Below are 54,970 nucleotides of genomic sequence, written 5' to 3'. Positions count from 1 at the left end.
AGTAAAAACCCCACCACCCTGGGTGAGTTTAACACCACATTTTATAATATGGTGTTATAAGAAATAATTGAAACAGAAGTTTGTTGGTACATTGTTGTGTTTGAGAAGCTTGCACCGCATCAGACGTGGATGAGACAACACAATTAGATGCTTCCTTCGTCTGCCAAGCTTTGATTTGGGAATTATATAAACAGGTTTTGGGGCTTGGAGGGTGGAGGGATCATTTCCCACTCATTTTCACTTATATTTTTTAGTTGTTTTCATTATTTCTTGACTTCTTTTTCTGCTTTCTGTTCCTAAATTGGTGTAAGTGTAATATTGTGCAATACACAGCTTGAACAGTTTTGTGAGCAGTGAAATATACTTTTCAACTCATCCTGCCATGTTGTTTTTCAGTAAAACCTGCTACCCCAAGACGAGTGACACTGTCCAAGGTGAATGATGAGATATATGTGGAATGGAGTGGATCAGAGCCCTTTCCAGAAAACTGTTTGTTTTACGAAGTTGAATATCACAATGGTGACATGGACAACGCGCAGTTAATCAAAGTAATTTTTCAGTCCTTATGTAGGAAAGCAGTCAGTTAATTGTACCTTTTATAATTGGTGTCAGTAATCACAGTACCTGTTTAAATGCTGTGTGTGAATGGGGCTGGGTGCTGGCTGAGCTGTTGTGGGGATGGCAGATTTTTCTCCCCGTCTACTGCCCCATCCCTGGCAGTGCTCAAGGCCAGGTTGGACACAGGGGCTTGGAGCAAGCTGCTCCAGTGGAAGGGGTCCCTGCCCATGGCAGGGGTTGGAGCTGGAGGAGCTTTAAGGTCCCTTCCAACCCAAACCAGGCTGGGATAATATGAGTAATATCAACATTCCTCCGGAAACTGGCATTTTGGATCATAAATAACTGAAGTTCAATCCCATCTATTCACTAAACCTTTGCTATGGTCAAAGTTAGATCAAAGTTGCTGCCCTGCCAGGGAGGGGAAGGCAGTGTGAATTAGACATTTTCACACGCTGTTCCAGACACTGAGTCTTAGTTTAATCACTGATGCCAAATGCTGCAGTGAGTAAGTTTAAATCCTAGCTTTGGAATCTGTGCTTATGCAGCCTGTGATGGTTAAATGCTACTGTGTCCTTTTTTATGAAGTTCAGTATTCATAAAAAGATCTTCTGTCAGAACATTCAGAATACATTAGCTGCACAATGAAAACGGGCTGTGAATGACTGAGAATACATGGCAAATTACCTTTTCTTTTCACCTTAGGTTGAAAGTAATTATACCTCAATTCCTAGTGTTGATCCTAACAGCAAGTACATCTTCAAAGTGAGAGCAAAACCAAAGCCTGAGTGTTACAGCAGCAACCTCTATAGTGACTGGAGTGAAGAGGAGAGCATTGGTGAGAGCAGTTCCTGCAATTTGTTGCACTTTATTCTTCATCTGTAATGACTCTACTGTATCTGCTAAAGAAATGGGAGTCAGAGATCACCATCCTATGGATCTATTTAATTTTAGGTGAAAAGAGGGCAAGAGAGTTCTAGTCTTTCAGCGATGCCATCAGTTACTGCTTGTGCTGCTCTGTATGTCGATGGGGATCCATCAGTGCAGTGACCCCTTTCTCTGCTGTCACTCTTTCAGCCCTGGGTCTTGCTGGTTTGCTTTTTCTTGCCAAATGTATCTACATTAGAATGTGCTTTGCAAAACAAGACCTTGCCTACCAAACTGCTGGTGTATTTGACCACCATTCCACCTGTGAACAGCTTAGAGAATTATCTTGCTGTCATTATTCCTGAAAAACCCTCTCAAAGCATCCCTAAGTTTCTACAGTTTTTGTTTTCCAGGCGAGAAGATGGACTCTACATTCTCCTTTGCTTTGATAGTCACCATTCCGGTAATAGTAGCAGTCTCTACAATAATTCTACTGGTTTATCTGAAAAGGTAAGTAACCATCTCCATTCACAACCCACTAATTCTGCTGGTCTGTGCCTTGTGTTACAGTTCATCTCTCTTGCAGGTAACATGTTTCAATAGCAACTGTTTTATCCATAACATCTGCTGCACAACAAAACTGACTGCACCATCGTGCCTCAGTCAATAAAATTGGGTTTGCAGACCATACACACACTCTGATTGCACATGGGTGACGTTGCTTGTATCTGCTTGCAGATAGATTCTTATTGCACAGCTATTGTATTCAAAATTAAGCTTATCTGTATTTAACCAGAGTTCTCTAAAAAGTCCACATGTTGCTGTCTTGGTCAACAGTGAAGGTTATTTAGAATCTGTCTGTGTGAACAATTATGTTTCCTTTTGATTTAGGAAGTAAAACTAGGAATTGGGTTATACAGAGCATGAGGGCTGACCAGCGATGCCAAAGCTGACTCCACACATTTTCTTGTCTGCAGCCAAATATGATGTTGAAATGGTGATGTTTAATACATCTTCCATCTAAACCTGTCCTTTCTCGTTTTCTGAAGGCTGAAGATACTGATTCTTCCACCAGTTCCAGACCCTAGAGAAATTCTTAAGAGTATGTTTGGAGAGCAGAATGAGGATTCCCGGGTTAGTAAGAACCTGTGGGGCCAACTGATCTATTGAACCCAAATGTCTGTCTTAAAGCCAACTGTATATAAGTAAATATATTGTAAAAGGATTCAGGATTTACAATAGTAAGAGTTGTTCAGAAGCAGTTACCCAAAGCTGAGGGGCATTTTTTTCCCCTCAAATTGCATCTACTTCTCTAGCTACAGTAGCGGAATTGCATTATTCTGTTCTTTCAGAGCCTGCTCATCCCTTAGATGGGTTTGGGGTTGGTTTGGGGGTGGGTTTCTGGGGGAGGAGTTTTCTGTTTGGTTGGTTTATTATTTGGGGTTTTTGCAACTCCATTAAACTGCTTTTCATGAACATTCAGGCTTTTCTCTGCTAGATGCCCCTGTTTCTGTTGATGAATAAAGCAGTTACTTCTGTCAACCAGGCTGAAGCCATGTCCCTAATAAACATAACTTGTTGCCCATCTACCTTGGCTTTCCCACCATAATATAGGGCTACATGTTGTCTTGTCTTACTGGGCTTGTCTTACTGGGCTGAACAACCCATGCTGGCCATGGACTGCTGTTAAAACGCTGTTCTTCCCTTTCAGAGCTGTGCAAAGGATGATCCTGTGAATGCTTATGACCGGTTAATAAAGGAAGAGGAAATTCATTCTTTAATTTTAATAGGGCCTCCAGAGTGCACTAATTCTGAAACAGAAAACTGATAAACTGTGCTTTACCAGAGAAAGGTGAGGAAGCTCATTCCTGCTCCCGTACCGCAGGTGACAATGAAGATGTGAAGAGGCCTCCAAGACATTCACCAACTTTCACCTTGCTGAGTCCTCTCTGAGCCTTACTTTGGTGCTCAGAAGATACATCACTAACAGTGGCCATTCCTCCATCTCTGCTAGAAATACTCATCTCAGATCATTCACGATGAGCATGTACATATATTTCATGTGACTGCATTGCAGCATCTCTCCTGGCTCCAGCCAGCTCTGCCCTGTTGCTTGTCATTTGCACTGGTTTTGTGCCTCAGACTGGACTGTCAATGGGGTTTTTTGGAGCAAGAACTGTGACTTCTCAGAAGTATTTGGCTCTGTTCTGCAGTGGATGAGCTGGGGCGTGTTTCCAGTGGGTGGCTCCTTAGTGCTACTGTGGAACTGCTGCCAGGTGGGATGGACAGTTTGTGGACGGCCTGTTCCATGTGCACCAGGACACTTGCAGGAGGACATTTATGGACTGCCTTTCTTATGCTTCTGGTTGATGTGTGTCAGCAGTGGCCTGGCAACCCCCATTAGAGAGTTCTTTACCAATGTGTGTGAAAAGCCTCACCACTTTCCAGCTGACATTCAGACTATTCATGGAGAAGGCTGCTTTTTGTCAAGTGCCTCTCCTCAGATGTCTTCATGGACTCCTTGGCTTGATTATACTTTCTTTAATATGATGACTATAACCTTTCCACTTGTGCAGTGGCAGGTAACTGTATTGAGTCTCAGCAGACTCTGATTCTATCTTGGCCACATTGGCCTGAAAACACCTGATTTTTGGAAGCTAAGTTATCCTGAGTCTGTGCAGCATCATTCCCAGGATGGATGCATGAGTCTAAGGAGTGGTGGTCAGATGAGCAAGTGCCAAACCATAGAACTGAATTAATTCAAAGGCTTCAAGAGCCACCCTCACTGCTGAGCTGATGGATGTGGGTTAAGAGGGGATGACTGCCTTGGTCTGCTTTCTAAGAGATAAGCTTTATTCTTCCGTTAGTGATGGGGCTGGGATCCGAGCTTCCCCTCTAGGAGCTTAGCAATTGAAAACCAGGTGCTGATTTGACTTCCTATCAAACCAAATTTCTGCTGTGTTTTGCTGCAGCAGCTTGATGACTTTTATGATTAATTGATTTGATCCTTTTCTGATGGTTTTGGTTTGAGGTTGCTTTACCCAGCAAAGCTCAACACGTGTTCTCTGGCACAACAGTGACAGTTCTCTGCTATGCATTCTGAGCACTAGTTTTTACCCTGCAAGGGTGTTAACAGCAGTACCTTGATTGTGCTGGAGCAGAAAGTAATGTCATGGAGAGGAGGGGATCCATGGGGAGAAGGGGATCCATACAAGCTGCCTATGGTTAGTGTTCAGGAATGTCTTGTTCCTCCCAGCTAAGTGCAGACACGTTAGTCATTGATACAGTGGGTCTCAGCAGACTGGGAAGAGATGTGCTCAGGAGCCTGCCAGGAGCAAATTCCATAACCAGTGACCTTTCAAATTTCAGCCCTGTCCTCAAACTCCATTCAGGCAGAAATCTGGAGTGAAATGTTAGAGCTTCAGAACACTTTGCTCTCCGAGAAGTAGAACAGAGCTTGCTTTTTAGCTACACATTTCCATCCTTTACCGTCCTGCGTACTCCCTCCCTCTCAAGGCAATTCTCCAGTCCTCACTTCTCAGCTGTAGTTTCCTCTGCATCTCTTATCTACCTCTCGTTACTGGTGGTAGAAAGGGGAGAGGAAATGCAGCAGGACAAGCAGCCCCATGATAGCTTCAATCTTTTACCTACAACCAGGCTGAAAAATAAGAAGCCTATAAAACACTTGGTTCATGAGACAAATGAGAATAAAGCCTCAGGGATTTCAGTGAGCGAAAGCAAAACTCAGGTTGTACAGCGCCAGCCAGCAGCACTGGCTGATAATGCAAAGGTAAAGGAATAGCATGGGGGAAAGGGTAATTAAATCCCTGTGCCAACTTCATTCCCTCTCCCCCGCAACAGTTATGACAGCGATAGAAAGACTTCTCCAATCTACCTCATCTAGAATCTTGCTCATCATAGACCACTCACCAGAGAGGTATGATTTCAAGATAAGTACGCATAGCAGTGTAATATAAACTCCTGTGGCTTTCAGTATAGCAATCTAGGAAGATGAGCCTTGGTATTCACCCTCCATTCTGTTGACTTTTGTTCTGGGGCTTGTGGTAAAACCAAAGCTCACTTGTTTGAAAACCAAAAAGGAAACCCGAATTTATAAAGCTAGAGTGGAAAAACCAGATGGGAGGTGTTGAGCAAAAGGAGGCCATGAATGCAGAGGATGGTTTAGATCACTACAGTGAAATGGTTTGGGTAATTCACTTTCAAATAACAGGCACTGACACATTGCCTCGTGGATGGATTTCTTGAGCCTGTGTCTTGGCCTGTGAAGTGTCTGAGGGTATTTTCACCCTCAGTGTGTCTTGTTTCTGGTTAGGGGGGTTTATAGCTTGGCATCTTCCAAGTTTTACTGTCATTTGCTTGTTCTTCGTTACAGTTACCTGGTCTAGAAGCTTATTTAAAGGCTGAATAAAGATGTTTGGATGTTTTTCAATAGAATTGCATGGCATTCCATTCTGGGGCTGCAAAGATAAACTGGGATGGAAGACATGGCAGTGGCTTAATGAGAAACCACGTTTGAAGCTTGCAGAACCCAGGGAAGAAACACTTGAGTGTTGCTTTGCCCTCTTCCCTTTCAGAAGTGACCTAGAATCAGGGGGGTAATGCAGCAGGTCCTGGTTTCTTGGCTGGGGTAATGAAACAGAGACGGAGCTGTGCACAAGCGTTGTGTTTTTCCCCTTTGGGTACTCAATGCCATGGTACTTTGTGATAGGTCATAAGGCTGCAAGGAGTTAACATGCTCAGACTGGAATTTGGCTGAGGTTGCTGCAGCCTTCCCAAAGGTAGCTCCAATATTTTGTGTCTTCTGTTCGCTGCTGAAGTCCTTGAAGATGCCAGGTTGACAGAAGCCATTCCCTAGCTGCTTAGATCCAAAGGAACACGTTAGCAACAGCTTCTTTGAAAGCCTGCTTGGTTCCCTCACTGAACATCAGCAGATCACTCTGATAACTAAGGCATAAACTGATGTTAAAAAGCAAGCCTTTGAGGATTTATTTCCCCATTCTCCAGTTTTGGTGGCAATAATGACCCTCGATGATGTTAATGACTCCCCATGTGTGACGACCTTTTCCTATTTTAATACGTTATAGGAGTTTAAATGTTCCATATGAAACACTTTGGTGAGTTTTCATTTATTTCAGTGAAGGAATGCCAGGACATAGCTGGACAGCTTTAAAAGAGAAAGACTCAATAGATGAACACACCGAATTGTGAGCCCTGGTGTTTCAGTGCTTACTAGGAAGAACTATTTAGAGACTGGGTATTTCCATTCACTGGAAAGTGTTCAATAAGCTTAGTTCTGAGTCGGAACCTCAAATACTCAGAATTTCCCCTGAAAGGGAAATGTTGATTTATTTTTTTTTTCATTTAAAAAAAGCAGAAACTTTCAGTTTTGGAGGGTTTTCCCCTCACCCAAGCGAGAGCAGGAGGTACGTGAGTGGAAGCCCAGGTATGGTCAGGGCATTGCAGAAACCTCCATCCCTTCTTCTCCACCCCAGCATCACAGTGGGGATCTTCAGGTCCAGGATTGGGCATGGTGGGGTTGGGAGGAGCAGATGGTTCACTCAAATAGCTTTTACTCGATGTTTGCATGGTTAGTTTTATGGCAGCAAGCGCCATACGTTGCGTTGCCACAGCAGAAATGTGACTTCTAGATAACACTTGAAATCCAAACGCAAAATCAGATTAAGATCTACTTGGATGATTTCATTGTACCTGTGTTGAATCACAGTGAAAGCAGGAGACTTGAGATCACTTTGATGTAACTAAATCCACGCTCTCACCACAGCAAAGCGATACGGGTTTGAGTGGGAGGCACGGGACAGAGCCAAACTTTCTTTCAGGTCCGGAAACTCTGCCTCACATGGTTAGCATGTAGGAGCCTGACAGCTTGTTGATGACTTCTGGGGGGGGTTTGCTCTCTTTTCTCCATCTGTGTTGCTCAGGTTAACGAAATCCTTTCTCTTTTGCTTGTGAGCCTTGTGTTGTTTATCACTGAGGTATCCCTTCTACAGCAGTACTCTGGTTACTGCCCAGTGTGTTCAAGTAGGGCTCTCTGCTCCGTGTTTTGCCTTTTGCCCAAGTACTGCAATGATTTTGATAACTCTTACACAAAGCATCCGCAAAGAGATGCTTTCCAGTTCACCAGTACTGCCAATAATCAAACTTTTAGCTTATTACATTGAAGTTTTCCTCTATTTAATTTGGCTCAGACTGCTGAAATGGTCTTGGCAAAGAGCATGAGGAGGCTGAAAGCTCAGTGAGAATGGGGGTTTTGTTAAACTCGGGTACTGTCATTTTTTGGAACAAAATTTACTAAGCTGGAGCAGAGTTAGGAGCAGGTTGAATCAGGAGTTAAACTAATGTCTTGCTTTAAGAGTAGAGCTGGCCCTACATCTTCACTAGTAAAACCAAACCAGAGCAATCTGACTGAATGTGCTTTATGCTAGGAACAGATTGGGGTGTACCATGGGCAGCCTTTCCTGTTGATCTCATGGTAGATCGATCAGATCCCATGCTCTCAGCAATTGCCCTTGGAGCTCTTGGCACATACACAGTGTAATTCTGTGAAGTCTGAAACACCAGGGATGAGGCACTTTTAGGGCACTTCAGTCATTGCCACTTCTCCTTAACCTGTTTTCATGCAGCAAGTTGAAACAAGATCCTCTGGGGTTTTTGACAGTGGCAGTGAGAGCACTGAGATGAGCTTGGGTCTGTTTTGCCTTTCCTCCCCCTGCACTTCAAAGCCTCTCAGCCCCACTGGTTTCCTTCCTTCACACGAAATGGCAGTGTAGAAACTTCAAAAACGCCAGCTTGGTACCCTGAAAACTGCACAGGCCTTCAAATGTCAGTGTCAGCTATAGGGAAAGTCAGCCAGGGGATGGCTATCCAGCTGTAACTTCACATCCCATCATGTTCTAGGAGCCAGCCTTGACTCCATCTCCAGGTACATCAATTGACATTTCTCTACAGCTGATTTTCACAGCGCTTATATTGCACAAATAAGGCATTGTAACTTGTTTATTAGGAGGAATAAAAGGTAGAAGAGCTGGTAAGACACCAGTCAGAGAGAAAGGCTTCTGCCGGTCTCTCATAGAGCTGCGTGTGTTGCTGCACCATCCCCAAACCAGCAGAACAATGTGCCTCTTTGCCCAGGTTCACCCAGATCAAGCAGCTTCTCCTTCTCCTGTGTTGCTGCTCCTCAGTTTGTGGCTTTCTACGAGTCCAGAGCTTCTTAGCAATGCTGCTGCCCTGTGAGATGCTCCTCACTGCAAATCCAGTTCCACCTGCCCAAAAGGAATGCTCTGTACAGCTTCACTGGATTGCATTTGTGTCACTTGTGTTGCTGTGCCATTAGGAAAACTGCTGCAATGTTTCAATAACCTCACTGTGTCCTGAGCACATTTCCCAAGCATCCCTCCTTCGCTATGGTCTAGGAGTGCCTTCTTTCACACGGTCAAGTTTAGAGCACTGAGCATAGCTGTGAACCCAGCCGATGCCTGCAGAACAGCAGCACTCGCTGGCCTGGGCAAGCAAATGCTTTGTAAGAGCTCCTTTCCTTCCCAGCTCGCAGCGTATCCCCCTCGGTGATCAACTGTTGTGTTTCCTCAAGCTGATTAGAAGGATGTTGCCTCATGAGTTAGGCTTATCAAAAAGGGAAACTGCATTGCTTTAGCACAAACTGTTCTGGGTGGCTGGTAAACAGCACAAAGAAAGGAGAAAGGAATTGCTCACTCTTATCCCTAGAGTAATTCTGGAAGAAAGCTGGACAAACGGACCAATAATGTCTTCCTTTTGGAGCAGGAATATCATGTGTAGCCTTCAGGTTTGAAAGACTTCTCCTGTTTTCTACAGGCCTTAAAGAAAAGTGCCTGTGTTTCAGGTTGCACCAGTGTTCAGTGCGTTACGTGCTGCAGGATTACTAAGGCCCTGCCTACCCGAAGACATCTGCTTTATCTGATGCTCTCCAGCCTGTTTGTCTGGGTCTCTGTTTATTTGCTTGTCAAAGTCCATTTGTTCTGGTTATAGAGGACCCTTTCTGTAAGGACTGAACCAAAAGGAAAATTGCCCGCACTGAGCTTCACTGCAGCTCATTCTGACCTTCCCCATCTTGTCCTGAGCCCACTCTTCATCTTCCTCTAGCTTTAAGATACCCAAAGGCTCTTTTCTTGTCTGTTTTATCCCCTGTTACTCAGGACTCGGTTTAGCCTGCTGCTTTGATGCCCTCATTCATGCTGCAAGCCATGGTTCAGAGCCTCATCCCCGGTGGGGTGAGGGCTGGAGGGCAGAGGAAGGGCATCAGTGTTCACCATGAGAGTGACCACAAACTACAGCACTCACAGAGCAGGCTTGGCTGTGGAGTGCCTGCCGAGCCAGGCTTTCCCTTTGCTGTGTCCTCATTTCCCTACCAAATATGGTGCAAGTGCCTGGTGGGAGCACGGGGAGGCAGAGCCCTGCCAGCCCCTTCCAATGCGCAAAAGGGCTTTCCCTGCTCGCAGGGCTCTCAAAGGAAGCTCCACATGGCTCCCTCGTTTTCTTTGCACACCATGGATTGTTGCACACTTGCAAATGGTAACTTTAAAAGTGGTTTAAAAACTCCATTTGAAAGCGCCCATAAAGCAGTTTTCCTGCCCTGTTGCGGTGAAGTAGAACAAAAAAGGGAAGTGCCCTCTGAACAGGAGCAGCCGGAGGGTTCAGGGCTCTGTTGTGCCCATGTAAGGTGCACCATAAGTACTAAGAGATTTTCAGCTTGCTAGGACCCAGCCTCATGATACTGGTCTTTAAAGGGTCATATTTATACCTGCTACCTTTTATTTCATCTGTATGTGGGGACCTGCATAGCAACTTCATGATGCACATGGGACCTGTAGTGTTCATTGTATTCACTGAAGGCTTCCAGAGCTGTGGAATTTACCCTAACAACGGGCAGTCCATGAGGAGTTGTGTGCATTGGTAATGCTGGGATCAGAGTGGGTTTATCTTCTAGGGTCACAGATGTGTAGATCACACAACCTGGAGCTGTTGTCCAGTGCTGCTTCCGCCTGAGGAAGCGTAACACCCTGGGAATGAGCAATGGAAATCTTTAGAGGGGTTGGGGTTTGTTTTGTTGTGGGTTTTCCCTTTTAAGAAACTGGGAAGAGAAAGCAGCCGAGATCTTTGTCGCTAGTGCAGAGCAGAGCTTTGCTGAGCTGTTTCCCTCCCACAGGTACAGGTAGGCAGGCCGGAAAGGGGTGTGATGCTCGTGATTCAGAGCAGGAGTAGCTATGGCATTCCCAGCCCCTTCAACTGAGGAGCAGCCGAGGAGCCAGCACACATTGCACTGAGGCCAAGGGGAATGGCTTGAACCTGCCCGAGGGGAGACTGAGCTGAGCTCTTAGGCAGAAGCTCTTCCCTGTGAGGGTGCTGAGGCGCTGGCACAGGGTGCCCAGAGAAGCTGTGGCTGCCCCATCCCTGGCAGTGCTCAAGGCCAGGTTGGACACAGGGGCTTGGAGCAAGCTGCTCCAGTGGAAGGGGTCCCTGCCCGTGGCAGGGGTTGGAGCTGGAGGAGCTTTGAGATCCCTTCAACCCAAACCAGGCTGGGGTTCTGTGATTTTATGGATGTGCTTCTGCTTATGTTGACCTTCGATTGCATTCACCCCCTGCTTGTCAATGGCGGCTTCACTTTTACTCCTTGCCAGGTCAGACACGCGAAATAAGCTTGTGCAAGCAGCGTGTTCTCCAGCATGCGGAGCTCCCGACGCGGGGCCGGGCTTAGCACAGCCCCTGCTGCTGCTGCAGACGCGGTGTGTGCGGCCTCTACAGGACTTGGGACACAACTGATGCTGCTGTTACAGTGCTCAGCTCTCGGGGGAGCCTCTGAATGGGTGACGGAGAAACACAGAACTTGCTGCTGTGTTTCTAAGCCAATTCTATTGCTAAGCCAATCCGTTTTATGTTGTAGTCCTGGTTGAATGCTGAGCCGCAGGAGCGAGAGCTGGGAGAAAGAAGCTGCCTATGGTTTTTTAAAGCTAAAACCAGGTAAAATGGAAAGCTTTGGTGTATTGTACCTCCAGAAGCACAGAATCCCGTCTGCTGCTCAGGATTGATACAGCACATGGGACACATACCGGTCATTTATTAGCATTATTGGTTTTACTTTCCTTGCCTTTTTGACTGGTGCAATCGAGGCAGTTCCTGGCTCTCCCATCATAATAAGGAAGGTAAAAGCTTTCCTTTCCAGGCACAGCTGTAGCTGTTTGTGCCCAGGATGTGGAGCTCTGGGAGACTGTCAGACACCGTGAGGTTCCTGCGGGGCTGCGGTGGGATTGAGATGAGCTCTTAGGCATTCCCTGCCCAGGGAGCAGCTCCAAGGACTTCTCAGAGCACAGGGACCTTCCAGCTGGGAATGTTCCTGGACTGCAGCCTCCCACCAATCCCCTGCTCTTGTGTGAGAGTCCTCCAGCTCTTCCCACTTCTTCACTCACCCACAGCCCTGAGCACTGAGCAGCACCCAGAGAGACCAGAAGGGCCTTTGGTCGAGGGGCAAAATGTAGCTCAAAGGTGAAAGGGGATGGATGGATGGATGGATGGATGGATGGATGGATGGATGGAGGATGGGTGATAGATGAATGGATGCATGATGGATGGATGATGGATGGATGGATGGATGGATGGATGGATGGAATAATGGAGGATGGATGGATGGATGGATGGATGGATGGGTGAATGGATGAATGAATGGAGTGCACCTTCCAGGAGCCACAACAGAGCCATCTCCTGATATTTAATGATTTTCCCAAGAAGTGCAGTGGGTGAGAGCTGCCAGTGGTGTGTTACTGAAGAGTTGCCCAGCATCAGCAGTAGGTATCACATTCCCATTTGCAGGAAGGGCTCCTGCAGTCACCTTCAACCCCTACATCACAGCAACAGCCACTATCTGATACTTCAGCAAAGTCTGTTTCCTTTGCTTTAACTGGCTGTGTGTATCCTAACAGGTAGGACCAAGCAGTTCATGACCTGTGACCCGTGGATGTTCGATGATGTGCTACACCCTGCTTTAGGGCTCCCAGTAGCAGAAGATGGGTGCTGCAGGCATGCAGCACGTGGCACTGCGGAAGCCACCTCTACCACTTCACATCTCTCCATGAATGCAATCCCATAGGATTGTGGACGTCCATCGCTGGTGCCTGGAGGAACATCTGCCAACACAATACAAATATGATTTCTGCTCCTGGCAGGTCAAGAGGAATAGGTGTAGTGGGGCAAATGAATAGGAAAGGATGCAGTACTGCTGCACCTGGACGGGCCGCAGCAGTAAAGGTGAAGTACACGTGGGAACCCCGTAGGGGGCAGAGCGGGGTGCCCAGGCCCCGTTGGAGAGCCTGGGATGGCCGGGAAAGGTGGCACTTCATTAATGCGGCACTGATGAGCATCTCCTTGGCATTTCCTGCACACTTCCCGTGCTGCTCTGTTGAGGAGCACCCTGATGTCAGGAGCCAGCAATCCTGCTGAACCGGCCTGGCTGCACATGCATGGAATCAGGTAAGCTGGTGGTTTATCTCTCCTCCGCCCCCCATCCCATCCGCTTCGGGCAGCAGAGGGAAGCTCCTTTGGACTGTGGAGCATCCTTCTCGTGCTCACACACCTCAGGTGACCCGGTTGTCTTCTCTCAGTTTTGTTTCCTAAACAAATGCGCTTCAAAGGCGGTGCTGGGGCAGGTGCTGGGGTTGTGGAGATGAATCTTAGGGAATAACAGAGATAAATATCGATGGAATAACTGGGGGAGAGGCCTGGCTGCACCAGGTGCTCTCTGCCACGGCGAGATCTGCCCGCAGCTTTGCTGCCTCTCCCAGCTAATAGGCTGAGGGCTAACACTGGGGAAGGTTGTTGTGTGCTGCTCACCTTCCTTCTCTTCCTTTATCCCCCAACGCAGGAGGAAGTGGGGACTTCTGGGTGCAGAGGGACAGTGTGGAGTGGTTTTCCAGGGAACGGGACCTTTACAGAGCCATGGCACCACTCCCAAATGGCTTTTGTAATGAGAAAGGCGGATGTCCATGGGAACGGTCCCCTGGCTGGGTGCTGCCCCACAAGGGGAGGTTATCTCCACCTTACCTGACCCAGCAAGGTCTGGCTCTGACCCTCGTCCTCCTCCACCCTGCAGAGCACTGCACCGGGCATGCTGCCAGGCTGTTTGCCTTTCTCAGCCTGGAGACACGGCAGAAACCAGGAGGGAGGTGGAAGATGCTGAGCTCTTGCCCCGGCATCAACTGGCACAAACTCCCATCCCTGCCATGTGCTGGAGGTTGCAGAAAGCTCTGCACAAGGACCCCCCCCCCCCTTTAATGCCCGGTGGGGTTCAGGGAGGGAGGAAGCCAGAGCCCTCCCCACTGGCATGTGCCAGGACCCTGCACTGAGCCATGGGCATCACCGCTGTCCCTGGCAAGCAGAGGTGCACCCAGGTCTGCACCCATGGAGGCAGGTGTCCATAACCAGCAAAGGGTCACCCATGTTGGAACCACACAGGGTCTGTGCCATGGACCGCTCCTCAGGACCCCTGGGGAAAAGGGACAGAGCTTTTGGTGACATGGTCCAGTGTGAGGCGTCCGTGCCCATGGCAAGGGGTTGGAACGGGATCATCTTAAGGTCATTTCTAACCCAGACTGGTCTGGGATTCTATGAGAAGCCCAGGTGGGGGGAATAACTGGGACATAAACCAGAGGGCTGAATAAGCTGTGCTGCAGGACGCCTCAGGGTGTTGATTGTGATGGAAAGCAGGGGCTGCAGACCGTGCCTACAACCATTCACATCCATGTGTGTGAGCTTTGGTATCTCATTTTGATAGGGCACCAGCAGCGACATCCAGCTGCCATGAACTGCTCCAGAGCTCCATGCCACAAGAGCACCAGCATGGGCACACTGCGGAGGGAGGGATGCGAGGTGGCAGCAGAAGCCCATCAAAGTGGGTTACATGAGCTCCACCTATTCAGGCACCTCTGGAGCACAGCAGGGCACCTACAGAAACCATTGCACAGAGCACTGGGGAAGCACCGCAGCTGCAGGTGAGGTTCAGAGAGGGTGGTCAGGGCTGCACTGAGCCATGGTAGGGACAGGAGGTCCCCATGGTGCTGGGTGGGAAGCTGGACACGCTGCAAGGCCCTTAGCTGCCCACCGAAGTGTGCTGCACCACATGGGAAGCACCAGGAGAGGCTTCAACCTACCCCAGCTCTAATAAGCCAGGTGAATGTGACCGTGCAGGCAAGGCTGCAGGAGCACTGTGTCCATCTAGCCTGAACGTGACAGGCTCCTGGTGACGCTTACTGTGAGTTGATGTTTAACCACGTCAAGCATTGGTTTGTTTCAATCTTTCTGCACTGGCACCCTTGCCCTTGAGCCTTCCCTCTTCTCCCCTGGCTTCTACAGCCTGTCAGCATCTCAATGGCCTTGCCCTGCTGTGAGCACAGGTTTCTCCAGGTGACGCTGTGCTCCATCCTGCTTGGCTTGCACAAACTCCCAGATCATCACTGGGCTTCTGTCCACTTGGAGGCATGGGCTGGGAAGGCTCTGCCCAAGCAGGCTCCTGTGCAGCCCAGCAGGGCAGCTCTGCTTCCTTTACATTGCAAAAAGAGCAGGTCTTGTTGCAAGAACGCACAGCTCTGCCGGGTTCATTTCCTCCCCGGGGTTACCCCATCTGCTCCGGGGCCCTGTGTGACGGTCTCAGCTGCAAAGGCAAAGCCTTGCTCTGGTGGGATGTTCCAATGGCTTCCAGGGAGCTGGCTATCAGCTTACGCAGGATGTGTGAGCCCACCTTGCCCAGCTTTGCTGTGCGTTTTGTCCCGCGTGCCACACATCCAATTTTTGGTGTGAAATCAGGTTAGTCACAGGATTTCCTGGCGAAGCAGCTCATAAACAAGCTTTCCTCACTTCCCCCTTATGAAAGTTCAGCTCCCCTCTGCAGCGCTGACTTCTTTGTTTCCCTCTTCTCCCGCTTATCCCCTGACTCCCATTAGTATCTGAGTCAGCCTAGCAACCATTTCGCCCGTGGCAGCCTCTCCACACACAGCAGGAAGATCAAGCTCTGGAGTGCTCTCTTGACACATCTCCTGCGGATCCTTTCCCACTCCTTCTGCTGTCATTCCTCATTCACACATTGAGAAAGGGGGAATCATTGACCCATGTACTCGGCAGCTCATTAGCAGTGAATGGTAACAGGGTCTGTGGTGCTTCCTCTTCCCTTCATCCCTTTCTCACACATATCCTCCCTGTACTTTAACCTTTGCAGTGGCAGTGTGCTGTTCAACATCTGGTGGAAGCTGGTATTTCACTAGGTCCCACTATCATTCCATAAAGAATATGCCCAATTCCCTGGACACAAAAGTGGTCAAGCACGAGCACACATGAAAGATGCACCAACAGTTGCGTGTTTTGTAGGTGCAGCCTTCTAGCACGCAGGTCACCCTGTCACCATGGTGGTATTTACAGTCTCACCAGTAGCCTTGCTGGCCTTGATCCACGTGTTTACGTCTGACTTCCTCGTCAGCACAAGGGATAAGTGCACATAGCAGTTGGACCAGACAGAGGAGAGCTCCCGAGGCAGCCAGGGCAGATGTGTGCTTGTGAGTCATCTCTTCGGTTACTTCTAGTTGGCAGAAAAATAACTCCATACACACAGGGTTGTAGTGGAAATTTCCCTTCCTCACTGCAGCCTCTGCCATTGAACCCACCTGCATCCATGCAGCTCCCCATGCTCGTGCCTTGGCCTCACCCAGAGAGACCCTGGCCCTTGCGTGGAGCTGTATTCCCCTACCAGGCTCTGCCTATACCACTGTGATTGCAGATGCAGGGCTGAGAGTTGTCACCCTCTTGTCACCACATCTGCCCCACAGCTAGTCGCAACCCTGCTGGTTTGTGGTGTTGCTTGAGGGTTTATTTCCTGGACGCAAGAACTGCGGAGGCAGGACATTCATCCAGCTCACCCTCCTTACATATTCAAACGGGATGAAAACCTAGCAGGGTTTTCTGGTGCTTCTGTTCCCTTTTCATTTCTGTTATCCTTTTACCCTGTCTTGCTGTAAAACTGGCAAAACTAAACTGTCCTCACGTTCACATCGCGCTCCCTTTCCCTCTTACCATCCTTGCTGCAGCCTTGAGCACCTCCTCATTGTCTCTACCCAGGAGCCACCATCTGTGATGTCTAGCAGCCAGGCGCTCGCTGTTCTTAAGTGACAACCCAACTGGGACGCAGATGTTGAGCCTCATTTCCCACAGTCCGGTGGCTTTTGGACATGTTTCCAAGAGATTTGTTCCATTCCCTCCTCCTGCTCAAGTTCCCAACGCAACTCAGCGTGTCTCTCATGCAAACAGCAACTTCCTTTTGAAGCTCTCAGTGAAGGCCATGTTTGTCACTTCGTGCCCTGGGAGGAATTCGGGTAAATCGGACCAAAGACAAGTATCTCTCTGTTCCCTCTCCCAGGAAGGCATCAGATTCCTGTATTTCATGTGCATTTCTGCTCTGAGAAGGCGCTCAGTAACACAGGTATTCTCACTCTGTCCCTTCACATTGATTCCTGCCTCAGCCACATCCAATTCATTCATTAAGAGACTCTTTGCCAGCCTTACTAAGTTCCAACTGAAGGCTCAGGTGGGTTTCTGTGAGCTTATTGTGGTTTTCCCCCTGCTAAAGCATCATCATGAACAGCAAAGGGTCTACACGACAAACACAGCACTTGGGTCCATTGGCTGTGACAGTAACACTGCCCCAGCGCTCAGAGCCCACTGCTCCGTTCAGACTCAGCTTGACGTTGTGTTTCAGTGCTGCCTCCGAAGGAAAACAGGAATGCAAAGCTGGAAACAGGGAGCGGAGAGGTTTGCATTTAATGGCCCAGTTTGGCTTCACAGAAGCTGCAGGTGGAGGCAAAAGCAACAGGTCTCTGCCTATCCTGGGCACTCCTCAGGGAATTGCGTGTTAATGGAGAGCCACCAAACACGTCTCTCCATGCATGGGTTCCAGGGACAAATGCCTTTCTTCAGCTGCATCCCACTGCCTTCTTCCTCTGCTTGCACTGGGACAACTGGGAGGAAAGCCGCCGTGGGCTGGGGTGATGAGCGCACAGGCAGCCACACGGAAGGAGCTGTGTGCCGCTCCCTCCATCTGCCAGCAGTTTCTAAGCCATGCTCCTCCAAGGGAACTAGGAAGTTATTTCTAGCTTTGACCAAAGTTCCCTCTTGTCAGTGCCCCCCCTGTGCTCCCCACCGTGCCGTGGCTGCTCCGCCAGCCCGCTTTCAGCAGGTACCGATGGCTGTGATGTGCCAGGAGCCCTTGGAGGGCTGCCCGTGCATTCTGCGAGCCCTGTTGCCACGGTACTGAGAGCAGAGCAGATGTTTACTTCAACAGAGATGGCTTTGATTCCTTTTCAACTTTTCTCTCGAGCTGCCATCGTGTGTGAATGCTCCTTCCTGGGAGCCAAGCGCTGTCAGGGCCCGACAGGCTCTTGTCAGTGCAGGCAGTGCAGAGGGGAGTGGGGCTGAGAGGTGAGTGGCAGAGCATGGCACAAAGCAGGCTGATGGCCCCGGACCCTCAGGAGGGGTGGCCGAGGCTCGGGGGGGGGCTGGCTTAAAACCGTAGAGTCACAGAATGCTTTGGGCTGCCCCAGCCCAGCTCTCTCAGCCTGGCTCCAGAGCAGAGCTGCTCCAGCCCTCGCAGCATCTCCATGGCCTCCTCTGCACTCTCTCCAACAGCTCCAGGTCCCTCTTGTACTGCTGCCCCAGAGCTGGATCAGGGCTGCAGGGGGGTCTCCCCAGAGCACAGCAGAGGGGCAGGATCCCCTCCCTGAGCTGCTGCTCACGCTCTGGGGGTGCACCCAGCACACAGGGGGGTTCTTGCCTCAAGCACTCACTGAAGCCGGGTCAGGGGGAGCTTCTCCTCACCCAGCACCCCAAGTCCTTCTCCTCAGGGCTGCCCTCAGTGTGTGTGTGTCTATGCCGCCAGTGCTCCCAGAACTTACTTTTTCCTTTCTTTTCCTTCCCAGTTGCCTTCACCAGATGATTGCTCCCTTGCTGCAGGCCTGGACCAGCACGGCTGAGGGCTGAGCTAATGAGACCATCTTCTTCCTGAGAGCAAGAGAAGCCAGGCACCAAAAAACATGGAAGATGTGGTAGAAGAGGTAAGGAGATCCCTTTCTTTAGGACAGTAATTCTAGCTGAGAACTCCTGAGAAGGGATACCACTGAATTTATTTTTCCCTTTTTCTTCTCTCTTTTCTTAATTTCCTCCCTAGTTTTCCTGTCAGAAGCTTTAAGAAGTTACCTCTTTCTTGACTCTTTTCTCTCTCTCTCCTTTAACCCATTTTCCCCTTTCTCTCCATTCTTGTCTTGGTGCAGGCAGAAGCAGGAGCTAGGAACAGCATGTCCTCACAAGTACCCTGCCTGGAGCCCTGCCCAGGGCTACCACCTCGCACCCCTTTGGAGTGGGTGCTTTACTAGGATAGCAATTCCACCAGAACCAGCTTCTTGTTGCATTCCCTTATATAGCAATGTTTTTAATTCTATAAATACTGTATGTATATCAGTAAACCAACAAACACCCCCCTAAAATGGGTGGATCAGCTCTGCAAAGACACCGCGCTGACGGGGCCAGCATGGCAGGGCTCCTCACTCACTTCCTTCACCCCTTCCACTGTTGTGGCCAAACTATTTTTGGTATTCCAAGAGCGCAAGCTTTGCTGAAACGTTGGTTTCCTGCTAAGGGGGAAATTAGAGCAGGGAAGAGCTCTTTAAAAGAATGAAATACATTTGCAAGCAGGGAGGAGGGTGTATGAGAACATTCATTTGAGACGATCGATGTTCTGTGATGTTAAACTACCGAAGTGGATCTAATTACCTGTAAATATATACATACATGCACGTGTGTGTTGCATGTATTTGATAGCTGGAAATGTAAGTGGGGTATATTCGTAATAAAGAGGTCAGAAACACAGCACTAACCTTATCTCCCATTGCAATCTTGGAAGCACAGGACTATCCTACAGAAGACTGGTTTCTTTAAGCAAATTGGAATGAAAAGCTCACCAGTACAAGGATCTTTCTGAGACAGAGGTGAGAAGTTTGCCCTTGAACTTGTGAACAGTGCCCTCGATTTATCGTAATCCTCAGTCACATAGTGACTCACCTCGGTGGTACAACACACGTTCACTGTTAGCTTAGTACCTGCGTAAAGACAGCTCGCTGGGGTTTATTCTTCCTGTTATGGAAAGTTAAAGATAACTTCAATGAAGAACTCCCAGAAGGAAATGAAACTGTGCTACAGACTCACCTAGTACCATGGGCCCCTTGCCTACTTACCCTGTGAGCGAGTAGCTCTGCCTACCACTGCAGGACAGTTCCTCCCACCTCAGATGGGCACTGTTCAGCCAAACATTCCCCCTCCAGCTTGGAGCTTCAACATGGGAACAGGCTGATGAGATAAGGACAAAGCCCATCCACCACAGAGGCTCATCTCTGCCTGGGAGCCAGTAGCAGGGGCTTAGGGAGGATGCAGTGAGCACGCTTGCAGGTGCCTGCAGGGATCTGCAGCTCACATACTTCCTCAACCAGAGGTGCTAGTTTTATAAATAGCATTTCCCAATGTTGTGGTGCTTTTCTTACATTAAACTGTCCAGTCATTTTTGGCCCGTAGCAAGGAGTTCGCCAGCTTAAGTACACCCTGCGTGAAGATGTGCCTACTGCTGTTTGTTTTGAACCTGGCACCTGCTTGTTTGATGTAATGATCCTTAGTCCTGGCATTGAAGGAGACGGTGAACCAGCACCCCTCACCCCCTTTTCCATCCTAGGCATTTACAGCAGCCTGATTATTTTCCTTAATATTACAGGAAGTGTCAATTAAAGACATAGTTTGGCCGTTTCTAAGAAGAAGATTACAGGAAGATGGATCATTTTGCCCTGCTAAGAAATGTCATTTTGCCCCCTTGCTTTGGAGGGAGGACGTGGGATGTGGTAAAGCCATCATCCTTCTGTTGTTGTCCCATGGACAAAATGCACAAGTTGTCCATATTACATGAAAATCTCCATTCATGAATATGGTGGCACGAGGCTGCTGTCACCGTGCTGGGAACAAGGGGAACCTCTGCTTTATGTCCTGGCACTCCCCTGTGTGCACCCAGGTTGCAGGAGGCTGGAAACAGCCATGCCAGAGAGCAGAGGCAGCAGGGAAGGTCGGGAGCTGCAGGAGCTTGAGAATGAGGGGAGGCAAAGAGGATGGATATAGGACTTGGGAAGGGAAGGGGTGGGTAGAACTGGATGTACTATGATCATGCTTCTAGTTCAGCTGCAGGGCTTTTTAATCTGAAGTTATTAACTGGATACAGAAATACCAAAGTTGTAATGCAGGATTGATGAGAGTTACATCTATCTCCAATGTCAGCGAGCATCAGCAGTTTCTAGTGGCAGTGCTGGAAACTTTGAAGCTGCTGACTAAGACAAAGTTGCCTCTAAGACAAAGTCATTTCCCTAATGCCTGTGAATCAGAGACTGATTTATGTCGAAGAATGGAGGAATTATATCCCAACAAAACCATTTTCATTCTTCCTTTTCCATCTCTGACGTCCTCATTAATAAAATAAATACGCAGCCCTTTTTCAACGATCCCACTCAACTTTTAATCTCCACAACATCTTTGGCAAGGCATTTCAAAGGTAAAAAAGGCCTCGGATTTTACCTTTTTGGGATGCTGCTTTCCACTTTTATGTAATGAGCCATTAGTGGTGCTGCTTGTACTGAGAGAAAAGTGCAAGGAGGAGAACTGTGGAGTTGCCAGCTGAGCTTTGCAATGACACTGAAGGGCTCCAAATACCCAGATCCACCCTGATACACAGAAACTGGGCACCACAGTTCCCAAACACATGTGTGAGTCTGATGGGGTCTGTCCTAATGATGAGTTTGCACCAGCTCTGCTGGTACCAGATCAGACCCTCCCTCCCTTCTTCACCCCAGCAGCTCACTGCAAGGAGCCCCTGGAGGCCACAGCTGTAAGATGCTGGATTTTCCTATGTAGCAGTGTAAGTAATCCCATTTTATTCATTTATGGTTGCAATTTTGAGAGACATTTCTAACAGTCTTTGTGGTAGGTCTAAAGCAGCTAACGTGGTGCAGGCACTCTCAAAGAGTGCTATTAGCTCCCTGCAGTCTCCCGGTGGAAAAATGATTGTATTTTCACACCAGCAGCACAAAAATATAGTTAAATGCATGAAAGAGTAGAAGGTCTGACTGGGGTCACCTCATCACTGTGAGCTGCCCGGAGTGAATTATAGACACGTTTTAGGTCTTGGAAAACAGCAGCAACAGGTATTTATCTGGAGGGCGGGCTGGGAGGGAGCAGGGAAAACCCTTTCATACACCACTATCAGCAACTGACCACCTGACTTTCCTCACGCACCAATTAAACCCTGCTAATTACAGAGTGGCACGCAGTATTACAACCCTTTCCTTAGATGTTATGGTGCCAGCCTACCTCGCTTCGCAGCCTGTCTTGATGATTCAGTCCTTACGTGACCGGCTCATTACTTCAGATTCCCCGACAGATTTTCCTCTCTGGCTTCCCAACCGTATCATCCCGGCTCCCTGAGCCAGTGGGGCATAAACAGGCATTGCCTTTCCATAGAACAGTTTACTTGGTGCTTTTGTCACTGCAGCTCCCTCAGCTAATCTGCCATGGGCAGGAGGCAAGTACAGATACAATTACTGGGGAGAATATCTTATCCCGGGCAAAGCAATTGTCCCACTCTCACTCTATTAAACAGATTTGTTACAGACCCTTTCATGTTATATTAAGCTACATGTTATATTAAGCTGCGTAAAAGGCCAAAAGTCCCAGTATCTGGCCCCAAACCAGGATTGGCAATTAGTGTTCCCGCCAAGTAAACAGCCGCCTTCAAGAGGCAGTATGAGGGAGGGTATAAAACCCAGACAAGGTGCGATAACCCATGAGCGGGATTCTGGGGGGAAAAATCAAGGTAACAAATGGATAGAGGAAGAAAAGCCAAACCAGCAGAGGAACAGAAGGATGGCAGTGCATTAGCAGTGTGTAACAAAGGTTCTCAGGTTTCATTTGTCAGGATTTATTCAGGGGTCATGTTCTAAAGATCATTAAAAGGTAAAGGGAGGAGTGATCTGGGTATGTTTGAGCAGAGTAAACCAGGCAGGATTCAGAGTTCCATGAAAGGACATTCATTCATTTCCTGAGCCACTGTACAGAATTAAGAAAGCTTTTTTGTCAGTAGAAACCCCCCTTTATTCCCAAAAGTTTAGTAATAAAAAATGGGTTTAATTTATGTATATGGTAGAAACTTTCCAAAAATACCTGAAATAATCCAGCCAATAAAACAAATTCCTATTTGGTTCCTTAGGTAACTTAGACCTGTAGCTATCACATAGAAGCCTTTTAAAGCCATGTTATGTTTTAAAAGGTGCAGAAGAAAGTAAATATTTTAGTAACAGCAGAAGCGTAGCAAACCGGCAAGTTGGAAAAGAAAATATCCCAGCCTGAGCCTTGAGCCTGTCCTTAACTAACACCACTGAGAGTTTGGGTTTTGGTTCAAACCACAGCGAGTTAAGGTTGGAAAGACTGCCTAACTCGGACATTCCTGGCTGTAGCCTGATTTAACACAACCTCACTCAAACTGAGGTGTTTTGTGCTCCTTGCACAGGGCAGTATTTCTCCAAGTCCTAAGGGAGGGAGACGGCCCCATCACATCCTTTCCGACGGGACCCACCCTCAGCAGGGTATCTCTGTATGTCCAGCAGCTCAGCATCTCCAGCTCACCCTCGCTGAGCCTGCCGGTGGCACAGAGCTGTGTGCTGTGATGACACGCTGGAGGGAAGGGATGGGATCCAGAGGGACCTGGACAGGCTGGAGAGGTGGGAACATGAATCTAATCGACTTCAACAAAGCCAATGCAAGGTCCTGCCCCTGGGTGAAGGCAATCCTCAGCACAAACACAGGCTGGGAGAGACGGGATGGAGCAGCCCTGAGAAGGACTTGGCAGTGAGGAACTCCCCGTGACCCAGATTCAGTGTGCGCTTGAGCCCAAAACCCCCCGGTGTGGGGGACTGCACCCCCAGAGCATGAGCAGCAGCTCAGGGAGGGGATCCTGCCCCTCTGCTGTGCTCTGGGGAGACCCCCCCCTGCAGCCCTGGTCCAGCTCTGGGGCAGCAGCACAAGAGGGACCTGGAGCTGTTGGAGAGAGTGCAGAGGAGGCCATGGAGATGCTGCGAGGGCTGGAGCAGCTCTGCTCTGGAGCCAGGCTGAGAGAGCTGGGCTGGGGCAGCCTGGAGAAGAGAAGGCTCCTGAAGGGGAGACCTTAGAGCAGCCCCCAGTGCCTAAAGGGGCTGCAGGAAACCTGGAGAGGGGCTTGGGACAAGGGATGTAGGGACAGGGCAAGGGGAATGGCTTGAACCTGCCCGAGGGGAGACTGAGCTGAGCTCTTAGGCAGAAGCTCTTCCCTGTGAGGGTGCTGAGGCGCTGGCACAGGGTGCCCAGAGAAGCTGTGGCTGCCCCATCCCTGGCAGTGCTCAAGGGGCTTGGAGCAAGCTGCTGTCCCCCCTTGGACACAGGGGCTTGGGGCAAGCTGCTCCAGTGGAAGGGGTCCCTGCCAGTGGCAGGGGTCGGAGTTGGACGAGCTCTGAGGTCCCAACACAAACTGTGCTGTGTTTCTATGAAAACACCGACTCACTTTTTCTCCCCGTCCGCCTGGGATGCAGGACCGGGGGTACCGGCGGTGCTGCGGGGCGTTTGGGCGCCCAAGGGGCTACGGCCGCGTGCCCGGTACAGGCGCTGTGCCCCGGTCCGCGGGGCAAGACCCCCGAACAGCGCCCGACACGAGCAGCCCGTGCGAGAGCCCCGACACCGAGCCCCCTCCGTGCCCCGGCCGGGGGCGCCCGAGGGGGCGGGGTCAGTGACGCCGGGGCCCGTGCGGCGGCGGTGGCTCCGCCCCGCGAGGCCGGAGCTGAGACGGAAGCAGCCGCCGCCGCACAGCAGCCAGCGCCTGCCGCCGCAGCCCGCCATGGCGCTCTGAGTCCGGCCGTGCCGAGAACCGCCGCCCCGCTCGTCTCTCCGGGGAAGCCCCGAGCAGCCGCGCCGGCACCGGGGATAGGGGGGCATGGGCAGGGCGAGGGCCGCTGCTGGGAGCTCGGCGGGCATGGCAGAGCGGCGCTAGGGATCCCCCTTCCCGCTCGCGTCGCGCAGCTCGGCCCCAGCCCCGCGGCCGCGAGGTGAGCCGGCGGCGGGCGGGGGCTGCCGGGCAGGGCGGGCCGCAGGGGAGGGAAGGAGGGAGCGCGGCCCGCGCTAAAGCCGCCTCCCCGCCGCTTTGTCCTTGCAGGCCCCGCCGCCGCCCAGGAGCAGGGAGGCCGAGAGAGGGGAGCAGCGGGCGGCGCCCGGCCGCCGCAGCCCGCCATGGCCCACTCGCCCGTGGCGGTGCAAGTGCCCGGCATGCAGGTGAGCTCCGCGCCGCGCCGGACCCAAAATGGAGGCGAAGGGCCCGGGCTCGGGCCCGGCTCCGGAAGCGACGCTCGGAGGCCGCCGCCGGGGCGCAGGGTCCGGGGGACCGCGGGTGGGCGAAGCCGGGCTGGGCGGCGAGGCCGGGCCGCGGGGAGGCCTCGCTCGGCCTAGGTAGGAGCGTGGGCCGGAGCCCTTGCTGAGCTGGGGTAATGGGGGGCCCAGCTCCACGGGGGGCCGCGTACCTGCGGCCAGCCCCTCGGAGGCGAGGGTGCCTTCTCCCTCCGTCCCCCCTTTGTTCGGGGTTGGCCGCGCTGCACCCAGGAGCACGTAAGAGCTTCACAAAGTGATTAAAGGCGCCCTGAAGTTAATGGCAGGGTGTGTGGGTGTGCTGTACATGACAGGCCGGGCTCGCCGGCAGCCGTGCCTCCTGCAGGACTTCCCCACCAGCGTGTGCCGGGCCTGCAGCGAAACCTCGCCGGGACCTCGCGGTTAGTGGTAGGGGTAAAGGCGAGGTGCGGTGGGGATACAGCAAAGGGAGACGTCACCTGGCAGACACAAGCTCTTCTGTTCGGCCGGGGATGAGACCTGGTGTCATTTCTGTGTGGTATCTGCGCAGGAAACAAGCAGGCACGTGTATTACTGATCTTTCATAGCAAAGGTGGAACATCTCTGTCTCGTTGTACTTATTCTGATAGATAATCTAGTAGAAGGTGGGTCAGGAATCTTTTATCAACCTTAAAGGAGCTGAGGACTAAGCTCATTTCAGTGCTGACTTTGGCTTGTCAGATGCTGTCAGTATTTTGAGCTTTCTGTTTTAACTTCTGGATTATCCCTACGTGTATAATATTGGAGGGGTTCTTTTTTAGTTCAGGTGACATAGAAGCCTTTATGAGATACCTCTTACGTATGTAAGACAAGTACAGAGGTTTCAGAACAGAAAGTTAAATTATCTTTTGCTCAGGTATCTTTGCTGCTTCTAGAAAGTGTACGGTTGATGTGTAAACAGTATTTGTAGATTAATTTAGACCAGTTGCAGCCTTAAGGTTTGGCTTTACCTTTCTCATGTCTCATAATTCGCAGACTTCCTGAAATCAGTTAAACTTTGGTCACCCTCTGACTTACTGTTACAAGAGGACACCAACCACATTTTCTCAGTCTCCTTTGTTCCATTAGTATGTCCGGGTTACTGCTGTAGTGGTACATCCTAAAGAAACTTGATGAAAGTTTTCGAGGCTTTAGCCTGGGCTTTGTTTATTTACATCCTCTGGGTTTGAGTGTGTTTTCTGTCTGTGTGCCTGTATTTGGAAACTTCTATTTCAGCATCTGAGTTTGTCAGTTTCTTATTTTTATATCTGCTTAATGTATAGTTGTCCTGTTTTCCAGAGCTGCCCTGTCATCACAAAAGGACCCTGAAACTATTTAAGGTTCTGTTTCCCATTGTTATGTCAATAAACTTTATGTAATAGCATACTGAGTCCCGTAAGTATTGTTAGATTAACCCAGACCCCTTTGCATATCTGTATGTTTAAAGCATTCTATTAAGCTGTTATATATATATATATATATATATATATATATATACATACAGCTGCACAGAATTAAAATACAATTTTCCCATGCTGACCTTTTCTTATAAAGATTTTGGCACAAGTCCTGAAAGTTTTAGAATACAAAGAAACAGAATTTGGTGTAAAATTAATCTGCTCACTCTTTTAGAAGAGTCGTAATGCAGGGGTGTTCCTCATAAAAAAAAAAAAAAACCAACAAAACAAACCCAAACAGCAGCTGTTCTAGAGGAGTGTGATAGTCTGAGGTACAAGGGTTACTTCTTTTGTGGATTTGAGGGTTTTTTAACCTGTTCAAAATAGTCACGATCATCCAAATGATGATAAGAGTGTCCTTGCTTCTGCTCAGTATTAAAGTAAGTGCATGATAATCAATTGAAGAAGGGTTAAACAGGTTTTTCTGTGATGGAAGAAACCCCTTGTTCTGTAGTCAGTACTGAGTGGTGCCTTGTATTGAATGTAACAATTGGGAACTGAATTTGGCAGAGAATGTGTCAGAGGTTTGAAGTTTTCAGCTTTGTGTTCTTCTATTTCCCTCCCATTTCATTATACACAAAGTATCAACAAAACTCCAGATACAATGTGTTACATAATTTCCATTCTCCAAAGAAAAGATTTTGACATTTTATCACCAGAGTGTAACAGAAGCCTTTTTGACTGTTTTTAAAATCTCATGAAGAATCAGCTTCCATTAAAAAGAAGCCAAACGTAGAAAACTACAGGAAGTTATATAGCGCTATTTTGGTGAACTCTGACTTTTGGTACCTTGGCAACAAAGGAGGACCCAGAGGTAGTATTATCTGCTGCCTTTATGAGTAGTTGCAGAACCATTTGTTTATGTAGTGGTTGTGTTCTGTTTAACCTGTCTTGTGTCTCTAACGAAACCAAATCTTATACCTAACAATTCCTGCCTGTGCAAATAACTTCCGAAACACATTCCTTTTCCTCACTCCTTTGGAAAGCCTCTGCTTGATCCAGTTGTATGATGCTAACTTATCCAGCTTGCCAAACTTCTAAACCCATTCAATAAAATCAGAGTGCTCGGTGAATGTGTAAGATGACATACACTCTGTGATGTGTGAGTGCTCTGAAACTGAGCATGACACCAAAAACAGTGACATTTTAGACAGAATCGGAGATGACAGGAAAGAATGGATAGTTGATGCAGCTACAGCAGCACAGTTAAGGTGTCCTGATTACATGAAGCACAGTTTGCAAGGAGCCTGAATGTCAGGTTAGTTTTTATTCAGTAATGTCACTGTACTGTTCCTTATGATAAAAATATTCAAAGTAATTCTTCGTCTGGAATGCTTTGAGATCTCGCAGTGAGTCTGCTGGCACTGGCTTCAAGGAATCCAGTTGAACTCATGCTGAGTGTTTCTGGATGTGGCTTGCAATAGAGGTGTTGGAGCCTGCCTGGGTCTTTACCAGCCCAGGCCCTGTACTGAAAACAGGTCTGGAGTGGAGGTGTTCGACCCTTTGTAGTAGTCCTGCACTGCTGCTTTCCTCTGGTCCAGCAGGCAAAATGTACAAGTGTTACTCAGTCATTTCACATGGATGCATTTTTTATGAACTTACTGGCGCATCTCATACAGTGCTCAGGAACCTCTTTCCAAATACAAGAGATTGAAAACTGTAACTTAAAAGTGAGCAGCAATTAACTTTTTTTTTTTGTTGGATAGTGAGGAAATTCTTTTGTTTGTTAGCATCCTAAACTCTCAAGCCAGTCTGTAAGCTTCAGCAATGGAGCATCATTCAAGTAATAAATGCCCTTTTCAGCTGGTAGTTTCCCTGTATGAACTTCCTTTCCTATTCTAATTTTGTGTTTGAAATCTTAAGTCTATGAAGTATTAATTCCTGATCAAAATGTTGGTTCTTATTTGTGTTTTTTCTTGTCAGTTTGCGTGTCTTTGGAACCAGGTTTGGGACTTCATTTCTCTTTATTGCTGCTGTCCTACTCATCTATAAACACTTTCTGTTTCCTTTCCCATGGCTTTGTTGATATCTCCTGATCCTGTATGGCAGTAGTATGAGTGAGCCAGAGAGGTTATTTAGACCTGATCTCCATCTGTTTTTATTGGCATTCAGGCTGTATCACAATAAAGAGCCTAACTTCCTCAAAGCAGAGCAGCCAGAAGCATGTGACCTGTCAGCCAGTGTACTCTGATTCACAACTGAAGGCTTGCTTGATTAAATACAAATCTGGATGTAAAGGTGAGCTTTGCACTCCGGGCTGCCAGTTGACAGACTGGCTGTAGGACGCTGCTCACTCAAACAGCCTCAGCCTGGAGAGTCTCTGTCCCTGCTCAGAGGCAGTTGGTTTATGGGTAGCTCCTGAATAGGTATGGATAAGTTAAAGGAGAGGTGGCATTTCATATTGGAAGTGGTGGTCTTTGGGGGGAAAAAATATATTTTCTTTCAAATTAGTGTACTTGTAGAAGTGGGCTCTTTATGTATGGCGCCCGAAGCTAGTCTGAAAGTGTGTCAGATTTCTAGTAAACCTTATGCACTGAAGTTACAAAAATGACTTCTATTAAGAGCAAGCAGTCTATTACTGTGAGATGTTTAAAAGGTAGGCATCAGAGGAACTGAAACGTTTAAAGAAAGGTCCGTTCACAGTTCTGTTAATTTTACCTCTGTCCTAGGAACTGAGCTAGCAGTGCCTAGAAAACAGGAATCTCTTATGATTAAGCTAGGATGGACTAGAGTGGTTTTTGGTTGCTAATGCTTTGTCCAATTTCAGCTCCTTGATGTGCGCTGTGAGCCTCAGCACAGGCGGACTGCAGGAAGATGGTAGTTTAAGACCTGTGGAGAACATGCCTCCCTGCTACTTGAAGCAGATATGCATTAAAATATTTGTGGAATTCAACACTGTGGTTGTTCCTTTCCTGGCTGTGCTTGGTGTACAAACTGTATCGTACCTAATAGCAGTCTGCTAACTCAGCTCAGGTTTTTCTAGCTGAATTTGATTCTTCCATCTTCTGTGTTGTGATGAGTTACCCTGATGAAAAAGTAGGGCTCAGTCATACTTGTGCTGTCTTGCTGTTATCGAAGGAGGAGGCTAGAGGAGGCTCTGGAAAGTGTTTGATGCATGGGAGCTGTGTAGGTATCGTCACCTGGAATCCAGCAGCTGTTTTTATCAGGTCTAGAAGGAAAAAATCCACAGCAGATTTTTGCTGTTGTTTTTTTTTTGTGCAGATTTTAGTTCTAAACACAGTGAGTGCACTGACCTGGAATTCAGAGGCAAATCTGCCAGAGCTGCAGAGAGCACAGAAACCAAACTCAACTCTTCCCACCTTAATTTCTTTGCTGTTCTCTATTATGGTATACTCTCAGGTTTAGGCAGAGGATAATTCCTCCCAGAAGCTAAAAACATTACGTCTGAAATGAGACTTTTAACTTCTAGACATGTATAATTGTTACTTGTTCTGTTGAATTTAACATTGAAAAGGTTCTCACTGGCTGTTCTTGAACTCCAGCATCTCAGCTTTACAAGCCGTGATAAAAGGTGTGGTATTTTTCCTTTTTCTCAAAAAGGAGACTATACAGCAAGGAGCAGCTCAGGAATATATTGCAATTTGCTGTTTAAAAGAAAAAAGAAATAAAATCTTTGTTTAAATGTCTGTTTTGATGGAAGGATTGTTTCTTTATATATAGTAACTGTGTGGCACACCATGAAGAGTTTGTGTGACAGCATGTGCCTCTGCAGCGGTATTTGTTGTATGAGACCTATATAACATCTTGGTGAAGATAGGCAAGAGTAAACCCCTCAGTTCTCATTGTTTTCAGTATTCAGAAACTTGAAGGTTTTGGTCATCCCCAAAAGTGAAAGCATGAATTTTAAGCCTGTTAGTAAAAGTACCACTTGTTTGCTCTATGGTGATCACCTTCAGGTTTAAGAGAGTCGCGAACTCTGGGAAGTGATAAGAGACTATTGTTTTGTCTTTCATTTATCTTGGGGACTGAGGTTAATAATTGACAGAAGAGTTCAGGGCTGGGTTTTGGGGGCATGGGGTTGGAGATGGACAGTGCAGAGTTGCTTCTGAAATTCTTCTGTCACGGATAACTTCTTGGATGCTGTAATTGGTGCCTGCTTGGGTGTTGTCTTTGGGGAAATGAAGAGTTGGTGAGGTATCTTGTCATTCCAGGAGTCACTGTTCCAAATCCTGCGGGGTTTTTTCTAACTTAAAATAATTGAAAAAATCAAATTCTTTCCTAATGCTGCCTCACCAGTTTTTAAAGAACTGTCATTTGTTCTTTAAATTTAAACCTGTAGCAGTTCTGGAGCAAGTCTGGTCTGATGATTGGTTGAGGATCACTGAGCACACTCCTTAGCTCTGAAGGAGAGACTTAAATCTCATGGGAAGGGTGCCCATCTAGCAATATTTGCTGAAATCCATTCTGCCACAGGGGTTGCTAGCCAAATAAATCTGGCAGAAGGAACTTGGAGAAACTATTAAAAAGGGACTGACAAGGTAACCATGGCTTGCTGGGCTCGTTCTTCCTCACATCTTGCGCATGTGGTTTTGCAGAGATAGGCTGCATTGATTAGGTCTATGGCTTCAGCTTAGATCTGTCTTAATGAAGAAGGCTTTGAAGAACTGCATAGTTGGCTCTTAGAAGTGTGAAGCCAAGTTTGTCTTGCCAAAATCTGGATTTGAATGCTTTTGACTGAGGCAGCATATCTGGAAAAGCTTTGTGATGGGATCTGTCTTGAGTCTGCATGAATCCTGTATGCATCAGTGAAGGAGAACAAGGAATGAGAGATGTTAGTTATCTGCAGGTTTCACACTTGAGCTGTGGAAGGGGGAGTCAGAGATCCCAGGGTGGTTTTCATGAACCAGAACTCAAGAACTATGTGTTCTGTCCTGAAGAACTTGTGGGTTTTTTCTCTCTCCCCCTGCTCTGTGATCATTTGCAGGCTTTCCTCTCAATTGGGAACCGTTATATGTTCTGAATATCTGAATAATCTTGACTAGGGAGTGGAATCAGAGGGTGTCTTATGCTTTCCTGGATGTCAAGTTGCATTTCAATGCAGGCTTCTGTGCTGGGAGCTGAAAGCATCATAATAAAAACACTGTAGAGCTTGGAATGACCGTGAGTGTTGTCAAGTGCCTAAATGTAAAACACTGAATGAAAGAAGATTGAATTTCTACTGATGTAAATCAGTTAAAAACATACCGTGAATTATGAGGGGAGCAAGATGATCTTGCTGGGAATGTCTCACCTACGAAGGTGTCATCTGGCAACCGGTCACAGCAAGAACATTTTTGCATTCCTGCACAGCTTTATTCTAGCCTAGTTGGCAAGGAGAATCTGATTCTTTTATTTCAGGGTGTTTCTCTTCCTCCCTTCCCCCTTCCCCTCGCAAGTTTATGTAATGAGATGCTTTGCCATGCTATGAATGAGCTGCAGAGTAATTGAAAAAGGAGTTTCCTGAAAGGGCAGGTTGGTTCTGGCAGGATAGGTTTCTTGCTTCCTTTGTAACTCATTTTGGAGTTGTATTTCTGGTTTTTCATTACGTGGTTCTTGTAGCTTCAGGTCTAGTATGATTGATAGGATCAAGAGCCAGTATTCAAGAGAAGAGTAAAGCTTTTCAAGCTTGTGGTCGCCTAGCCTTGGGGAAAGGACACAAATCTGGAACTCTAGCAGACTGGTGTGTTTGCCTTCCTTTCCAAAGCTTGAGGAATGGCGTGATACCCTCCAACCATGGGTTCCCACTTGCGTTTCATTGCAGGCAGTGGTTATGCCTTGGGACTTACCTGTGGTAAATAAACTTGTGACCTGCTCCTTAACCCACATTGTGTTTTGGAGCAGTCCTCTTTTTCTCAATTAGTGTTTTTCTGCCTTGCTTTAGTTTTGTTTAGCCTGAAAGTAACTGATGACTACTTCAGTGGGGAGATTTCCCAAAGATACTTACATGTGTGTGTTAAACTTCATGCCTTGTTGCTGCCTTCTAGTTTGAACTGGCAAGCTAAAAAGCTGGATTTTGTTATTTTTCATTCTAGCTGGATTATAGCATGAATTTAATGGTATTTACAGGACAAAAACCTGTATATCAAGTTCTGACTTGCACAGAAGTGCCAAAATGGCTTTTTAAGATAGAGCAGTGAGGAAGCCTGTACAATTTACGTAGCAATTGCCATTTAGCTGTAGATCCTGCACCTCTGAATACTAGGGAAATGGTCCAAATGCCGTACAGTTTATTGTTGGCACAGTTTTGGTGTAGTTTTTCCTTTAAATGGGTGTGGCAAAAGTAAAAAAACCCCCTAAGTGTATGTGCACTGATAAGCAGGCTGGTGCTGAGAGGAGAGGCCTATGCTAAAAGTAGGCTGCAGCCCATAAATGGTGATTTTTGTCCATATTCCTATCAGAGTCTGAAGACTTTGGGATACCAGAACCTCTTGATTTCGTGAAGTGACTTCTGTCTCCATTGAAAGATAGAGGATCCTTCTAGCTATAGAATGTTCAACCCCTTTGGTCTTTACAGATCTTACAATCAGAGCATGGTTTGGGTTGGAAGGGGCTTTAAAGATTATCTAGATCTAGCCTCTTGCCATGAGCTGGGCCAGATCATAGTAAAGGTATTTAGCCATGTAATCTGTGTGTGTGTCCCTCCTTCATCCCTCTGTTTTGGTAGGCTGTGCCCCTTAGAGATGAGAGCATACTGAAGGATACGAAGTTGTGTGCAATGCTTTGAGGATCTTTATGTGGTTTAAAGGTATTGATATATAGAGTGGTAGTGAAGTGTTGCTCCATTTGACATGTAGGGGTATTCAGTTACAGAGCAGCTCACTGGCAGGAGAAACTTTGTTCTGTGTTTCCTCTCCTCAGTGCAGGATACTTTTTGTAAGTAATTGATGTAGATGTTTTTAATTGCCTGTATCCAAGGGCTAGTCTTTGGGAGATGTGGTGTTATTCTTTCTTTTTGCTTATTTATGCTGTCTCCTAAGCTGCTTTTCACATTGTGTTACCAAAGTGAAAGAATGGCTAAGAATAGAGGAAGTGAGTTCAGTGGTTTCCATTTCCAGCACAACATACCATTGACAGCTTGCATCTGCCACAGGCCTGAGATGGTTTGAAGATAGATGAAGGTGATTCTTTCCTTCCAAGTCTGAGAATGGGTGGCTTTGAATGCTGATTTTGAGGTTTTAATAGTCATGAATTTTCAAGCAGCTCACTTTATGGCTGACTTGATGAGAACAAAGCCACGTGAGGTTTTCACTTACCTATTTTTCCTCTTGTTTTACATTGAAGTTCTCCAGCTTCTCACTAAAAATGGCAATGAGTTTTGGCCTTGTCAGATGAGAGGTGTCTCATGAAGGGCATAACAGAGGTCACGTCCCATTTAAGGACAGCAAAACTCAGCTGGTTTTTGCTACCTGCTGAGTAGAAATGCTTCTTCAGTGCATATCATACAATTACAGTAAATACCATGAAATATCTACTTCCCTTATATTTGAGTCCTGAGCAGGACCGCAGGGTAGCATCACAGTTCCGTTCTCTGAGAAGCAATGGTGTGCACAAGATGGAGAAGAAGATTTCAACAGGTTCTATCCTTGTTTTAAATGTTGGCAGGTTCCTTTTCTTCTGATTCTTTATAAGTAATGACAGCTCTGCACCTGTGCCTTCATTAACTTCAAACTGTTTACATTAAGTACATAAACACATGCCTGTGGCACTGCTGGTGTGAGTAACTTGAACTGTAATAGGATTTAAACATGAAAAAGGGGGATGTGGGGAAGAGCTCCAGGAGTTAAAATGAATGGCTACCTGTGGTGGCTGTGTTGTAAAGAAGTGAAATGTTCCTTATGTAGGTAAAATGGAAATACATACAATGTATGTGAATATATATTCTTCTATAATAGAATCTGCATGGTGTGTAATTAATGTGTGTATATATATATATAATATTCTTCTGAAACTATATGCAGATAGTGTATGGAAAGATACCCAAGAAGAAAGTATCTGTTGAGTAAGACATTAAAAAGTTCAGTAGACCATCAGGTTCACCAGTTTTACTGCCTCTTAATTTTATTTTTTGGGGGGCTCTGAATGGAAGAAAAACTTGGAGGTACTTTATTACCTGAGAACAGATAAATGAATGCACTGATTAGCTGTGATTTCAATGTGTTCAACCCAGATGCTGTATTTGGTAAGAATCAGATAGATGCTGAGAGGAGTGAAATGTCATTAACTTTTAATGTCTTTTATTGACTTTCAAGTGTCTTTTTCACTCATTGTATTTCAAGTATTCTTTCTCAAGATAATAAAAGGTACTTTGGAGATTTTACAGATAATAAAGTAGGCCTCATAATTGCTATTTAATTTTATTGTTAGCCATAATTCAGACAGTGCAGACGGTGGAACTTAAGAGAAATGGTGCAGTGCATGCTGGCTTCAGCAACAATGCTGGCATACATTTCTGATCTGGCACTTTAATGCTGATGTAACTGTGAGGCTGCACAACAGATTAATTACTGGGGTATTTTTTTGATCATGGGTTGTGTTTAGTTTGAATGTCTGGCCATAATATAACCTCCTCTTTCCCTGAACCTTTCTGTAAGGCAGCTCTTTTCATTGTAGTTTACCTCTGAATTCTTCCTTTCTGTGAAGATCAGGCTTTTATTTTAGAGAGCAATTGCTTGAAGTGACAGTCCTTGAAACACCAGGTAATGCTGATAGCTTCCAAGGATACCAGTGTGTGGTAGTGGATACTTGAAAAACAGACAAGTAGACACTCTAGTGTTCTCTTACCAGCATTGTATAAAGTCTTTTGAGTTCATTATCGCATCTTTATCTAATGTGTATTTGAATACTGGCTCTCAGCTATTCTGTAGTACTGCTACAGTTTTAAGGAAACTTCTGTCCAAATAAAACCTGAGAGATGCTTGACAATCCAGAGAGTATCCTAGCATTTCTGGGTCAGGATTTAGAAACACTGTTTTAAGACAACAGGAAAGATTTTCTGACAGGCTGTGTTGAATTATTTGCTTTGGGAGATCTTGAGGATCCTGGGTTTGATTTTGTTAGATACAAGGCATTAGTTCAATCTGTGTCCAAGATTCTTTGAAGCTTTGTGTTTTCATCCAGTTGTACTCAGTATCCTTTAACGAAATTCATTAATGACCTTTCTTAGAAGACTTGTTTCTGTAGAAGAGCTGCCCTGCACTGACAGAGCCTGAAGCAGTCTCACATGCTTTGGTATGTATCATTACATATCTGTATGCTCTCAAAAGTTAGATATTCAGTGCACTTTAACTCTGCTTCGAAGGAAGAAGACAGACTTTGGGGAGCAGGTATGTATGTGAAAGGGTCAGAGGTGAGGTGTGTCAGTCAGCCAGTCAGGCCTGTATCAGAATGCAGCCCCAGGACATTGCTGCGTAGCTGTGTTTATTGGAATCAAAAGCAAATGCTTGTGTAAGCTGTATTGGCAGAATACTTGACACAGCTACTGCAGGTATGCTGGCAAAAATGACACTGTAGTGGTTTGGGGTTTTTTACTTGGGGCTTCTGTGCAGGTGGTTGGACTGGATGAGCCCATGAGGTCCTTTCCAGGCTGAGAGTGTGGATGTACATACATGTATAAAACACATGCAGTCATGGCACATGGTTGGATGAGAGAGGAGGGCATGTTTTGCTGATCACTAGCAGAGGCTGTATAGTGCTGGACTGGTGAAATGGTGGACTTTCTAAACTATGCAGAGGGCTTGTGTTGTCACGCTGGTCCTGTTACTCATGCTGGTGAGATTGAAGCTGGCATGTGAATGTGTCTGTGCTTGTCGTGCTTGGTGCTGCTTTTGTCTGTGGAAACAGGCATAGGGAGGGGAAGAATAGGAGATTTTCTTCCTGATTTGTCCACTTCTAGGTGTTATCTTCAGAATGGTGATGATGGAGTCCATGCACCGTCTATTGTCTTCTTACTGACAGACATGACTCCCATAGAAACCAGTGTTTATTTAAAACCCCCACCAATTATTCATGCAGGCAGCTTTCAAAGCTTCTAAACCTTCACCCATTGAATGTAAGGTCTGTGAAAGAACAGGGAGTAACAATGGTTGTTTTGCTCAAGAGCGTTAATAGTGTTGGAAATCTTAATTTCTTCCATATTAGCTCAGTTGGCAACTGTGCTGCAAAAATGTATTGGTATATATCCAGGGCATGTATATACACACACTTTTACTTGTATAACTTATGTTCCCATCATTTTCTATACTAGAAGGAGGAGGATGGGGATTACTGCATTATATAAACGTATGTTTGCTTTAAAAGGAGTCTTTTAAAGTCTGTTAAAGTTTGGTATTTGGGGGGTTTGTTTTAAATTAGTTGCAGAAAAAAGTTCCTGTAGAACAATAGTCTGAAAGACAAGGAATGAAGAAAGGTAAAAGCTGATCTGTTTGAAAATGCAGTCTTTAAGTTACATAGTGTTCTAAATTGGAAGCCTTTCCGGAGGATGCTGTCTCAGTGTTAACCATAGTTGGTCAGAAATACTTGCCCTTCTCCTGGAGTGTCCTTCAGTCCCATGTCAGCCTTGGTGAATAAGAGGAGCTGTAAAGCTGACTTTGCTTGCTGGGTGAGGATTTTCTCAGAGTAGATGCGACTCCTTCCTCCAGTAGCCTCACGCAGGCTGTTCTCTGCTCCATCTCTCCATCCCAGGGATCTGCGGTGTGGGAAGTCCAGCTGTGCTCATCTCTCCCTGTACTCCAGCACTTCCATGTAGTGGCTTTAGGAGTTGGAAGTTCTGAGCTATTTGGAGTAGCTTTTAGGAGAGTCTGGAGTTCTCTGCTTAAGGTTTCTCCCCATGCGAAAAACCCAAGTGTTGCCCTTTGACTCCATCACACATTTGTGAAAGGTTGCATTAGCTGCCTATGCCTGTGATTAAATTACTTTTCTTCTCTCTGTCTGGAGGTGTTTTAATGCATTTCAGCTCAAATGAACAACTATTAGCATGAATGATTGCTGGAATTCTAGGCGCCAGATTGTGCCTTAAAACTAGGTTTTTATGAAAGGGAGTCTTTTAGGGTTCATGGGAAGTTTTGCCAATCCTGTCTTTTAACTCTGTTATTTCTTGGGGGGTGTCTGGTTACTGTAAATAGGGAAATACCATGTAATTATTCCTTATTTTGCAGCTAGTACAGTTTAGGAACACATTTGGTTGGTAGCTAAATGCCAGTTCAGCAGCTCAGCCAGCAGCAGGGAAAGGCTGGGTGGCATGCACTGCTGCTTTTGCTACACTTGTCCCTGCAAGAATTACTTGAAACGCATCTGAAAATGGATTTTAAATTCAAACTTATTAAAAATGATGACTTTTTAATCTTTTTATTTGCTTTTTATGTATTTGCTCATCTTTGAGATCTTTCACTGAATCTGTCAGCGGAACAACATTTTTTGCTTAATTATTTCACTGAAGGTAATTTATTGCTTTGTTTTGTCTTTTTTTTTTTTTTTAATGGAGCAGAACAGCACTGATCTCAGTGTAGACAAAGGAGAAATTCCTCATTCTTCCTGCTTTAATGCAGTGCTCAGGAACAGCAGCGTGCTTGTACATTCACAGCCTAACTCCACAGATCAGCATGAATTTGCCATGCTACCTCATGTCCCCTCCTCTTGTGAGAGCACAGATGACAGCTTGGTAGATATGAGTGGTGAACTGATTCAGCTGAAAATAAACCTGACAAATCAGATGGTGAACTCTCAGCTAAATCTGTTTCCTGATTCATCCCACCACATTGTGGAATAAACTCTGATTGTGGTAGAAGGCAAGAAGCGACAATAAGGGCCCAGTAAGGAAACCAAGACTGTCCATTTTGGACCAGTTTTACATAGTGATGCATTTATTTTATTCCCAGTAAAGATTTTCATATCCATTTGCAACAGCACCGGTATAAAGATGTTTGATAACTATTTTGTTATGTAATCTGTGCCTTGGGTTGAGTGTTTGCATTTGCCAAAACTGTTACAACTTTTGCTGCTGGTTCTGAGTTTTGGAGCATGTAAAAGATCTAAAGCAGAGCATCTCCCATATTTTCGGATGTTGCAATGGAATCGGAGGGCTTTTGGAGCAGATATTTCTTGATCAAATACTAATTTGCGCAGTGAGTTGCCTGCTCCTGGCAGCAGTAATGTGTTTAATCCTGTTGCTCTGCAAAGCTGGGCTGTTCTCTTAGCATGTTCACCTTACCTCTTTGGAACACCTTTCATTAAACTCCCTTCCTGTGCTCTGACAATTGGTGTTCTTAAACTGGAGTGAGTTACCTGCATCCTTCAGAAGCCACTGCTGTGGTTTTGAATACACAGGGTTCTCTAAGCAGCCATGTGGCATGCCTTATCTTGAAGGGAAAATGAGACCTTGCTTCCTTTTTGTTTCCCTTGTGACTGCTTGAATGAAGCTGAGAAATGTAAAATACTTGTATAATAATCAGTCTGATCTGAAGAATCATGGAATGATTTGTGTTGAAAGGACCTCAAAGCTCCTCCAGCTCCAACCCCTGCCACGGGCAGGGACCCCTTCCACTGGAGCAGCTTGCTCCAAGCCCCTGTGTCCAACCTGCCCTTGAGCACTGCCAGGGATGGGGCAGCCACAGCTTCTCTGGGCACCCTGTGCCAGCGCCTCAGCACCCTCCCAGGGAAGAGTTTCTGCCTCAGAGCTCATCTCAGCCTCCCCTGTTTAAGTTTAAAGCCATTGCCCCTTGGCCTGTCCCTACAGGCCCCGATGAAGAGTCAACTAGGTTGGAAAAGACCTTTAAGATCATCAAGAGTAGTTAACCAGCAGAGATTCCAAGCCAGGTATCCTTAGCAGTGCTCGGTGACCTGGTGCTCAGCTGCACTGGTGATCCCAGCCAGTTCTGATCAATGCCCCTGGGTTCAATATGCCCCCTGGTTCTGCTCCAGCCTTTTTAGTCCCTCTTTGAACAGCTCAGTCCCCTTTGCTGTACTTTCTCTCAGCACTCTCAGCTCCCCCAGAGATGTCTGATCTTACAGATCTCAGGATCTACCAGTGAGTACCGGCTAGTGCACTGTTCTCACAAGTAGCTTCTCACTGTATCACTCAGTAGGATGCTTTGTCTGCCCCAGGCTGCTGGCCAGGTAGAAAGCTCAGCCTTTTCTGCCTGGGTGATGATGGTAGGGCTTCTGTGCCAGTAACTGCATTCCCCAAGTCTTCTGAATTACTGCACTAATAGGATTAATGCTAGGAACAGCCCTATTCTTTTGTTTTAAGGTGATGTTGTGCGTGGGGGTGTGAAATGAGGTTTGTACCTGCCCCCCTCCTTGGTGAGGCTCATTTACCTTTGGCATGATTGCACAATGTATGTTCTGTAACCAAGAGCTGGATTAGAAGTTAGTGTGCAGGAAATAAACCTACCTGATGTGTGCCTTCGAGTGATGATAAATCCGGGTGATGTGCTGCTTGGGAAGTCATGAGGGCAAATAACTTGGAAGTAAATAAGTAACTTGTGTACCGTCCCCCCCCCTTTTTTTTTCTTCTCTTTTCTAGAACCACAGAGCAGACCCAGAAGAACTATTCACAAAACTCGAACGCATTGGAAAAGGCTCCTTTGGGGAGGTCTTCAAAGGAATTGATAATCGGACACAGCAAGTGGTAGCTATAAAAATCATAGACCTTGAGGAAGCAGAAGATGAAATAGAAGATATACAGCAAGAGATAACTGTTTTAAGTCAGTGCGATAGTCCTTACGTAACAAAATACTACGGATCATATTTAAAGGTAATGTACTGCACAAAGGTTTGTTCTGAATGCCGCTGAGAAAGTATACTGGAATTGAGGAAAAGTTATCATGCCAACTGCCTTTTTTTTCTAGTAGATCCTTGTTTTCCTTTGAACAGAGCTTTTCACTGTGTTTTGCTCATTTTGCTGCTTGCTCTTTGAGGCTAGAGTTTGCACAACATGGCTAGAAGAGGAGCAGAATTGGTAGAGGACTCCTCTTGCCATTGCTGTTGCTTTTGGACTTTGGTTTTCTGTCCTCCCCTACAATCTTTACTACAAACTTGTGGCTTTTTGGGGGAAGAAAAACTACTTTCAGAGCCATAGAAACAAAACCCATTGCCTGATATGGAAAGAAACCCTGCACCATATAAGAATGTGTTGGTTATTATGCAGGCCTGAGACAGCAAAACCGACATCAGCAGAGTTGAGTATGATTGTGACCTAAGGCATCATTTATAAACAAGCAAAAATGAAAACCTACAGGAGTCCAAAATGTTGACTTCAGTCTTTCCAACTTGCAGAACTGTCCAGGTGTAGCTGACTGTTTCAGTAGTATCGTGGCTCTGCATTTTTCTTAAGCTAGATTTATCCTTGGTTACTAACACTAGATCTTTAGCTTGAGGTTCCTCCGGGGGAAAGGTTTGTTAAAGGTGCAAAGTATCTTTTATGCAGCTTTTTAATTCTAGTAGTAACAGGTATTTTGAGAGTTGGATTTGTCTGCTTTTTTTACTTAATTGCTATATATATATATATATTCTAACTTTTTATTAGTTACTGCTCTGAGAATGGTAGAGTACAGTACAGTTGTGTCCCAAATGATTGTATAATTAAAGGTTAAAGAACACTGAGGTTAAATTATGAAAATTAAGACATTATAGTTCTTACAAAGAAAGTCCTAGTGCTGCAGAGATTAATAGCAGTTTGCTGTGGATGTCAGTGGTCCAAAGATTGCATTCAAAGTGGTCACATAGGTTTGTTGGTAAATACTTAGCTCTGCATATAAAGATTACTGAAAATATTCCTAGAAGCAACCCTTAAGATAGCAGCTTAAAAGAGCATCAGCACACAGTAAGTAAAAGGTATGTCAAAATATGAGTTTTCTTTCCTTTGCGTCTTCATTTGCAGGAAGACAAAGTAGTTGAGCCAGTCTGCCCTCTTTCAGTTGAGGCTTATGGAAGAGAAATAGTTTACTACAAAGTGTGAATCAGACGTGGCTTTCTGTGAAGCTCCAGGAATGCTGTTAGAAATGCTTGAGTTTTGTACTGTTTAAATCAAAGAGACTCTTAAGTCTTTTCCTGAGTATACCAAACGAAACCCTCAGTGCAGAGGCATTCAGGTGGCCTACAACACTGTTGTTTCTTAGTTGTGTAATCTAGATCTGGTTTAAAACTTTCAAGCTGATAGTTTTCACTCTGAAGAAATTGCAGCTGGGACCATGTGTGCCTCAGTTCATCCTGTTGAACTTTATCAGAACGTCTTCTGTTGGAACTTATTCTTGGGGGGTTTTATACCAGTTTTAAGTAAGCTTTGAATAAGCAGATAATTCTTGGCATCAGTTTGAGTCAGCTTCAGTTTTCCCCCTGGTGAGAGCGCATATTTAATAATTAAAAGCTGTTTTATAGCTACAATGCCAAATGAGATGTGAACTGTGAGGGTTTTCCAATTAAAAGCATTTCAGGTGAGAGACTTCATTCTTGTACAGTTTGTTCTCCATCTTCTGCAGCGTTACAGTTTCCTTGTGCTTGCAGATGCACAGCCAGCCTTATGGGCTCCATCTGATGGAGGGGCCCATGCTCAGGGAGCCTGGGGCTTACCAGCAACATGCAGGCTCTGCCCAGTGCTCCTGCTGCTGGAAGGGGGAAGGGAAGAGTGGCTTTATTTCAATTACTTGACTTACAAATTTGTAACTTAGCTTAGCTGATGCCATGTAAGATACTCTCCTATGCTGCAGCCTGGCGGTTCAGTAGCTATGTCGTGTGCATCTGACTTGTAAATAGGACTTAAAACATATAGATTGTACCATCATATTTTTACCTAGCATTATTTGGCATTAAATACCTGCTGCCAGGTATTTTACTCTGTAAAAACCTTATCGTTGGTACAGGATGGCATGGTCTACTTCCTTGAGGTTCTTGAAATAAAGCTGATGCCAGTTTTCTGTTATTGTGATACAAAAGTTGCAAATATGTCATAGCTGTGTAATTTGGGTTACCTGTATGTCTTGAACTTTGGAGTCTGAATGGGAGTTTCCTATTAAATTAGAGCTTAGGTATTATCTTGTGCCTTTCAAATGTGTGTAGAACTGTACATACTTACAGCTGTATTAGTGCCGCTTTTGGAGCTGTAAGAGAACTTAAATCCTGACATAGATGTCTGTAGATGTTCTTGTTCATAAAAGGCTGGGATCTCCTCATCCTCAAAGTATTGCACTTTGATTGGAGTTAACATCACATCTGAATAAATAAAACATTGGTGGTGGAGGGCACCCTTGAAAGTGCCAGTGCATAGCATTGTGACAGTGTAAGGTATGTTAGAAATGAGTATTTTCCTCAAGCTTAATGGCTTGTCAGAATGTACTGCTGCCTGATCAGTTCAGGCAAAGAAAAGATTAAAGGTATTAAAAGTTCCCCAAATTGTGGCATGTTTTGGGTACACAGATTTGTGAAACTTGATAGAATATTTAAGCTGTGCTTTCCACCTGATCCTGTAGGAACGGATCTCTTGCTGACTGTGTTTTCATGATTGTTTTCCTTATTTATGCCATTCAGTCGAGGGGTTTAAACATCTGTCCTGTAACTAAACAGCATCAGGCCTTGCCCTTCTCTTCTGCAGTTCAACAAGCCTGAAGTTATTCCCAGTTTTGAAGATTTGAATGTGGAGAACTCCTCCTGTGGGAGCACCCAGAGACTCCGTCAGAGCTGTACAGCACTCCATGCAGCAAAGCTTGGAGACAATCTAAAGATACTGTTTGTTCTACGTTGTCTATTTATACTTGGTTGACTGAAAATAGCTAGGAAAGAGGTGGTTCATGCCTGGCTAGAAAATACCCACACCCCGTTACAGCGGATAGGAGCAGTTTCTTTGAGACATTATTTCAGAACACAGTACTTACTCATTTTCACCCTATACTGTTTGCAAGGAATAGTCAAATCCTCCAAACACGTCTGCTAACCACAATGTTTGCCTTAAACAGGAGCTCCTTGCAGGTCTTCTCAGCTGACAAAGTCGGGCTTTATAAAAAGTGCTAAAATTAGCCAGCCCTTCCCTGCTGATCTCATAATGCTGGAATAGACTCTCAGAAATGGTGTGGGCTTAAAAAAACCCAGGATAAATCTAATAGAGCACACTTTGTTAAGAGAATTGGATGTGAGCCTTTAAGGAACTGCACCTTTATTTGCCTGCTGAGTTTTCTTTAGAGTCCTGTCACTAGTCAGGCAGTAGGGTGGCAAAGCATAAAATGCAAGAGGCTTTTCACAAAGTATTTCTGCCGTATGCTTGTGCTCTGTTACAAGGCCCTAACACCAGTAAATATTTGCTGGAGCCTGCTGGGTGTGTGGTAGTGCACCAGGTCTGGTGCAGTTGATTATTTTTAACAACTGGGTTTTCTTTTAAATAAGTACATGGTTTTGTTTGCAGAATGTTTTAGAGCAGTAGCCCATAGATTGATCTTTGGGGTTCTGAAATGGGAGGGGGTTGGGGCAAACAAATAGCCAAAGATCCCAGTTTTGAAACAACAGACTGTATATGTGATACCAGATCTTTCCTCTTTTGTTAGTGTGAGCCAGCCACCTTCTGTAGGTACATACCAAGGGCAAAGTCAGCATCTAGAAGGCAGTGTTGCAAGAGTTTTTCAGTTCTAATATTCTAATGGTTGAGATCTCCACAAAGAAAGCACAGAAACCCACCTCTTCACAGGGGCTGAGATTCAGATAGCAGATAGTTACAGAGTACATGGGCTTTGTGATATTAATAATAATAAAAATATATATCCTAAGATAGGTGCTTCAAGCCGTACTTCTTATTTTACTGCATTGCTCTTATCTTTGACCTTTTAACAGCTGATTTTGAACCTCTGATATGAGAACTTGGGAATCCTGAACCTTTCTGTAGGGTTCCAAGTCTGCCAGTGTACTTTCTCCTGGCCGATGGTAGGAGTGTTGCTTTGTCTCTCAGAATCAGAGCTGCTCCTGTGGTAGGATGCAAGGTACAAGCATATTCAAGGGCTGCCAGTTCTTGCTTTTTGCTGAATCTGACAACTTCACTTGGAGCCTGTGGACATGTTAGATAAATGCTTGTAGTTACCACGTAGGCCAAGGGGCGCATAGCAGCTCCCTGTGTTAGGCTTCTGATTTCTCATGTCTTTCAAGTGTGTTCACACTTACTGTCTTCTGTCTTGCTCAAAGTCAATTAAGTTCTGAGTGTTTGCCTCAAATGAGAGGTGTGATGTTACAAGCAAGTTTCCTGTTAAGATGGTCATGCTTCTGTATCACAAATGACTGGAATTAATAACTGATGCAAAGACAGTCTTTTGTAAGAACTACACCGTGTATTAAAACACTTAGTTGCAACTTAAACCACTACCAAATCACTTTTATCTCCCAAGTTCCATTCCTTTAGGTAGGTTCAGTTCAGATACCATTAGCAGAAGATTATTTTTGGTGGGGTTTTTGTGATGCTTTTCGAAATAATAAAGTCAAACTGTGATTGCTCCTTTGCCCTCTTGCTTAGGAGCTGTGTGACCATTCTACGAGTAGTTACATGCAACTTGGTGATTAATGGGACTCTGCATTTGCATTCTCCTAAGAGTATGCTGATAGTCTGTTGAAGTGCAGGTCTGTTTAATGGCAGCCTTGGATTTTAACAACTCATGTTTTCCTTTACACAGGGCACAAAACTATGGATAATAATGGAATACTTGGGTGGAGGGTCAGCTTTGGATCTTGTAAGTATATGATTTATTTATATTTTTTTCATTATAAATACTAGTGAATCCTATTTCATTGTGCTTTCCAATTTCATTATAAAATCTAGTCCCTGGAGGCAGCTGATGTTACCCCACTGCTGGACTGTAATACTCCAAAAAAGGGGGGATTTGAATGGTAGCTCTGTTATGTTGAATTGATGTTTAATTCTGGCTTCACTGTTTGTCTCTAAGCATTAGGAAATGTCTCAGTCAGATGTAAGGCATTCTTTAATTTTTGGTTTTAGTACGGTGAGAAGTACTTGTTCTTGCCATATATGCTGAGGTTTCAGGTTTTGGGTTGTCTGTCCACTCCCCCCAGTAGAATTCATTACACTTGAATAACAAGAGTTTCCTTTGGGATTCAGGGATGACTGGTGTGCCCGCAGGGTGCAGTTAATTTTAACTGGGTAAAAGGTGTTGGGTTTTCCATTTTCAGGTATTTTCAGTCAAGTATAAGAGTGCCTTTTACTTAAGATAGTGGCGCATTTATGAAGGATGCAGCTTAGAGGGTACAGGAGCAGAGTCCACTGTATGGGGATGTGGTTTCCCCATGGTTTCAGGATGGCTCTGCCTCAGCTGTGAAGCTCAGACCCACCCTTTCCTGTAAGATCATAAAATCAGTCTTTGTATCACTCTGAAGGAAAAATACCACATCTTCAGTATGAAATGGGTGTTCATTATATATTTGCCAGCAGTGGTCCTGTCTGCAAGAGCTGAAGTGTGTGCATCACTTCACAAATCAATTTAAAGCTCTTTATGAAATTACATCACATCAGCTCTGCTATGGGAAAGCATCAGCATAGTAGTCCTCTGTAGCGTGTAGCTTGCAGCTCTGGAACTCAAGCCTTTTTGAGTAATTGAGAAGTCTTCTGTGGAGTGTCAGAAATGGTGAAATAGCTTTTACCAGGGACAATTGAAACCACTGAACCTTTAGAAGAATAAAGCTTTTATGTTTTGTCTCACTTGCCTCACATTACCATACCATAATTTCGTGGTACTCTCTGTTTCAGTGCTGCTGTTTGGTATTTTTTTTATGGCAGAATCACCCACCTTAATTGTTTTATTTGCATGGTTTTCTGATGTGCAAAGTTTACGCTTCATACTGGCAGCTTTATAGTAGTGCATTATGTTGATGCAAAAGCAAGCTTGGGATCAAAAAAGCTGGAACCAGACAAAAAGCATCATTAAACTTAAAACCCAGTAGTCAATAGACTAATTTGAAATAAAGTGAGTTTTGTAATTCATTAAAATACAAGACTGAGTCTGATTTGCTGCCTGTAGGAAACTATAACTTTGTGCAAAGTTAGTTCTAGCTTTTCCTGTGAGGGGAGTGCACAGTGTTTGCTAGAAAGGTAACAGCATCTTCAGAGTATTGTCAGTAGAGGAGATGTGAAGATGATTGTTCCAATGGTACCTGTTTCTGGTAGAATGTTGACATACTTTGAATATTGCATGAATTCTGTTAGTTCTTTTAAAAGGAAATCTTTGAAGTTTAAGGTTTAGTTAAATCAGTAACAAGGCAAAAAATGAGATACAAGACTCAACTTAATGTCTTTTCTCTTAGCTGCGTGCTGGCCCATTTGATGAGTTCCAGATTGCTACCATGCTAAAGGAGATCTTGAAAGGCCTTGACTACTTACACTCAGAGAAGAAAATCCACAGGGATATAAAAGGTGCGTAATGTTTGAAATGGTACATTTTTAAAGCCTTTAAAATGCCTAAGAGCAGTATTCTCATTTAGATGTCATTTCCCCTTGGCAGCTGCCAATGTCTTGTTATCAGAGCAAGGTGACGTTAAGCTTGCTGATTTTGGAGTTGCTGGGCAGCTGACAGACACACAGATTAAGAGGAATACCTTTGTTGGAACTCCTTTTTGGATGGCCCCTGAAGTTATTCAGCAGTCAGCATATGATTCAAAGGTAAGTATGAGAATAGAATACCTTTTCCTTGTATCTGCAGATCCAACAGAAGTGACTTTGAGTTTCGTGGGTTTAGTTCTATCAATATGGAGAGAAGAGATTTTGAATTACAGGGTTTCAAATAACAACATTAAAAGTAGGATCAAATTGTTTTTATACAGCAGTTACAGGTACCTGTGCTCACATGCAAGACCCATGCAAAGTCACCAAGGAAACTGATGCTTTCATGTTAAGATTCCTTCAGAGAAGCTCCCCGGATGATTCTGGTGTTGGGGGTTGGTTGAGTTTTAATTTTAATTCTGTGTTTCACATGTAATTCAAACAGTGATAAAACACTCACAAATTAGAATGTACCTTATTTAAAGCCAGTGTGGTGGCTGCAGTTTTACTCTCTGCTCAGATTGTAATGAACACCTCTGGATATCATTTCTTTAATAGTATTCCTGAGCCCCTGTATAATGCTGAAGGTTTTTAGCGCAGGTGGCTGATCTTGGAAATGGAAAAAGTAACTTGAACTACAGGATGTGTAGCTGTGGTGGTGTGATGGTACCTTGTGCATCTCTTTGTCCTGGAAGCTGTTGATGGATGACTAATTGCAAAGGAGAGTTTCCCAAGGGAACTAGCAGTAGAAAAGCAGACCTCTGTGTTTTTCTGAGGGATGGGTCCTGCTGCTAGAATGACAGTAAGAAGGGCACAGTTCCTCTTCTCCCATGTGTACACCCACAAGACAACCTAGAGCGTGTGATTAATGAAATGACAGTGTACTCAGTGCTGGCCCTGGGCTTTCTGCTCTCTAGATAGATGCAAATATAGAAACAAGAAATCTAAAAATCTTGGCATATGCCAAGTAATAATTTCAGGCTGATCTTTCTCAAATAGTAACCATGTAATTGTATTTATGATGTGCACATAAAGAAAAGACTTGTTGAGTATGGGAGATCTCCTCCAGATAGTCACACTTCAGGAGACTTTCCCAGGGTCGTTCGGACTGGAGGGAATTTGCGTACATGTCACAAGGGTTCTTGCTGATAAGAAAGAGTATGTTGTGGTTGTCATGTTCAGGGTTTCATGGTGCAGCTGTAATGTGCTCCCAAGGGCATTCTGGAAAAGCACTCTACTCTTGTTTAACAGTGTGTGTTGTCCAGTGGAATGGAGAATAATTCCTCTTATGCTTGTCCTTTGTATGAATTGGCTCCACCGCCCCTTCAGTTCCAGTCTGCCAATAACCTCATCTTTTGCCTGATCTCCTCAATATAGAATCATGGAATGGTTAGGGTTGGAAAGGATAAGAGCAATGCCCTCTCCCTTTTCTTTCTGTTCCAAATGTGTGATGTGAAAGCACAGAAGGTGCAAGCCTTCGGTAAGGACAGATGTAGGGTTTTGGACAGGATACACTTCAATTTCTGGACTAATACTGATGAATATTTTGGCATCTGGACTCAATTTTAACCTTTCTCCTTCTTTCCCTACTTCAAATTGATGGAAACGCAAACAAATTCATACCTTTCTGTAGTGGCAGAGATTGACAGATCCCATCTGTTCTTTCAAACCATATTGCTCTGATACACAATTGTTATGATATTTCAGTAATAAACAATAAGCTACTTAAATTCTTCAATATTAAGTGTAACCCTTATTTACTGTATGGACAACTTCTGTTTGTGACTTCGTGCCAAGTGTAGTCAGCCATTGCCAGCCACTTTCTAATGAGAGTGACCTTAATAGCTGTTGTAGCTCATCTAAAAACACGTGAACAATGTTTTTTCACTTGGGGGGGGGGGGGAAATCTCTAAATTGGAAAAGAATTTTATAGTTCATAAGTTATTCTGATACAAAGAATGTGTTTATAATGCTTGCCTTCAGCAAAAACGTACACCACTTCTTCCTTCCTCACAGACTTAACACTGTGCCCTGGTTGCTTCAAGTCTAACTAGTTGTTCATTTTATAACTAAAGCAGTCTGATAGGAAGGAAGCTGTGCTCACTGGCTGGATTTGATTCACCTCTGCCTTGTTCCTTTTAGAGGGAGGTGTCAAACAAGGCTGGATACCTTAGAGCATCTGCAGTTTAAAAAGTAACATCTGCAGTTCTGCCATCTAAACAAAACCTGAATTAGATGTGTGGCATCTATGGCAATTTGGACATCATTATATAGAAAAATAGATTAATGTTTCTGAAGCTTTTACCAAAAACATGTTTAGGTGCACTCTTAACTTACTGACAGTGTTACAACAGTGACAGTGTGCAGCAGAAGTGATGTTGTAGGCATCTGTTGTTAAAGACTGATTCAGTCAGCCAGGATTTATAGCCTTCAAGTATTAGAAAGAAATCTTTGTTCATTATCTACTTAGACCAATGTTAATTTTACTGGATAGATGTAGATGTGAAAACTGTAGTTAATAAATAGTCACTATAGCTCTTGATTTTTTTTGTACTGAAAGTAACTTCTCCCTTTCTCAGGCTGACATCTGGTCCTTGGGAATCACTGCTATTGAACTAGCCAAAGGGGAGCCTCCCAACTCCGATATGCACCCGATGAGAGTTCTCTTTCTTATTCCGAAAAACAATCCTCCGACTTTATTAGGAGAATTCAGTAAACCTTTTAAAGAATTCATTGATGCCTGTCTGAATAAGGACCCAACATTTGTGAGTAGATATGTGTGTGTGTATGTAGATGGTTTGGGTTTGTTTTCAGCTTTCTGAAGCTTGCAAAGTGTTTTGATGGTGTAGTGCATCACTGCTGATTGAAATAATCAGAGAGACTACACTTGCCACTGTAAATGGTAGTGGGGATTTTTAGTGTATCTCCATCCTAGTCTCTCATTCAAAATACTGAAAGGAGAAGGAGAATGCTGAAACAAATGATGGTGGCAGAGGCAGCTTCCTAGAATGCACTCAAACTTTGGTTAGCATCAGAAGAGAATCTTTAACAGAGGAGAAAATCTTAAATCTACTCCAGCAGAGCTTCAGCTGCCTCAATTCTGCTTACAAGGAAATGTTGCATTGGAGCATTCTGATTAGTCATTTTCCTGGGTGTGTACCTCCTAGCACACGGATAACCAGTATAGGCTCTGTGTGACTCTGGTCATATTTTTAGAGAGCTTGTAAACGTGGATTACTGGCTTTTCTTGACTTCCTGTTTCACTAATTTCCTGATACTGTATGAGTTAGCTCTAGAAGTCAGTTGTCTTTCTAAATCTTCCCTATTAACATTTAAAATGGGGGCATGTTAGCATAACATTAAATATTTAAAATGTTTCTTACAGCGCCCCACTGCAAAAGAACTTCTGAAGCACAAGTTCATTATGAAAAATGCCAAGAAGACTTCGTATCTGACAGAGCTGATTGACAGGTTTAAGAGGTGGAAAGCAGAGGGACATAGTAGTGATGAAAGCGATTCCGATGGTTCAGATTCGTAAGTTTATTTTCAGTTTACTCTCTTTTGGGCTTCTTTTTAATGTTCTGAAGTAGGTTTCCTGCAGTTTCTCTGTAATTAACTCCTTTTGTATGTCTGGTTTTGTTCCATACATTTTTCATTGGCTTCTTTCAAGAAAAACCCTTGTATGAACCTAAAGACTAATGCAGAAGTCAAGCTATCCACTCACTATCTCTTTAAACTTTCTCTCTCTGAACTTAATCTCAGTTCTGTTTAATTGCTGAGTATTTCCTCAGTCTGAGGCTAGTGGTTATACCAAACCCAATGAATCACAATTAGAAATACTTCAGAGCAAGGTTGAGGTGTATGAAGAAGTTTGCGCAATGCCTGTGGAACAACTAAAGTTCTGTGAGTCTCTTGCTTTTCTGGATATCAGATAACTGTTTTAAATGGGATGCCATGGGAGAAGGTAAGCTTTATGGGTAGATAACATCTTCACTTTGCTTTGATCATATTTCAGTTTATTCAGACTGTGAAGTTGTTTGGGTTTGTTTTTAAGTTCAGTTAATGTTTCAATACATGTTTTTTTCTTCAGTTTCAGGAATATGGAACTAATCCATATAGATGTATGATGTGTTTGGGTTATCTATGCTTGCTTAGGGTTATGTTGTGGCTAGGATTATATACATGGTATCCTTTTTCTTCAGGGAGTCCAGTAACAAAGAAAATAACTCTCATCCTGAGTGGAGCTTTACTACAGTTCGAAAGAAGCCAGACGCAAAGAAGCTGCAGAATGGGACGGTATGTACAGTCTGAAGAGGAGTTTTAAAAGGATGAATTGCTTTTGAAGCCAGTTGAAAGAAGATAGTGATAAAACTCAGTAGTTACTCGCTTTTCATAAGATCTATCTTTTTGTAGTTCAAGAGATGATGCTTGTGATTATTTCCTATGCTCTTGTCAGCCTTAGAAGCAAAAGATACCAGATACTAATAGATAAGTATCAGTTTACAGAGGGGGGAATTTTAAAGAGTTGTATAATATTAGAGAGGAAAAACTGGTTTGCTGACGATGTATGATACTGTTTCGTGTGTGTCATCAGGCATCTGTTTCCGCATCACATTTTTTGATGTACTGGGGCCTTCATTGTTTTTGTGAGGTGTTTCAAGGGCTTTGCTGAATTGAAGTGAGCTTTCAGAATCGCATGTGTGTTAAATGGAGCGTCTGTGTCATGTAGGAGTATGCTCATGTAATCCTTATTTGTTAACTTTTAGGATCAGGATCTTGTTAAAACCCTGAGTTGTTTAACTATGATAATCACCCCTGTGTTTGCTGAGGTAAGTCTCGATGTAAACTAAACTTCTTTGAAAGTATCACCCAAGTGCCTGATAACATGTATAGATTTATCTGCCTTTGTTTTGCTGCACAGCTCAAGCAGCAGGACACAAATAACGCTAGCAGAAAGAAAGCAATTGAGGAACTTGAGAAAAGCATCAATATGGCAGAAGCAACATGTCCAGGGATCACAGATAAGATGGTGAAGAAACTGATGGAGAAATTTCAGAAGTAAGTTAAGGAATATTTTATAAAAAGTATTATTGTTTTAAAAGAAGTATCACTCAAGTCCTTATGCACAGGAAAGGTTCGTTGACACTGAACTTCATATGTTGCATGAATTTGAGTAGTTTAGTGACAAGTGGAAAGATGTGCTATATCCAGTGCTTTAAACTTTCAGCTTTGGTATTTATATGTAATGTTTCCGTTTGAGACTAAAACTAATAAGAACAATTACTATATGTGTTCAGTCTTCTAGTGCTGCAGTTTCACTGTAGTTGTTATCCCTTGCTTCCTTGACTTTAGTCTGCAGCTTTGTTGTAAGCCTCTCAAACAGGAAGAGAATGAGAGGATTTTTATCTTTTTAGAGTATATTTTCTTAAGAATATCTGGTGGGTTTTTCCCATAAACTGTTGAGGTGAAGCTCAATGTACTAGTTTAGTGATGCAAAAATAGTTACGTGCTGTTTGCCAGGCTGACACAATATCATTAACAAAGTTCTTCCTTCCATTTTTTCATCTGTAGATTTTCTGTTAATGACTCATCCTAAGAAACTTCACACAATTGACTGCTGTTTCGTATGGACCCAGTGAAACCCACCAAAACTACTTCAAGCTTGGCAGTGCTTAGCTCATGAGCTCCTTGTGCCTTTTGGATCTTTGCAACATATTGATGGTGATTGAGGATTTGAAAGAACCTACTCAACTATTTTGTGGCAGTGCACATGGTTTTATATTTTCAGGAAATTATTTTGTAAAGAACAACTTTTAATATTGTAGTTTCACCTGTTTAATCTGATAAATGTTGAGGTGCAGTTTTGCTTTTAGAAATAATCATTACTTTAGTTAATAGAAAGTGCAAGTACAGTATGTTTTGATGCTGTTTTGTGCCTGTACATGGGGATGTACAGGTCTTTTGTATTCATGAGTTGAACTTTTGTAAATCACTAACAAGCTTCAGAGAAAATAGCTTTTTCACAAGCGTATTCAGAACATGTAACGTAGTGGCAAGGGTATTGCTGTAGCACCTGCTTCAACCAGCATATAGTTATTGTGCCCTGAAAAATAAACCTGCAACAGTTATCTATTCTGATTCTCAATTGGTACAGTATTTTAGGCAGCTCTATGATTAAATATATTTGAGAGCAATATGTCAATAGTTTGCAGGTGATATGTAGCAACAGGTCTATCCTGATGTACAGTATATGTGTTACCTTTTAGACCAGGTTTTGAAGTAGTCACTCAATCTTAGGTCATCATGGTAGGAAAATTTAGAGCAATACAGTTGAGGGGGTGGGGTTTTTGGCAATAATGGACAAAACCTGAAGTCCAGTTTAACTTAATTTCTTTCCTCTGAGTATACATGCCTGGGTGGAAGGGAGCCAGAGAAGCCGAGCATCGCATGATACATACCTCACAAGCAGGTATCTGTGTAACACCAGCGTTCTGTGTGGTGGTGTTGTTTCTCCTGTAAGATATTTATACACAGGGTTGGTTTTTTTGTTCTTAAATACCTTAAAGACAGTACATCACCATCATTTGTTTATAATTTTTCTGAAAGTGTATTTTAAAGATGTATTTACCAGTTAATATGCAAATAACTGAGTTATAGATATTCTTTCACCTAAAAAAGGTAGTACTGTGCAGTACAGAGTGAGGTTTTTAATATTTTTTTTCCATAAAAACTAGGTTAAGACTATAAAATTGCTTTCAGTTATATATTTATGGTACTGCTTAGATGGGTAATATCTTCTGGGGGGGGGGGGTGTTGTTTTTTTTTCCCTTTTTCGACCCAGTATGTATATTATGCTGAAGTTTTGAACTGGGATTGTTTTTCAGTACTTTAGACGTGGAGCTGTTGGTGTAAATTTATTTTTGATAAAGGCTGGGGGTGTTTATTTTATGGTTCAGACCTGCACATTTTGTTTTTGCACAAAAGGCATTTTAAAGAATCTGAAATATTATCTGCCAAATACTGAGGATAAAGTAATGGTGTGTGCAAGTAAATACTGCATTTTTAGTCCAAATGTTGCCATTACGTTGTTTTTATATAAAGGACACTTGTGAGAGGTGGTGGTTGGATATGCCAAGGACAATTACTTTCAATGGTGCCTACACTGTAAAGAAAAAAACATAAATAAAATGAAATTACTTTTAACTCCTTGTTTTAATTTTAAGAAGATGTTTCTGTTGAAAACTTTCATCTGCTATAGAACTGAAATTCCATTAGAATTTATATCTGAGAAAAAAGTCTGGAAATAGTTTTTGAAAACGATAATGTTATGGATTAAATAAATATTTTTATAAATGTAAAAGCAGCAAAAGTTGTAAATACAGTTGATCTGAAGCTTTACAGAATAACTGCATCACAGAAACAAATTGTAGTGCTCCTCTAGCTTCTGTAGTTGGTAGTCTTGTAAATCTGTTTATAGATGAAGCTTATTTCAATGTTTTGGGGGGTTTTAAATGGTTTAAAAATAAATATTTAAGTTCTGTAAACTTTCATGGGCTTGTTCTCTTGTGGATTTCATTCTAGATTTTAGCAAGACTTGCGTTCTAGTGCAAGAAAGGTGTTTCTGGCACAGAGCTGCACGGTTGCTTTGGAAAGGTTCGGGTTCCCTATGCTCTTCTTGTTCAAAGGACACCAAACAGCAGCTATGCCACGGGGAATGGATGGAGCAGCCCCAGGGCTCACTGTGGTTCTGTTCCTGAAGAGGAGTCTTCAGGCTATGGGTGCTCAGCTGAACGTGGTAGAGATGTCAGAGTGCTCTGACTGCGTTGGGATCTCAGCATTGGGGAGTGAAGGTACAGACAGGCCTGGGCCACAGGTTCACTACTTGCTTTGAGGAGCTCCATACACATTTCTCAGAGTTAAAAATGTGGTCTTCACTTCTATGTCACTTCACCCTTTAAGGTGTCTTATGTGAGAGACTGAGAGGAGAGGTGATGGGAATTCCTCCTGGATTTTGTAA

General features: G+C 44.8%; 2 protein-coding genes across 4 annotated transcripts in view; both read left to right on the top strand.

Moving 5' to 3' along the window:
* The window catches only part of IL13RA1 (interleukin 13 receptor subunit alpha 1), a 13,684-nt gene extending 8,744 nt beyond the window's left edge, over positions 1 to 4,940 (top strand). Inside the window, exons 5-10 of one of the 2 annotated variants that reach the window (XM_061353239.1) lie at positions 1 to 22; positions 397 to 548; positions 1,261 to 1,393; positions 1,836 to 1,932; positions 2,472 to 2,556; positions 3,134 to 4,940. The exon at positions 1 to 22 is cut by the window's left edge and continues 163 nt beyond it. In XM_061353239.1, coding sequence (XP_061209223.1) covers positions 1 to 22; positions 397 to 548; positions 1,261 to 1,393; positions 1,836 to 1,932; positions 2,472 to 2,556; positions 3,134 to 3,250 — 606 coding nt within the window. In that variant the 3' untranslated portion in view covers positions 3,251 to 4,940. Of the gene's footprint in view, positions 23 to 396; positions 549 to 1,260; positions 1,394 to 1,821; positions 1,933 to 2,471; positions 2,557 to 3,133 lie in introns of those variants that run through there. The other variant, XR_009725414.1, reaches the window with a different exon arrangement.
* A 19,458-nt stretch (positions 4,941 to 24,398) lies between these two features.
* On the top strand, positions 24,399 to 54,503 carry STK26 (serine/threonine kinase 26). 2 transcript variants are annotated; one of them, XM_061353232.1, is made up of 12 exons: positions 24,401 to 24,674; positions 24,782 to 24,897; positions 39,961 to 40,191; positions 45,077 to 45,133; positions 46,719 to 46,827; positions 46,916 to 47,073; positions 49,533 to 49,718; positions 50,339 to 50,487; positions 51,156 to 51,249; positions 51,720 to 51,782; positions 51,875 to 52,011; positions 52,525 to 54,503. In XM_061353232.1, the coding sequence occupies exons 2-12, from the start codon at positions 24,856 to 24,858 to the stop codon at positions 52,547 to 52,549; spliced, it is 1,251 nt and encodes a 416-aa protein (XP_061209216.1). In that variant the 5' UTR covers positions 24,401 to 24,674; positions 24,782 to 24,855; the 3' UTR covers positions 52,550 to 54,503. The 2 variants fall into 2 exon arrangements, with proteins under 2 accessions (XP_061209217.1, XP_061209216.1); XM_061353233.1 differs by lacking the exon at positions 52,525 to 54,503 and having other exon boundaries at positions 24,399 to 24,674; positions 51,875 to 52,015.
* Positions 54,504 to 54,970: the final 467 nt, after the last annotated feature.

Source organism: Neopsephotus bourkii, unplaced genomic scaffold (genome assembly GCF_033783945.1).
Source record: "Neopsephotus bourkii isolate Nb327-2 ecotype Australia unplaced genomic scaffold, CSIRO-AGI_Nbou_v1 NB_668, whole genome shotgun sequence".
Classification (NCBI taxonomy): Eukaryota; Metazoa; Chordata; class Aves; order Psittaciformes; family Psittacidae; genus Neopsephotus; species Neopsephotus bourkii.
Note: the sequence above shows the minus strand (reverse complement) of the source record. Positions and strands in the feature narration are given on the sequence as shown.

Coding starts and splice junctions, on each gene's coding strand:
- STK26 (XM_061353232.1), top strand. CDS start 24,856: ATGGCCCACTCGCCCGTGGCGGTGCAAGTGCCCGGCATGCAG. Junction 24,898..39,960: donor TGCAAGTGCCCGGCATGCAG/GTGAGCTCCGCG, acceptor TCTCTTTTCTAG/AACCACAGAGCAGACCCAGA. Junction 50,488..51,155: donor GATTCCGATGGTTCAGATTC/GTAAGTTTATTT, acceptor CTTTTTCTTCAG/GGAGTCCAGTAACAAAGAAA.